At 38.1% G+C, this 65,291-nt stretch overlaps 3 pseudogenes; 1 reads left to right on the top strand and 2 right to left on the bottom strand.

The window, feature by feature from the left end:
* Positions 1–12,748: 12,748 nt before the first annotated feature.
* On the bottom strand, positions 12,749–13,747 carry LOC119517316 (annotated as a pseudogene).
* A 22,399-nt stretch (positions 13,748–36,146) lies between these two features.
* Positions 36,147–37,014, top strand: LOC119517317 (annotated as a pseudogene).
* Positions 37,015–42,916: 5,902 nt separating this feature from the next.
* Positions 42,917–43,502, bottom strand: LOC119517318 (annotated as a pseudogene).
* Positions 43,503–65,291: the final 21,789 nt, after the last annotated feature.

Below are 65,291 nucleotides of genomic sequence, written 5' to 3' on the forward strand. Positions count from 1 at the left end.
CTCCCTGACCGCCCAGACACACACCCCTTATACAGGGCAAGCAACACCAACCACACACACAAACTTGGTACACCAACTGGACCCCACAAGACTTACTCCCCCACTCACCACAGAGGCAAAGCGGGGGAGAACTGGCTTGAAGGGAATAGGTGGCTCGCGGACGCCACCTGCTGGTTAGTCACAGAAAGTGTACTCCACAAAGCTGTAGACCTGACAAATTAGAGATAAGGTTTTCAATTGGTCTACAAATCCTAAAAGAACTCTACCAATTAAGCAAATGCCAAGAGGCCAAAAACAACAGAAAATTTTAAAGCACATGAAAAAACCAGAAGATATGGATAATCGAAGCCCAAGCACCCAAATCAAAAGATCAGAAGAAATACAGTACTTAGAGCAACTAATTAAAGAACTGAAGATGAATGATGAGACCATCGCATGGGATATAAAGGACATCAAGAAGAGCATGGAATAGGATATAAAGGACATCAAGAAGACCCTAGAAGGGCATAAAGAAGACATTGCAAGACTAAATTAAAAAAATAGATGATCTTATGGAAATTAAAGAAACTGTTGACTAAATTAAAAAGATTCTGGATACTCATAGTACAAGACTAGAGGAAGTTGAACAACGATTCAGTGACCTGGAAGGTGATAGAATGGAAAATGAAAGCACAAAAGAAAGAATGGGGAAAAAAATAAAAAAAATTGAAATGGACCTCAGGGATATGATACATAATAGAAAACATCCAAATATAAGACTCATTGGTGTTCCAGAAGGAGAAGAAAAGGGTAAAGTTCTAGGAAGAGTATTCAAAGAAATTGTTGGGGAAAACTTCCCAAATCTTCTAAACAACATAAATACACAAATCATAAATGCCCAGTGAACTCCAAATAGAATAAATCCAAATAAACCCACTCCAAGACATATTCTGATCACACTGTCAAATACAGAAGAGAAGGAGCAAGTTCTGAAAGCAGCAAGAGAAAAGCAATTCACCACATACAAAGGAAACAGCATAAGACTAAGTAGTGACTACTCAGCAGCCACCATGGAGGCAAGAAGGCAGTGGCATGACATATTTAAAATTCTGAGTGTCAAAAATTTCCAACCAAGAATACTTTATCCAGCAAAGCTCTCCTTCAAATTTGAGTGAGAGCTTAAATTTTTCACAGACAAACAAATGCTGAGAGAATTTGCTAACAAGAGACCTGCCCTACTGGAGATACTAAAGGGAGCCCTACAGACAGAGAAACAAAGAAAGGAGAGAGAGACATGGAGAATGGTTCAGTACTAAAGAGATTCGGTATGGGTATATTAATGGATATTCATAGAAAGAGGGAAAAATATATAGGACAAACATAAACCAAAGGATAAGATCGCTGATTCAAGAAATGCCTTCATTGTTATAACGTTGAATGTAAATGGATTAAACTCACCAATTAAAAGGTATAGATTTGCAGAATGGATCAGAAAAATGAACCATCAATATGCTGCATACAAGAGACTCATCTTAGACAGAGGGATACAAAGAAATTGAAAGTGAAAGGGTGGAAAAAATATTTCATGCCAGCTACAGCCAAAAGAAAGCAGGGGTAGCGATATTAATCTCAGATAAAATAGTCTTTAAATGCAGAGATGTTTCAAGAGACAAAGAAGGTCACTACATACTAATAAAAGGGGCAATTCAACAAGAAGAAATAACAATCATAAATGTTTATGCACCCAATCAAGGTGCCACAAAATACATGAGAGATACACTGGCCAAACTAAAGGAAGCAATTGATGTTTCCACAATAATTGTGGGAGACTTCAACACATCACTCTCCCCTATAGATAGATCAACCAGACCAAAGACCAATAAGGAAATTGAAAACCTAAACAATATGATAAATGAATTGGATTTAACAGACATATATAGAACATTACATCCCAAATCACCAGGATACACATACTTCTCTAGTGCTCACGGGACTTTCTCCAGAATAGATCATATGCTGGGACATAAAACAAGGCTCAATAAATTTAAAAAGATTGAAATTATTCAAAGCACATTCTCTGACCACAATGGAATACAATTAGAAGTCAATAACCATCAGCTACTTAGAAAATTCACAAATACCTGGGGGTTAAACAACACACTCCTAAGCAATCAGTGGGTTAAAGAAGAAATAGCAAGAGAAATTGCTAAATATGTAGAGACGAATGAAAATGAGAACACAACATACCAAAACCTATGGGATGCAGCAAAAGCGGTACTGAGGGGGAAATTTATAGCACTAAACGCATATATTGAAAAGGAAGAAAGAGCCAAAATCAAAGAAATAATGGATCAACTGAAGAAGCTAGAACATGAACAGCAAACCAATCCTAAACCAAGTAGAAGAAAAGAAATAACAAGAATTAAAGCCGTAATAAATGACATAGAGAACAAAGAAACAATAGAGAGGATAAATAACACCAAAAGTTTGTTCTTTGAGAAGATCAACAAGATTGACAAGCCCCTAGCTAGACTGACAAAATCAAAAAGGGAGAAGACCCATATAAACAAAATAATGAATGAGAAAGGTGACATTACTGCAGATCCCGAAGAAATTAAAAAAATTATGAGGGTACTATGAACAACTGTATGGCAACAAACTGGATAATGTAGAGGAAATGGACAATTTCCTGGAAACATATGAACAACCTAGACTGACCACAGAAGAAACAGAAGACCTCAACCAACCAATCACAATCAAAGAGATCCAATCAGTCATCAAAAAGCTCCCCACAAATAAATGCCCAGGGCCAGATGGCTTCACAGAATTTTACCAAACTTTCCAAAAAGAATTGACACCAATCTTACTCAAACTCTTTCAAAACATTGAAGAAAATGGGACACTACCTAACTCATTTTATGAAGCTAACATCAATCTAATACCAAAACCAGGCAAAGATGCTACAAAAAAGGAAAACTACCGGCCAATCTCCCTAATGAATATAGATGCAAAAATCCTCAACAAAATACTTGCAAATCGAATCCAAAGACACATTAAAAAAATCATACACCATGACCAAGTGGGGTTCATTCCAGGCATGCAAGCATGGTACAATAGAACAAAATAAATCAATGTATTACAACACATTAACAAATCAAAAGGGAAAAATCAAATGATCATCTCAATAGATGCTAAAAAAGCATTCGAGAAAATCCAACATCCCTTTTTGATAGAAACACTTCAAAAGGTAGGAATTGAAGGAAACTTCCTCAATATGATAAAGAGCATATATGAAAAACCCACAGCCAGCATAGTAGTCAATCATGAGAGACTGAAAGCCTTCCCCCTAAGATCAGGAACAAGACAAGGATGCCCACTATCACCACTGTTGTTCAACATTGTGCTAGAAGTGCTAGCCAGGGCAATCCGGCAAGACAAAGAAATAAAAGGCATCCAAATTGGAAAGGAAGAAGTAAAACTGTCATTGTTTGCAGATGATATGACCTTATATCTGGAAAACCCTGAGAAATTGACAATACAGCTAATAAAGCTAATAAACAAATTTAGCAAACTAGCAGAGTACAAGATTAATGCACATAAGTCAGTAATGTTTCTATATGCTAGAAATGAACAAACTGAAGAGACAGTCAAGAAAAAGATACTATTTTCAATAGCAACTAAAAAAATCAAGTACCTAGGAATAAACTTAACCAAAGATGTAAAAGACCTATACAAAGAAAACTACATAACTCTATTAAAAGAAATAGAAGGGGACCTGTGATGATTGGGTTCATGTGTCAACTTGGCTAGGTGGCCTAGTTGTCTGGTCAAGCGGGCACTGGCCTGATGATTCCTGTGAGGCTATTTGAGGCTGGTTGGTTTGTCGGATCATCAGTCAATTGACTGCAGCTGATTGATGACTCATCAAGGGGCGTGCTTCCACAGTGAGAGAATGCAGTTGGCTGGATTTGGTCCAGGTGATCAGTTGGAGGCTTATAAGCCAGACGGTTAGAGAACCTTCACTTCTTCTTCAGCTGTTCAGTGAAGCTTTTCCTGGGGAGCTCGTCGGACATCTTCCTTGGAGTTGACAGCTTGTTGACGGCTCTGCAGAATTTGGACTTGTGCGCTCCCGCAGTTGCATGAGTCACTTTTACAATTTGATAATAAGAGACATCTCTCATTGATTCTGTTTCCAAGGAGAACCCTAACTAATACAGGACCTTAAAAGATGGAAAAATATTCCCTGTTCATGGATAGGAAGGCTAAATGTCATTAAGATTTCAATTCTACCCAAACTCATCTACAGAATCAATGCAATCCCAATCAAAATTCCAGCAACCTACTTTGCAGACTTGGAAAAGCTAGTTATCAAATTTATTTGGAAAGGGAAGATGCCTCGATTTGCTAAAGACACTCTAAAAAAAAAAACCAAGTGGGAGGACTTACACTGCCTGACTTTGAAGCTTATTATAAAGCCACAGTTGTCAAAACAGCATGGTACTGGCACAAAGATAGACATATAGATCAATGGAATTGAATTGAGAATTCGGAGATAGACCCCGAGATCTATGGCTGACTATTCTTTGATAAGGCCCCCAAAGTCACTGAACTGGGTCATAAAGGTCTTTTCAACAAATGGTTCTGGGAGAGTTGGATATCCATATCCAAAAGAATGAAAGGACCCCTACCTCACACCCTACACAAAAATTAACTCAAAATGGACCAAAGATCTCAATATAAAAGAAAGCACCATAAAACTCCTAGAAGATAATGTAGGAAAACATCTTCAAGACCTTGTATTAGGTGGCCACTTCCTCGACTTTACACCCAAAGCACAAGCAACAAAAGAAAAAATAGATAAATGGGAACTCCTCAAGCTTAGAAGTTTCTGCACCTCAAAGGAATTTCTCAAAAAGGTAAAGAGGCAGCCAACTCAATGGGAAAAACTTTTGGAAACCATATATCTGACAAAAGACTGATATCTTGCATATATAAAGAAATCCTTCAACTCAATGACGATAGTACAGATAGCCAATTATAAAATGGGCAAAAGATATGAAAAGACAGTTATCTGAAGAGGAAATACAAATGGCCAAGAAATACATGAAAAAATGTTCAGCTTCACTAGCTATTAGAGAGATGCAAATTAAGACCACAATGAAATATCATCTCACACCAATTAGAATGGCTGCCATTAAAGAAACAGGAAACTACAAATGCTGGAGGGGATGTGGAGAAATTGGAACTCTTATTCATTGTTGGTGGGACTGTATAATGGTTCAGCCACTCTGGAAGTCAGTCTGGCAGTTCCTTAGAAAACTAGATATAGAGATGCCCTTCAATCCAGCGATTGCACTTCTCAGTATATACCCGGAAGATCGGAGAGCAGTGACACAAACAGATATCTGCACACCAATGTTCATAGCAGCATTATTCACAATTGCCAAGGGATGGAAACAACCCAAATGTCCTTCAACAGATGAGTGGATAAATAAAATGTGGTATATACACACAATGGAATACTACACGGCAGTAAGAAGGAACGATGTTGTGAAACATATGACAACATGGATGAACCTTGAAGACATAATGCTGAGTGAAATAAGCCAGGCACAAAAAGAGAAATATTATATGCTACCACTAATGTGAACTTTGAAAAATGTAAAACAAATGGTTTATAATGTAGAATGTAGGGGAACTAGTGATAGAGAGCAATTAAGGAAGGGGGAACAATAATCCAAGAAGAACAGATAAGCTATCATGGATAAATTTAATGTTCTGGGAATGCCCAGGAATGACTATGGTCTGTTAATTTCTGATGGGTATAGCAGGACCAAGTTCACAGAAATGTTGCTATATTAGGTTACTTTCTTGGGGTAGAGTAAGAACACGTTGGAAGTAAAGTAGTTATCTTAGTTTAGTTGCCTTTTTTCTTACTCACTTGTTATGGTCTCTTTGAAATGTTCTTTTATTGTAGGTTTTTTTTAATTTTTAATTTTTTTAATTTTTTTAATTTTTCAGACAGTTGATTTAGAAAAAGAAGTTTAAAAAAATAAAAACAAGGAAAAAAATATGCAGAGCCCCCTTGAAGAGCTGGTGGAGAATGCAGGGGTATTGGCCTGCCCTACCTCGATGGTTACTAACATGCCCACAGACATAGGGGACTGGTGGTTTGATGGATTGAGCCCTCTACCACGGAATTTGCCCTTGGGAAGACTGTTGCTACAAAGGAGAGGCTACGCCTCCCTATAATTCTGCCTAAGAGCCTCCTCCCGAATGCCTCTTTGTTGCTCAGATGTGGCCCTCTCTCTCTACCTAAGCCAACTTGAAAGGTGAAATCACTGCCCTCCCCGCTACATGGGATCAGACACCCAGGGGAGTGAATCTCCCTGGCAACATGGAATATGACTCCCGGGGAGGAATGTAGACCCAGTACCATGGGATGGAGAACATCTTCTTGACCAAAAGGGGAATGTGAAAGGAAATGAAATAAGCTTCATTGGCAGAGAGATTCCAAAAGGAGCCGAGAGGTCACTCTGGTGGGCACTCTTATGCATAATATAGGCAACCATTTTTAGGTTCTAATGAATTGGGGTAGCTGGTGGTGGATACCTGAAACTATCAAACTACAACCCAGAACCTAGGAATCTTGAAGACAACTGTATAAAAACGTGGCTTATGTTGGGGGACAGTGGGATTGGGGGGCCAAAGGGATCACACTCCCGTTTGTCTAGTTTGTGGATGGATGATTGGAAAGGTGGGGGAAGGAAACAAACAAACAAACAAACAGACAAGGGCGCCCAGTGTTCTTTTTTACTTTAGTTGCTCTTTTTCACTTTAATTATTATTCTGGTTGTTTTTGCGTGTGTGGTAATGAGGGTGTCAGGGATCGATTTTGGTAATGAATGTACAACTATGTAATAGTACTGTGAACAATCAAATGTACGATTTGTTTTGTATGACTGCATGGTATGTGAATATATCTCAGTAAAATGAATAAAAAAAGAGAAGAGATTTCCTAGCATATAGGAGATCCTCTAGGGCATCTCTTAGTACTACCATGCCCTGAGATTAAAGTCAATGGAAAACTGCAACAACCCAATCCAGGTAGGACTATCGATGGCCAATAAACTTCAGGAATGAAGATTTGGATCACCCCACCAGGCAAAGAACCACAACCAGCTGAAATGCTTGCTGAGGATAAAGGGAAAATGGAATGGGTACTGGACAAAGGTAGTGATAAATATGAACTATGACCATGTGACCAGTTACAGAAATGAGAACTATGATGGCATGAATATTTCCTCCTTGTTTAGTTACGAGCATGTTTGTATTTGTCTGTAAAGCAAATATCTTTGCTTTCTTCTCTACCTTATCTCCTTATTATATGACATAAGCTGTATTCGTTTTGCAGTATTTAAGTTAAGGAAAATCAATTTTAAGAGTTAATGTCACCCAAGGACTTGCACCCTATTCTGGTGAGATTTAGTGTGTTTCCAGTTGTACACAGGACAGTGGAGTATTGTGAGGCAAAATATATGTCTGTTATTGTTCTCTACTTAGAGATAAAGTATGGTTTAAGGAGATGTGTATAACTGCCAAGTTGACAGGGGTGGGCTGTGATGGTTGGGTTCATGTGTCAACTTGGCCAGGTGAGGTTACCCAGGTGTCTGGTTAAGCAAGCACTGGCTTGACTGTTACTGCAAGGACATTTTTGGCTGTTTAATAAACCAGAAGGCTGGTTTATTAAATCATCAGTCAGTTGGCTACAGCTGTGACTGATTACATCAGTGAAGGGTGTGTCCTCCACAATGAGAGAATGTAATCAGCTGGATTTAATCCAATCAGTTGACTTTTAAGTGAGACAGATAGAGGACCTTCACTTCTTCTTCAGCTAACCAATGAATCATTTCCTGAGGAGTTCATTGAACACATTCATCGAAATTACCTGTTCACTGCCTGAGGAGTTCATCAAAAATCTTCATTGGAGTTGCCAGTTTGCTGCCTGCCCTATGGAATTTGGACTCATGCATACCCATAGTTACGTGAGACACTTCTATAAAATCTTATATTTATAGATATCTTTTGTTGATTCTGTTTCCCTAGGGAACCATAACACATATGTGAAAAATAGAAGTATGTAGGCAGAGAGAGCCAGGTCAAATGACTTACAGAAATACAAATGAGAACAGATGGAAGTTGGAGAAGGTGGACAAAAAGGAACTTTGGTGAAAGATGGATGTGAGATATATATGAGTAGTAAAACGAATAGAAGCTGGTGACAAGAATTTTGAACAAACAAAAAAATCCTGAAATATCTGTGACTTTCAATGTGGTCCCTCTCCTACCCCCATCTCAGTGAAATAGTTTTACCTAGGAAGAAAAAATGAATAAAACCTTCCACGATTCCATGCTATTAGGGCAGTTGACTTGCAAGGAATGCCAGTGTCTTCTCAATCCTAACCTTCAACAAACTTCTTTGCTTCTAGACCCAAAGGACAGTTATATCCAAATATGACCCTGATGGGGATTAGAAGTACTGCTCTGGAAGGATTTGGCAGGTACAACTGAGGAGACATGGGATATTGCTAACTATCATGAGCAGGGTCTGGTAGCATGCCTGGGAATGGATTTGAAGAATATTGATGAAAGATGATGTACCATAAAGTAACATCAACAGAGACTTATAAACAGCATGACAGACATGCAAGACCATCCCCACTTATTGTAAAGGAAAGGGTCCAAATGGTCAGTGCATTAAGGATATTGGGGTGAATCAATTGTATGCCCTTGCAACTATTACAAAGTAATGTGCATGCAATGGGGGAATCCCATGGAATAATGTAATAATCCTTGGTCCAGTCACTTCTCATGACTTTGCTACCATACTGAGCACTGAAGAAACAAGAAGTGGTTTAAAGCATGGCAAGAGAGTTTCAATAGAAGTTTGCCTGGCAGAAGCTATGATATATACAAGGATGTAGTCAGATTGTGCCAACCCTGGAAGGAAGTACCAGGAAAAAGACCTCTGATCTACCTTTCACACTGGCAGTAAAAAACATTGACTAAACCCAATAAGAAGATGTTGAGCAAATAAACCCATTAAAGCAAAAGAATGGCCTAACCTTCTAGAGCAAAGAGAAAGACAGAAAAGGGTGGAGAATGGATTTCAAGGGGCAAATGGAAGAAAAATATTTCAGAAAATATATGCATATATAATTTAATATTCTGAGGTACATATATAGCATATACATTATATGTTTAGTTTACAAATATCTTTAGGTTAACTTCTACACAATCCCAAACGGAATATGAGTGAATATAATAACTGAAAACAGTTTTCCCAGGGAAACTTTTCCCAGAAGAACTTCCTTTCCTCTGATTAAATAATACTCAATTTTTCAATGCATGATATTTTTAATTGCCTTGCTAGTCATTTTGCAAGCAATGAAATCCTAAGGAACTGTGGAGATCTACAACTATCAGGAACCATAATTTTACATAGAAGTTTCTGCCAGTTCATATTTCTTCCAAAATCCACTTTTGACTTTTAGTAATATTGAATATTATCTGGAAATGTTTTTTTTTTGTTTGTTTGTTTATTTCATGTTTCTCACCCTTTTACACTAAAAGTTCTTGAGATTAAGAGTCAATCATGTTGATGTTCACTGCTGTATCCCAGAACCTATAACAGAAAAATTTTCAAGAAAAATTTTCTATAATAATGAATTGACACCTAGCAGCATTATGACATTCCTGGTATTAAAAATGTCTTCACAAAAAAAAATATATTGAGGCTCAGAGAACTCCTTTCACCTCCCAAATCAGGCAGGATCCCTGCTCAGATTTCTTTCCTTTTAATACTTAGAGTCTTGGCCATATCACATGGCCTTGGACCAGCCACCAATGATAATCAGTGGAGGAATTAAACATTCCTCAACTCCATTTGTAGTAGAGGACTCTTCCATGGTGAAAGTAAAACAGTCACCATGGGAATGACTATATCCTGGAAGACTTTACCATAGATCCTTTCTTGCAGTTGATCTAATTTGTTGTGTTCCTTGGCATTTCTAACCCAATGCTTTATGCTCAAGCACTGTCAAGGACATGTCTCTGTCATAGTGTGGATCTGTAATGACTCCAGAATTCACATGCCTATGTATTTTTCCACCAGGACTCTGTCTTTCCTGGATTTCTGGTATTGGTATTCCTCTGCCTATACCCCAAAGGTCAAAGTGACCTTCAACTCTGAAGACAAGAGCATCTTCTTTACTGGTTGCACAACTCACATCTTATTCTCTGTTAGGCTGGCCTATGCTGAGTGTTTCTTTTTGGCTGCCATAGCTTATGACTTTTATGTTGCCATTTCTAACCAAATGCTGTATGCACAAGCACTGTCAAAGAAATTGTGCGTCTGTAGAGTTATATATTCCTATATTGAGGCTTCATCAACTCAATAACAGACTAGCAATACATTCAAATATTTTCCTGCTGATAACGTCATCAATGACTTTTTCTGTGATGTCCAACACTCGTGAAGTTAGCATGTGATATGAAAGAGCTACCAGGCTGTGCTGTTCTTCCTCATGTCACCAATCCCACTGTGCTTATACTGGCTTTCTACCTCATCATCAATTCCTCCATCTTGATTATCAGCTACACACAGGGCCATCTCAGAGCCTTCTCTACCTGCTCTTCTCACTTGATTTACGTCACCTGGTACAATGGCTCTGTTCTCTACATCTTTTTTCACACAAGTTTCAACCATTTCCTTGCAAGAGGCAAAGTGATTCTACATTTTATAAACTAGTCTTCCCCATGTTGAACACCATGACTAACAGTTTGAAGAAAAAAGATGTAAAGAGGCTCTGAATAAGCATGTTATGTTAACATGATTTGAAATCTACATTGATGTATTTTTTTTTTTTTAATCAGTGCTAAATGATAATAGATAATCCTTTGGTGAAGGTTTGGGGAACTGGGACTTAAGATACTTCCTTTTACTATTTTCTATTAAAATAAATTCAATTATAAAGATGTTTCTTTCTACCAGTTTCCTTGTTTCATTTTAATGATCAGACTTTAGTATGTACTGTAGAATATAGTTCAGAATATTATCACTTTTAAAAAAGCAATATTTTGCTTTGATAAAAAAATCAAAGATTACATAATATATCTGGGATCCAAAAGAATTAAGTATCATTTGGCTAGCTCCTTTAAGATTGAACAGATGCTCGCTTTCTAACTATGGGACAGGCAATAGTTGACTGTGAAGAAAATTTTAATGGATTGTTGAAATTTGGGGAATATACCCCAAATCTTTAAAGTCAGTACTGCCAAAGCTTCTGTGGCAGTGAAGGAATTAGGAATGCTAGGAATTTTATGATGAATAAAGACAGAGCAGAGAGTTGTTAGAAAATAATACATGTGTAAGATTTGATGGGAAATTTTGGCACTAATAAATATGGTGAAATGTTTACAATTAGTTCTGTAATTTTAATTTAGATTCATTTTATAATTGTACTTATTTCAGAAATAGCTCTAATCTTTCAATAACCAAGTCCTAACTACTGAATGTCAAGCTTCTCAATAGTAAATTGCAACTAATATTCCTCAACTCAGTGTTATCGATAATATTAAATAAAATATCTACTAAATATCTGATATATGCCAGATATTGAGCTGCAACTTTCTTCATAAAGTCTTCTGATACAAGGAAACAATTATTAGTTCTAGAAGATGGTGGGTTTTTATTAGTTTTTTTTTTTTTTCCTCTTGTTGCACTTGTTCTTATTTTCCCCTAATAAGCTGTATATTACTGTGTTCCAGGAGGGAGAATATTTTGAGATACCTATTAATAGAGGGAGAGATCACTCTTTACCTTGATACAGAATCCTAAAAGAGACGTCTTTTTTTTTATGGTTTTAGAATTATACTTTTATAGCCTTAACAACTTTTAAACACTTTGCCTAATATCATGTTAATGAAGAAGGCAAAATTAGAAACCTGTTCTTCTATATACTCTATTTGCTATTTTTGTTTAAGGTGTGAAGCAACTGGTTGTGATTTTGACTGGAGGATTTATGGAGAGAAAGCCACTTTGAGGAGTAGAGACTGGAAGTCAGTGGAACCTGGAAGAGAAAGGAGAGCACATGGCCATGTGACAGGAAAGCCTAGTTGCCCCAAGGTATCCAGTCCTCCAGAATGCCACCAAAACCTGGGAAAAAGCAAGAGTTTCAGCTTCTGAAACTATGAGATGAATAAATCCTGTTACTTATGCAAGCCCACTGTGTGGTACTTATCACAACAGCAGATAAACTAGATTGGACACCACAGGAAATAAATATTTCTAAAATCTAGAGACAAATTTCCAACAGTCTATTTTGTATCTTCTCCTCACCCAATAAAATTTGCCTAACAAGCTTCAAAGCCAAACCACTTACACACACACACACACACAAAAAAAAAAATCCATATCATTTTATCTTTTCTAAGAACTCTAAAATCAAGTAAGAGGATAACTTTTGAAGACAACATATTTCAGCGGAGAAGCCAGATACCACTGTGCTAAAACTAACAACCACAAATAATAGGTTGAAATAGTTCATGTCAAAAGGAAATAGAAAAATTAAAATGTAGTTTATGCATTTCATTATTTACAGTATAACTTGTGGGATTTTTTTTTTGAAAAATTGCAGTGTTTGCAAACATGTCTATAAATCAACAATTAGGAAAATGTGATAAGAACATTTAGCAAAAAGTTGACATATCACTTTTCTAGTGTTATAGCCTGTGTTGCTCTCCTGAAAGCTGCTTTGCCATCTTTATTCTTCATGCTCTAGATGAGAGGTTGAGTAATAGTTTCACCACGGTGTGGGACAGGGCAGCCACTTGGTCTCTCTTGAGGGAATAGGTGGAGCTCAGCATTGAATACATGAAGAGCAAGGACCCACAGAAGAGCATGACTGAGATCAGGTGGAAAGCACAGGTGAAGAAGGCCTTGTGCATTTCAGAAGCAGAATGGATCCTAAGGATAGCCAGGAGGATGTTGAAATAGGAAATCAGGATGGCAAGTATGCTGGAGAGGACTGTGAAGCCCACCACACCCAGAAGGACTTTTTCATAAACCAGGGTGTCTATGCAGGACATTTTTACCAATTGTGGTGCATCATATGATAAATGTTCAATGCAATTTTTACCACAGAAACTCAGCTGGAAGGTGTTGGCAGGTATGCACCATGGCATTTATGAAACCCTCTAAGTAGGTGCCAGCAGTGAGTCCATTACAGAGAGACCTGGACATGGTACCTGAACAAAGTAATGGGTTCCAAATTGCCACGTGGTGTTCACAAGTCATGGATCATAGAAGATCACACTCAGTATGGGCTACAACACAGGAAAAGAACTGGTTCCCCATACAACCAAGAATATGTGTTTATCTTCTGAGACAAATGGACAGGATTTGGGGATATACACATTGATGCACACCAGAAGTCCAGGAGAGAGAAATTCCTGATTAAAAAGTACATGGAAGGGTGTGGGTGGGAATCAGTCCAGATTAAGACAACCAGGGTCATGTTCCCTGACAAGGTTACCAAGTTGAGCATCAGAAATATTCCAAATAGAGTCAGCTGCACCTATGATAAGAACATTTAACAAAAAGTTGAAATATCACTTTTGTAGTCTTATAGCCTGTGTTGCTCTCCTGATCTGAGGTGGAGCCCACCAAGATGAATTAAGTCAGTAGAGTGTGATTTCTCAATTCCATGTCCACAGAGGTAAAAACCTAAATAAGATAAGGAGGAAAAAATGAAAAGTGACTCATCTACTGTCAGAAGCAAACAAGGGCATCAATTAAGTACAAAATTACTAAGAGACTTGTGGAATTTTATTCTTAACTATATAGAATTATAGAATTTCTTAATTTAAACAGATGATGGAGAGAATATGGCCAGATTTCTAAAATACTTACCCTGTTTGGTTTATTGTAGTGGTAGGATTTCCAAAAGTGAGAAGAGGAGATTTCAAGAATATTTGAGACCCGGCCTTGCCAGAATCATACAGCACAGTCTGTACTATAATATATTGTCCATATAAACCACAAGGCCATCCTAGATAACAAGGTAGAAAAACAGACTCCACTCTTGAAATCAGGGCCTATAAAGATAAAGAGCCATTTTGTCCTAAATATCCCAGCAGATAATTCATTTGGTGTATGTTATTTCTTATTCTATTTTAAACAGATGAATTTGTGGTACAATTATTTTTGCAAACAATTCAAAATCATGAGTATAATATTGTGTTAACAGAGTATTAGAAGCTTTCATCAAACTTATTTATATTCCAGTTCCAGGACTTCACCGCCACCTTGAAGATAAACTACTGAGTAAATATGAATTTCTGTTTGGAAGAGAGTTTGAGAATGACAGTCTTTGTGTCTTATCTACCAGAATGAAAACACAGTTTATACAAGTGCTAGTCATTCTTTCCTGAACTTCTTCTTCCAATCATTTTTTATTAGAGAAGTTGTGGCTATATAGAACAATCAAGCATGAAATACAAGATTCTTGTATATCACCCCCACCAACAACATTTTGCATTTATGTGTAACATACATTATAACTCATGATAGCACATTTTGATATTTATATTATCAATTAATTTTCATGATTTAACTTAGGATTTGCTGTGTAGTGTACTCCCAATGATTTTTTTTGTAAATTCAGTCTGTTAACATACATGTAATCTAATATTTCCTGTTTAATCACATTCAGATATATATTTCAGTGCTATTAATTGTGTTCACAATGTTGGGCTACCATCACCACCATCCATTACCAAAACATTTCCATCATTCCAAATAGGAGCCCTATACTCTTTTAAGCTTTAACTTCCATTCCCTATCCCCACCTCATCCCTTGGTAATCAGTATTGTAGATTGTGACTCTACATGTTTGCTTATTCTAATTGTTTCAAATCTGTGAGATCATACAATATTTGTTCTTTGGTGTCTGTTTTATTTCACTCAACATGATGTCCTCAAGGTTCATCCATGTTGTCACATGTATCAAGACTTCATTCTTTTCTATAGCTGAATAATATTCCATCATATGTATATGCCACATTTTATTTTTCTATTCATTGGTTGATAGATACTTGAGTTGTTTTCATCTTTTCATAATTGTGAATAATACCACTATGAACACCAGTTTGAAAATATCTTTTCAAGTCCCAGCATTAAATTCTTGGGAATATAAAACTAGTAGTTGCATTCCAATGTCATATAGTTGTTCTCTACTTAGCTTTCTGAGGAACCATCAAGAAGATTCCAACAGGAAGAGAAGAGAGAAGTGTGCCCCATCTGGGCTTGACCACAGGCACTGGGCTGGCCCTGTCCTCCTGGGGATTGGACACGGGCTGCTGGGCTCCCGGCTCCTGGCATTTAATAACTTTCTCTCCAGTGGCTTGTTTTGTTTGTTTATTTCAGAAGTAATCATGTTTCAAAGAAGATACAAAAGCAAAAGGGCAAATATTTAATTGTTGGACAGAACTAAATACTTTTGATATTTGGGTATTTAACTGTACAGTTTTTTCTAGGCATACTGATACTTTTAACTTTTTTTTTTTAACCAAAAATGAAGTTATCCTCTACCCATTACTTTGTAATAACCAACATATTTCATAACATGTATTTTCCCATGTCATTAAATAGTTACATCAATTTGAAAAAAAAATGTTATTTTTGTTTGTTTTTCCTTTTTCTTGCTAATTACTTAGGCAATAACTTTCAGTACAATATTGAGTTAACAGTAGTTTCAGTGAACATGCTTGTCTTGTTCCTGATCTCAGAGAGAAAGTTTTAGTCTTTCACCATTAAGTAGGATGCTGGCTGTGGGTTTTTCTTACATGGCCTGTATCATGTTGAGAAAGTTTCCTTCTATTCCTAGTGTCCTAAGTGTTTTTGTCAAGAAAGGGTACTATATTTTGTCAAATGCCTTTTCTGCATCAGTTGAGATGATCATGCATTTTTTTCCTTCATTCTATTAATGTGGTGTATTCCAGTAATTGATTTTTTAATGTTGTACAAACATTGAACACCAGGGATAAATCCCACTTGCCTTTAGTGTATAATTCTTTTAATATCCAGTTGGATTTGGTTTACTAGTGTTTAGCTGCAAATTTTTGCATTTCTGCTTACAAGAAATTTTGGCCTGTAGTTTTCTTTTCTAATGTTATCTTTATCTTGCTTTGGAATGAGGGTGATATTCGCCTTGTAGAATGAGTTAGGGACTGTTCCTTCTCTTCTACTTTTTGTAAGAGTTTGAGCAGAATTGGAATGATTGGTAGTACTCCCCTCTGAAGCCATTTGGCCCTAGGTTTTCCTTGTTGGGAGGTTTCAGATTACTGATTCAATATGTTTACTAGTAATTTGTTTATTGAAATCTTCTATTTCTTCATGCTCAACATAGGTAGTTTGTGTGTTTCTAAGAATATGTTCATTTCGTCTAGTCATTTAATTTATTGGCATACACTTGTACATAGTATCCTCTTATGGTCTTTGTTTTTACAATGGGACAGTACCAATGTTCCTTTTTTATTTCTGATATTAATTACATGTATCATCTACCTTTTCTCTTTGTCCATCTAGCTAAAGGTTTGCCGGTTTTATTGATCTTTTCAAAAAACCAACTTTTTGTTTTGTTGATCCTCTTTATTGCTTTTGTGTTTTTAATTTCATTAATCTCTGCTCAAAACTTTATTTCCTTCCTTCTGCTTATCTTGAATTTAGCTATTCTCCCTTTTCCTAGTTCTTCTAGATTTAATACTAGATCAATGATTTGAAGTCTTTCTTTTTTAATATGATTTATTGAGATATATTTACACACCAAATAATCCATCCAAAGTATACAATCAATGACTCACTATCATCATTTAATTCTGCATTCATCACCACAATCAAGTTTTGAACATTTACATTACTCCAAGAAAAAAAGAAAAAGAAAAAGAACATCCAAAACATCCCATTCCTCTTATCCTCCACATTATTTATTTGTTTTTTGTCTTTATTTTATTATTCATCTTGCCATACACTGGATAAAGGAATGTCAGTCACAAGGTTGCCACAATCACATGGTCATATAATGAAAGCTATTTCATTATGCAATCATCATAAAAAATCAAGTCTACTGGATTACAAGTCAACAGTTTCAGGTATTTCCTTCCAGCTATTCTAATACACTAGAAATGAAAAAGGAATACCTATATAATGCAAAAGAATAACCTCAAGAATGACTTCTCCATTCTATTTGAAATCTCTTAGCCACTGAAACTTTATTTTGTTGCATTTCTTTTCTCCCTTTTGTCAAGAAGGCTTTCTCAATACCAAGATGCCAGGATCACCCCTGGGAGTCATCACCCACATTGCCAGGGAGACTTACACCCCAGGGAGTCATGTCCTATGTAGGGGGAGGGAAGTGAGTTTATTTGCAGAATTGGCTGAGAGAAAGGCCACATCTGAGTAACAAAAGAGGTTCTCTGGGGCTGACTATTAGGCATAATTAAACATAGGCTTAGCTTCTTCTTTGCAGGAATAAGGTTCATAATGGCAGACCATAAAATCAAGGGCCTGAGTTATTGAGTTGGGACTCCCTAATGCTTGCAAGAACATCAAGAATTCCCAAGGTGGGAAAGTTTACTATTTCCACATTTTTCCCCAGTCCCTCAAGAGGACTTTGCAAATACTTTTTTTTTTTTTTTTTTTTTAATTTCTGTCCTGATTACTCTGGGATGTATCAGGGCATTATATTACCCTTTACAGAATAACAAGATCTCATTCTCTATTCAAGGTTCCATGTAATTACGGTGTTTAAATAAACTGACCATACAGGAGAAGTAGATAGTATGCTACAGAAAATATAAATTTTGTACCAAATAAACATCTCTTCCTTTGGTCTCAGACAGAAGTTTAATTTTTAGACTTCTGTCTGTATCCTCCATTACTTTGTATTCTGACTTACCTTAGTCCTAACCAAGTCTGTTTCATTCATATCACTAACTGAATTATGATCTCTATTTCAGCTTCTTTTCCAGTTGCTGTATGGAGTAATGCTGGCTTTCAAAGCTGCAGAGCTCTGATCTCAGGTGTCATGCAGATACCCAGAGTTTCAGGGAAAAACCAGGTTATACACAAAGAGCTCAGCATCTCAGAATTTAGAAATAACAGTTAAAACCCAGGAATAAATGTGACTGCTGTAAGAGCTTATAATATAGGAACCTTTACAATAAGCATTATTGAATATTCTGTACTCCTTAATCATTGCTTGCCCAATCTCTGCCTGCATTGTATCCCCTGATAACCAATGCTCTCAGATTCTCAGTGTTTGCCAATTATACTTAGTTTATATTAGTGAGGCCTTATAATATGGGTTCTTTCATTTCTGGCTTATTTCACTCAACATAATATCCTCAAGTTTCATTCACTTAGTTGCATGCCTCAGCTAGCTCCATTTAGAGCTATAAATTTCCCTCTCAGCATTGCCTTTGCTGTACCTTTAATTTTTGTTATGTTGTATTTTTCATCTCCATTCATCTCATTTCCTAATTTTGCTTCTGATTTCCACTTTAACCCATTGGTTACTTAAGAATATGTTGTTTAATTTCCATATATTTGTGTATTTTCCATTTGTCCCTCTGTTATTGATTTCTAGTTTCATTATGTTGTGTTTGGAGAAAATACATTGCATGATTTCAATATTTTTGAATTCACTGGAACTTATTTTGTGACCCAACATTTGGTATATCCTGGAGAATGAATCATGTGACTTGAGGAAGAATGTGCATTCTGTTTTTCTTGGGTACACTGTCTGATATATGTTTATTAGGTCTAATTTCTGTATTACCATATAAGCAAGTAGTCCTATACTTCCTTATCGATATTCTGACTGGATTTTCTGTCCATTACTGATAGCTGTGAGCTAAATTCTCCTATTATTAATGTAAGACTATCAATTTCTCCCTTCACATCTGTCAGTATTTGCCTCAAGTATTTTGAGTCTCTGCAGTTAGATGCATAGTCACAATTGTTGCATCTTCCTGCTGAACTGTCACCTTTATCAGTATATAATGACCACCTTGTCCCTTGTAACTATTTTTGAATTAAAGTGTGCTTTATCCAATATTAGTTTAGCTCTCCCAGGTTTCTTTTGGTTACTACTTGCATTGTATATATTTTTCCATTCTTACACTTTCAACCTACTTCTATCTTTGAATTTAGGGTGAGTCTCTTGAAGACAGCATACAGTTGGGTCATGTTTCTTTCATCTTTTCTGCTATCTCTGCCTTTTAACTGGGGAGTTTAATCCATTTACATGTAAAGCTACTACTGACAGTAAAGGGCTTTCTTCTGCAATTATGCTATTTAGCCTTTGTAAAACTTATACTATTTTTTCCTCAATTCCTTTTAAGCCTACCTTTATATTTATTTGTTTTTTATGTGTGTACCATACTGATTGCCTTCTCATTTCCATCTGGACTTATTTTTCATCCATTTTCTTTGTGGTTACAATGGGGTGAAAATTTAACAACCTAAATATATAACAATCATATTTGGTGGGATACCAACTTAACTTCAGTAGCATGCACATAAACTATTCCTATACCCATCTGTACCTCCACTAGTTTTTGTACTTGTTACCACTTAAAGCTTTTTACATTGTATGCCCAAAGACCTAGATTTATTATTTTTTTATGCATTTGCAATTTAGCACCTGTGGGAAGTAAGATGTGGCGTTACATACTAAATGATATAATAATACTGTCATGTACAATTATGCTAATGGTTAATGCAATCTTTTCCTCCCTTTATTAAATGAATGATTAAGAGTTGACAGAATATGAGGACTTCAGGCAGTTTCCAGGTAAGAAGGAACCCTTGTTCCCCTTCAAATCATTTCCTGACTTGCAGGCAGCATGAAGTGAAAATATGTAGATACAGTCCAATGGTTTTCTCCTTGTGACAATGGCTTCCAAATGGGTTGGTTTAAAGAGCAATATCCTCAATATGGCTTCCAATGAGCTTTGTGTTTATGGACTGCCCTGGCTCATCTCGTGGGACCTTGCTTGACTACATCTGTATTTAATCTCTCTTACTTGATAATACTAGGCTCTCTTTCATGTGAGGACTGTGATACATATTCTTTCTTCTGATGAGACTGCTCTCCCCTCTCTCTCCTTACCCCTACAATTAGCTGCCATCTGGTTCAAGACTTCTCACATTTCATTCTCCTTTAATAAACTCTTCCTTTTGAAAGACTTTTTGTGCAGTATAGCAGAAAACGCATTTTATCAATTGTTATCCTCTTTAGAGGTAAAAAAAAATGTATAGTGATTGGCTTTGTCAGATGTTTCCGATTTTGCCCAAGTAGCTGAATTTAAATCAACTTAGTAAGCACCAGATGTAACTTTCCTTGTATAAATAAGTGACATACCACCAATATATAAATTAAAACATTGAGTGTGTTCACTAATATATGTAGTAGAGAAAGTTCAGAGTACCCATTGAGGCAGTGACTTTATAACCTGAACTTCTGTACATCATGCATACAATAATCATAAATTCCTATCATGGTAACAAGATTTCAAGCTGGAGATTACCAAAAAAGATTTTAGCATACAAATGAATGGTAACAATGCTATGCCTATAACTTTGAATTGCCTTAATTGTGTGATATTATTATGGGGAAATTGATCAGATGAATAATTTTGTTGGGTTGATGTCCTGATTGGGTGAAAACAAGTAGTGAGACAGAAGGTTGTAAAGGTAAGGAGAAGCTAATTTGTAAAGAACCTTGGGTGCTGGGTAAGGCATCAGTATTTTGTGAGCTAGTGAGTAGAGATCCCTTATATAAGATCAGTTAGAGAACTAAAACGGCCTTGGAGACTCAAAGCTGCTGTTATCCACTTTCATCAATCAAGTTATATCCTAACTGAACACTATCAGATATATCTGAAATATAGGACAAACACATCTCACTTCCTAACAAGGCAAAATACTAGACTTCAAGTTAGAAGATTTGGATTTGCATTCTAGTTATAACATTGACTCTCACTGAGCTCAAAAGTAAATATTTTGGATATCAGTTACTCCCAAGTTTTCTTGATTTTAGCCTTCTCTTACTGTCATTATAGCCAGGGGGATGCCACTTGGATACTGAGACCATCAGCTCTAATTCAGTAATTAAAATGACTTTACATGGATGTTTTCCTCTGTGCTTCTCTGTAGAGCTTTGGAGCATCCAGAGTTAGACTTTGAAAGAGTCATGGTTTCTCAATGCCTTGACAACAAAATGTAGGTTCTTCCTAATGTTCAACATCCATAGTATAGACAAATGTCCCAACAATGTATATAAATTCCAGATTACAAAGAATATTGAGAAACTAAGCATTAAGATAAATATATTAAACTTGTTTTTAAAGGGAAAGAAATTCAGGTGGTCAGAAGGCTAGAACATTGTCTGTGTTAGGAAATCAAGAGAGAAAAATATTCACTTATAAGTAAGAGAGAAAAAGACTTACCACCTGAGAGCATGGCTCTTGATGAAGAAAATTCTGGCTTCCCACACTAATCCTGTGTTTATTGGCTCTGTGACCTTGGACAAGTTGCTGAAATCTCGAAGATTCTGTTTCATCCACTATAACAAGAAGATGATTATAATGCCTATGTTGTAAGATTGTGGTGAGGATTAAGTGGATTAAATATAAGATTTAGAATAGCGACTGTCATATAGGGAGTAATATACAATATTTGCTATTTTTACTAATAAGGGCAGGAAATAGAATGCAACAAGATCACCTCCACAAGATCGGACATATTTATTCACCAGAATGTTTCCTTAAAAAGTAATTTCTTCTGAGAGTGGTCATGCCAAAATGAGCTGACCTCTTAGTTCTCTCTCAGTGCTTAAGGCTTAATGCACCTGCTGAGTATAACATTCACTTTGCAATATTAATCCTTGAAATACCGTCTAATAATAAATGTTCAAAATAATCACTTGATGATATAAAATTTTACTCTTTCCCTTGAGGAGCTACTCTCCCATACACTGCCTAATATAGATATTGAAATATTTTAAAACATTGAAAATATTTGTGATGGTTGGGTTCATGTGTCAACTTGGCTAGGTGGCCTAGACGTCTGGTCAAGCAGGCACTGGCCTGACGATTCCTGTGAGGCTATTTGAGGCTGGTTGGTTTGTCGGATCATCAGTCAATTGACTGCAGCTGACTGATGACTCATCAAGGGGTGTGCTTCCACAGTGAGAGAATGCAATTGGCTGGATTTGGTCCGGGTGATCAGTTGGAGGCTTAGAAGCTGGACGGTTAGAGAACCTTCACTTCTTCTTCAGCTGCTCAGTGAAGCTTTTCCTGGGGAGCTCGTCGAAGTTGCCAGTTCGTTTCCTGAGGAGTTCGTCAAAGTTGTCGGTTCATTTCCTGAGGAGTTCTTCAAAGTTGCTGGTTCGTTTCCTGAGGAGTTCGTCAAGGTTGTCGGTTCGTTTCCCAAGGAGTTCGTCGGACGTCTTCCTTGGAGTTGACAGCTTGTTGACAGCTCTGCAGAATTTGGACTCGTGCGCTCCCGCAGTTGCGTGAGTCACTTTTACAATTTGATAATAAGAGACATCTCTCATTGATTCTGTTTCCAAGGAGAACCCTAACTAATACAACTTGGTACCAAGAGTGGTTCTTGAGAAACGGAATCTTAAAATGGGCTTTTACAACTTGTTTTCTACTCTGAGTAGATTCAGAGGCACTAATGACTCTATTTCCAATAATCAAGAGGGTACTAAGAGTCCATGGCAGGAGTTGGCAAAGGAAATACGTAAAATAGCACCATTTGATTCTCCTAATTGTGCTCTAGTACGAAGCGAGGCTCTGGGTGACAGCGTTTTCGACACTTTCACGGAGTTTTGCAGTATTAAGATGTATAATGATGTTGGCTGGCTGCTCTTAGATACTTTGGATACAGTTGTAAGAGAAAGGGATGAGCTAAAGGCTTCAAATTCAAAACTTGAATGCCGTATGACAGATGTAAAGGGTTCAATCTGTGCCCTGAAAGAAAATCTTATTTCCTGTGCCCGCAGACTGGAGGTTTCTGAAAATCAGACGCAGTCTCTTATTGTGCGAGTAGCACATTTACAGCGTAAACTAAAATCTCAACCTCTCAGGGTGTCTGCTGTTAAAGTAAAGGCATTGATTGGAAAAGAATGGGACCCAGAAACTTGGGATGGAGACATATGGATTGATAATAATGACAGTGAGGACGTTGGAACCCTGGATTCTTCTGGGTCATTGTCAGATTTACCTGTAGAGGGCTGTCCTGGGGAAACAGCTTCTCTGCCTCCAGTCTGCCCTAAGGAGCCTGCCATGCAACTCCCACCTAAGGAGATTGACCCTTCAATGCCTGCTAATCTTGTAATCACCTCCCCTGAGGAAGCAGCCCTCACTCTTTTGTCTGGAGAGACTAATCCTGTATTAAGAGATGAAAATGCAACAGAGTGCCCTGAGGTGAATGGCTTGAGAGATAATTCTAACTCTTTTCATGACCCACCCCCACCACCAGTTTTTGCTTCAAGACCTATAACTAGGCTCAAGTCCCAACAAGCCCCAAAGGGTGAGGTACAAAAGTGTGACCCATGAGGAAGTACGCTATACTCCAAAAGAACTGTATGAGTTTTCCAACTTATACAGACAGAAACCAGGGGAATATGTGTGGGAATGGATATTGAGAGTGTGGGATAATGGTGGAAGGAATATAAGGTTGGATCAGGCTGAATTTACTGATATGGGCCCCCTAAGCAGAGATTCTGCATTCAATGTTGTAGCTCGAGTGGTTAGAAAGGGTGTTAACAGTTTGTTTGGGTGGCTGGCTGAAACATGGATCAAAAGGTGGCCAGCATTACCAGAAGTTGAAATGCCAGAACTGCCCTGGTATAATGTGGAGGAGGGGATTCAAAGGCTTAGAGAGATTGGAATGTTAGAGTGGATTTATCATGGAAAACCTGCTCACACAGCCCTGGAATGTCCAGAGGACACACCTTTTACCAGGACTGTAAGGAATAAATTTGTGAAACTAGCTCCATCATCCCTGAAGAGCTCTGTAGTCGCCCTTCTCTGTAGGTCAGATATTACTGTAGGAACTGCTGTCACTGAACTGGAATCCTTAAACACAATGGGGATAATCGGGTCCCGAGTCAGCAGAAGCCAAGTGGCTGCAGTTAATCACCACAGACAAGGTGGACAGGGCTACCATAATGGAAAACAGGCTCAAAGCAGCAATCAAAATAATATGACTCGCAGAGACTTATGGCGTTGGCTAGTGGATCATGGAGTACCAAGTAGTAAAACAGATGGGCAATCGACTAAATTCTTGTTTGAACTATATAAGCAGAAGAATTCTAGGCCACGTGAACCAAAATCTCCCTTGAATTACAAAAAACAGAGAGTCACGGCCCCTTAATCAATTCCCAGACTTGAGACAGTTTACAGATCCAGAGCCTCTTGAATGAAGGGAAGGCCGGGTACCCTTGGAGAAGGACCCTGTCACACTGCCAAAAATTTACACTGTTAATCTTCCTCCCAGCCTTCCCCAGGGGGACCTACGGCCTTTTACCAGGGTGACTGTGCATTGGGGAAAAGGAAATGATCAGATATTTCGTGGATTATTAGACACTGGGTCAGAAGTGACATTAATTCCCGGAGACCCAAAATGTCATTCTGGTCCACCAGTCAGAGTTGGGGCTTATGGAGATCAGATGATTGATGGAGTTTTTAGCCCAGGTCCATCTCACAGTGGGTCCAGTGGGTCCCCGGACCCATTCTGTGGTTATTTCCCCAGTGCCGGAATGCATAATTGGAATAGACATACCCAGCAACTGGCAGAATCCTCACATTGGTTCCCTGACTCCTGGACTGAGGGCTATTATGGTGGGAAAGGCCAAGTGGAAGTCACTAGAGCTGCCTCTGCCTAGCAAAGTAGTGAACCAGAAGCAATACTGGATTCCTGGAGGGATTGCAGAGATTAATGCCACTCTTAAGGACTTGAAGGATGCAGGGGTGGTGATTCCCACCACATCCCCATTCAACTCTCCTATTTGGCCTGTGCAGAAAACAGATGGGTCTTGGAGGATGACTGTGGATTATTGTAAGCTTAACCAGGTGGTGACTCCAATTGCAGCTGCTGTCCCAGATGTGGTATCATTGCTTGAGCAAATCAACACATCCCCTGGTACCTGGTATGCAGCTATTGATCTGGCAAATGCTTTTCTCTCAATTGCTGTCAGCAAGGACCACCAGAAATAGTTTGCATTTAGCTGACAAGGCCAGCAGTTTACATTCACCGTGCTACCTCAGGGTTATATCAACTCTCCAGCCCTATGTCATAATATTGTCCGCAGGGATCTTGATCATTTCTCCCTCCCACAAGACATCACACTGGTCCATTATATTGATGATATCATGTTGATTGGACCTAGTGAGCAAGAAGTAGCAACTACTCTAGATTTGTTGGTAAGGTATTTGCGTGGCAGAGGATGGGAGATAAATCCAACAAAAATACAAGGCCCTTCCACCTCAGTAAAATTTCTAGGTGTTCAGTGGTGTGGGGCCTGTCGAGATATTCCTTCTAAGGTGAAGGATAAGCTGCTGCATCTGGCCCCTCCTATGACCAAAAAAGAGGCACAACGCTTAGTTGGCCTCTTTGGGTTTTGGAGACAACATATTCCTCATTTAGGTGTGCTACTCCGGCCCATTTACCGAGTGACCAGAAAAGCTTCTAGTTTTGAGTGGGGACCGGAGCAAGATGAGGCTCTGCAACAGGTCCAGGCTGCTGTGCAAGCTGCTCTGCCGCTTGGACCATATGATCCAGCTGATCCAATGGTGCTGGAAGTGTCAGTGGCAAATAGAGATGCTGTTTGGAGCCTTTGGCAGGCTCCTATAGGAGAATCACAACACAGGCCCTTAGGATTTTGGAGTAAAGCTTTACCATCTTCTGCAGATAACTACTCTCCATTTGAGAAACAACTGTTGGCCTGCTACTGGGCCTTAGTAGAGACAGAACGCTTAACCATGGGCCACCAAGTTACCATGAGACCTGAGTTACCTATCATGAGCTGGGTGTTATCTGATCCACCAAGCCATAAGGTTGGGCGTGCACAGCAGCACTCCATCATAAAATGGAAATGGTATATACGAGATAGAGCTCGAGCAGGTCCTGAAGGTACAAGTAAGTTACATGAGGAAGTGGCCCAAATGCCCATGGCCCCCCACTCCTTCCACCTTACCTTCTCTTGCCCAGCCCACAGCTATGGCATCTTGGGGAGTTCCTTACAGTCAGTTGACTGAGGAAGAGAAGACTCGGGCCTGGTTTACAGATGGTTCTGCACGATATGCAGGTACCACCCGAAAGTGGACAGCTGCAGCACTGCAGCCCCTTTCTGGGATATCCCTGAAGGACAGTGGTGAGGGGAAATCCTCCCAGTGGGCAGAACTTCGAGCAGTGTACCTGGTTGTTCACTTTGCTTGGAAGGAGAACTGGCCAGAGGTGCGTCTGTATACTGATTCCTGGGCTGTTGCTAATGGTTTGGCTGGATGGTCAGGGACTTGGAAGGAACATGATTGGAAGATTGGTGACAAAGAAGTCTGGGGAAGGGGTATGTGGATAGACCTTTCTGAGTGGGCAAACAACATGAAGATATTTGTGTCCCATGTGAATGCTCACCAGAGGGTGACTTCAGCAGAAGAAGGTTTTAATAACCAAGTGGATAAAATGACCCGTTTGGTGGATACCAATCAGCCTCTTTCCCCAGCAACTCTTGTCATTGCCCAATGGGCTCATGAACAAAGTGGTCATGGTGGTAGGGATGGAGGTTATGCATGGGCTCAGCAACATGGACTTCCACTCACCAAGGCTGACCTGGCCACAGCCACTGCTGAGTGTCCAATTTGCCAGCAGCAGAGACCCACACTCAGTCCCTGATATGGCACCATTCCTCGGGGTGATCAGCCTGCTACCTGGTAGCAGGTTGATTACATCGGACCACTTCCATCATGGAAAGGGCAGCGATTTGTTCTTACTGGAATAGACACATACTCCGGATATGGGTTTGCCTTCCCTGCACGACATGCTTCTGCCAAAACTACAATACGTGGACTTACAGAATGCCTCATCCACCGTCATGGTATTCCACACAGCATTGCTTCGGACCAAGGAACCCACTTCACAGCAAATGAAGTGAGGAAATGGGCACATGCTCATGGAATTCTGTGGTCTTACCATGTTCCCCACCATCCAGAAGCAGCTGGGTTGATAGAACAGTGGAATGGCCTATTGAAGACTCAATTACGGCGCCAACTAGGTGGCAATACCTTGCAGGGCTGGGGCAGTGTTCTCCAGGAGGCTGTGTATGCTCTGAATCAGCGTCCACTCTATGGTGCTGTTTCTCCCATAGCCAGGATTCATGGGTCCAGGAATCAAGGGGTGGAAACAGGAGTAGCACTACTCACTATCACTCCTAGTGATCCACTAGGGAAATTTTTGCTTCCTGTCCCTGCAAGTTTAAGCTCTGCTGGTCTACAAGTCTTGGTTCCAAAAGGAGGAGTGCTTCCACCAGGAAACACAACAATAATCCCATTGAACTGGAAGTTAAGGCTGCCACCTGGCCACTTTGGGCTTCTTATGCCTCTGAATCAACAGGCAAATAAGGGGATTACTGTACTGGCTGGGGTGATTGATCCTGACTATCAAGGGGGAAATAGCACTGCAACTACACAATGGAAGTAAAGAAGAGTTTTCCTGGCATACAGGAGATCCCCTGGGGCGTCTCTTAGTACTACCATGCCCCGTGATTCAAGTCAATGGAAAACTGCAACAAACCAATCCAGGCAGGACTACCAATGGCCAAGAAACTTCAGGAATGAAGGTTTGGGTCACCCCACCAGGCAAAGAACCACGGCCAGCTGAAGTGCTTGCTGAGGGTAAAGGGAACATGGAATGGGTAGTGGAAGAAGGTCGTGATAAATATGAACTACGGCCACGTGACCAGTTACAGAAACGAGGATTATGATGATATGAATATTTCCTCCTCGTTTTGTGATGATTATGTTTGTATTTGTCTGTGAAGAAAATATTTTTGCTTTCTTCTCTGTCTTATCCCCTTATCATATGGCATAAGCTGTAACGTTCATTTTGAAGATATGGTTTTAGGTGATGTGTACGACTGCCAAGTTGACAAGGGGTGGACTGTGATGGTTGGGTTCATGTGTCAACTTGGCTAGGTGGCCTAGCTGTCTGGTCAAGCAGGCACTGGCCTGACGATTCCTGTGAGGCTATTTGAGGCTGGTTGGTTTGTCGGATCATCAGTCAATTGACTGCAGCTGACTGATGACTCATCAAAGGGTGTGCTTCCACAGTGAGAGAATGCAATTGGCTGGATTTGGTCCGGGTGATCAGTTGGAGGCTTATAAGCCGGACGGTTAGAGAACCTTCACTTCTTCTTCAGCTGCTCAGTGAAGCTTTTCCTGGGGAGCTCGTCGGACGTCTTCCTTGGAGTTGACAGCTTGTTGACGGCTCTGCAGAATCTGGACTCGTGCGCTCCCGCAGTTGCGTGAGTCACTTTTACAATTTGATAATAAGAGACATCTCTCATTGATTCTGTTTCCAAGGAGAACCCTAACTAATACAATATTTAACCAATTTAAGCTTTCCACACATAAGCGTACTTTAAGGACTAATAAGGTCACTTCAAAATTAAGAGGGATAACAATGGGTTTAGGAAATAAAAACATTTATCACATCCCTATCAAGTATATATCTGATTCATTCTTTCACTGAAGGAGGAAGTAAATCCTGAAAAGGGGACATTTGGGAAACCTTAGCTTTCTTCATAAATATTATTAATAATATGAAAAGATCTTATTCAGTTTCATGTGGCTGAGTTACATTATGACTTGATTACAATAAGAAAACCACTCGTATTTTACCCATATTGTTATTTATTGTCTTTTTCCTTTTTTCCCTCTGGCTAATTTAATGCAATGTTTATTGTCATGAACATAAATAGTGACTTCACTTGAATTTTAGCTGTTCCTGAATTTCCCACTTTAGCTGGGAATAGAAAATTCACTCATTCTACTTACTCCCCGAGAATACTCTTTCCAATTGGAATAATCCTGGGGGAACATATGAGTTTGAGAATCATGTATGATACGCTGCTAAAAGTAAAGAGAATCTTCTAGTGCTGTCCTAGTACTAGGCACCCAACTATAATGCTCATGTAACTTACTCAAATGAAGTAGGGGGAGATAATTCATTCTGAATATAATAGGTCCAGTAAACTAAAAGTGAGTGTATAACTTGTGAGTATCAGTAATGCAAGTGAATAAAAATAAACTAGAATGAAAGGAAAACCTAAATGTATAAATTGACATCACAGATCCTCAAGAATTATTTGCAGTTCAGAATAATAATGATAAGAAATTATCAGGAACAAAACATAGGATTGTAGTTCTGAAATATATTATCACATAATGAAATTGTCTCATTTTGCAACTCTTCAAATTGAGAAACAGTGAATTTATTGATTAGCTCATAGCCATTGGTTAGTGAAAACTGTATCTATATTTTAGATCATAAGCATGCTTACTCATTCATATCACATAGTAGTTATCATGCAATTCCTCTGTGTCCCAAACTGTATGACGTAATAGAGGAGATATAACAATGAGGCAGAGTAAGGATTTAGATTAGCTTCATAATCTAATAATGGTAAAGACACAAGGTCATGACAGAGGTTCTCTGAGAACTCACTTGTTTTGGTACTAAAAGCAATATATTTGAATCCATAACCCCTGTTTTCTGATCTATGAAATGAGTCATGGTGTGGTCCAAAGTAGATTACCTTGATAAATGGCTGCAAGTAATCCAAGGAAAGGTCTCAGGAAGATGGACAGTATGCACCTTGGCTTATAGTGATACTGAAAGGGAACACCTTCTCAGTCACCAGGTTCTGGGACTTTAAAATGGCTCAGGATATAGAATTTTTATTGTGAGACCTTACTAAGACCACTTAGACTAGTTTTCAGCCAATAAAATGGAATGTTTTCTTCATTACAAGAAGACAGCATATATGTTCATTTCTCATCTATTTAATCCCTAGGATCTACTTGATCCAGGACCCATTCTCACAGATCTCTGCACACACACACACACACACACACACACACACACACACTTTGAATACCACCATGAAACTGTAGTTTATATTGGTAATTGCTTCCATCTTGTTTTGGAGAGTTACACCCTGCCATTGGGTTTAACCCCCTGGGAATTCAAATCCACTGCGTCTTTTCATCACCTCTAATATACTTGTGGTAGCCTCAGCAGAGTTTACAAGGATGATGATGACCCCCAACAACAATGCATTTCTTAATGACTGGGTAAAATTAGTGTCACTGAAGCCATTGGAGAAACAAGATGAGGCCCGTGATAGCTATGATTATAGAGTGGCAGAGCAGATGAGATGTAATGGAACATTCACAATATCTCAATTGTCCTACACTTTGGACATCCTAGATATGGTTAAAGAAAAACTTTTAGCTAGGGCTCGTTCCTTATTGCCCTCAGGTTGTATGAAGAAGAACTACATTTTATGGCAAGAAAAGCCATGGAGAATTGAGTTTCAAAGTTCTCAGACTTGTCTTTCCCTGCCCAAATACCCCCCATCCTAGATCTAGAGGATCTCACTCCTTTCTAGTTGGTTACTTTTATCTTTCTATTACCAATGTCAACTATTCATGTGGACTTCAGTTCTGCAATCCTAACAATCAAATATAACCTTAGCCTTTAACAGTATCTTTTCTAGGACCACGGGTGATGAAAGACTCCTTCTATGATACAATTTAGGTTACTGGCTGCATGTTTGTGTTTTCAAGTGAATACATACTGATTTCAATACCAGCCAACTCAATGGCACAGGCAGATCTATAATTTTTTATTTTCATTCCTCATTGCTATAAGCATTTGATTTCCTCAATTATCTTGCTCACCACCTGTACTTCATACCAGGAAATGATGATGACCTTGATACATAGGCTACCAGATTCCTATTCCCCCAGCCTCACACCAAGCAAGTTGCTCATTTATCTAGTCATCATATATGTAAGCATTTCTGGTCCATTTGAATATCTGTCACTGAGAGCTACATCTAGGCTCAATATGAATTATCAACCTAACAAGTTACAGATGTACCACATAACATGTAATTTTAAGAGGGTTTAATAAGGATCTATGTAAAGGAATGCATATATTAAGGGGGAATCCCATGGAGTAGTGTAATAATCCCAGGACTGGACAATTATGAGACCTGTTACAATACCTAGCACTAAAGAAAGAAGCGTGAGTGGTTAAGGAATGGATGGAGAGTCTTGGTAAAGGGTTGTCTGGCAGGAGCTATAGTCTCTGTCTGAGGAGGCAACGGGCTTGTGTGAAACATGGAAGGAAGTAACTGGGGACAAAACATTCTGACTTCACTTTTGTCACTGGCCCACTCAACATTGGCAAAGCCATTAAGAAGACTTTGAACAAATCAGCCCTTTGATACAGGTAAATACATACATCCTGGCCCTCTACAGCAAAGAGGAGGCTAGAAAAGGGTGGAGAATGGAATTGAAGGGGCATGTTGGGGATATCAAGCATAAAATAGACAATTAAAATCTATGTGCAAATACTTTAATAGAGAGAGTTAAATATGTAGTGCATATATTATAGATTTATTTTAACACATATCTTTAGTTTAATGTCCTTACAACCCAAAATGGAATAGGAATGAAAAGAATAACTGATTACAGTTTTCACAGGGAATCACTTTCTGCAAAATTCTTTCCTCCATATTTTTAACAATAACATGATTTTCAACACCCAATTTTTAAAAATTGTCTTGTTAGTCATTCCCAAACCTATGAATTCCTGAGGGAGTGTAGGATCTACAAACCTCCAGAAACTGATGTAAAAGACTCTGTGATAAGCAGATTTCATTATTCAAGATGATGGTGTTACTCAAAATTTTAGGTAAGCTGCCTACTTCAGATAGTAGAGGTAGATGGATAATTCTATTTCAGGCTGGCAACCTTATATTAGACATTTACATGCTAAATTATGTTAAGTCTAGAAAGGGCCTCCTTTCTAATATATTCACCATCTAATAGAATGGTTTCTGAGACACCGGAGAGGACCAAAGGGATGTGTTATTTTTTCATGTTTGTGCAAACAAGGAAAATTCAAAATTAGGGAAGAAAAGGAAAGAAAAATTAAATAACTAAGAAAAAGTGTCCATAATTACTTAAAAAAGGAAACCAATCTTGTGATTATCTCAAGAGCAACAGACAATAGAACAGTTGGAAGGGATAATGCCAGCTGCTTTGTACACACTGTCAGGTTACCATAGTTTTCTGGCTATGATTAATAAATAAAGTACTAAGCTATTCAAACCCTTCTTTCAACTTATGTACATAGGTAGATTTCAGGAGAAGAAAAAAGAAATGAGTGCCTATTTTTTTTTTCCAAAGTTATTTATGAGAGTTTTTTCCATATTGAGCAAAATTATATTTCTTTCCTAAGAGAACAAAAGGGGCCTGGAACCCAAAGGAAATTAATTATCCTTTCTAAAGCAATGGAGTTAAGGGCAGAAAACTTAAAGGCAGAGGGAATGAAAGGGAAGGAGCATAAACCTGGACTCCATGATGGACGATGTGGTCACTGAAAGTACTCTGGGCCAAAGATAGTAATGATGGGGTAGAGAGTAGAAACTGGAATGAAGAAGAGAATACAAAGCAAAGGGATAGAGGAGTAGTATTGGATTCAAATTTAGCTAATTGCAATGTTTTGTATAAAAAAGCAATACCACTGCTTTACTACTGTGTAACATCATTAATTATATTTGAGAGATATATTTAAACATCAAACAAGGAACGAAGTGCTTTATGTAAAATATAGCCTTTAAAGTTTTCTAGAGTATTATGAAGAAATATTATTATACCCATAAATAGATGAAGAAAAGAGACTTAGGAAAATTTAAAAAGTTTTCCAGGATCATAGCAACAGAAATTTTTTGCAAAAGGATTCAAGCTGAGACCTGTTTCAGCTCATTCTTATAAATGTGTACATTGTGCAACACATGTTTATATTTATTAGCTCCTTGAATAATCACAGCATTGCAATATAGGGAAGACTGTTATAGAAATAATAATCATACAAATATAAAATAATACAATGATAATTACTTTCAAATTTCTCAGAGATGATTGACAAACAAACTGTAACAGAAGCACTTGGACTACTTGAAGAAAGCAGGTTTCTGGGCTTCATCCATATCATCCTAATTTAGAATGGATGAGTCAGGACCCAGGAGGTTCTAACAAGTCTTAAATTTTAGGACCACTTGTAGTTTGAGTATTTACCACCTTCCAAGCACTGGACTCAGCCCATGGACAGATTTTCTTCATTAATCATTAAAGCAACCTTTTGGAGAGAGAAATATTCCCTGCTTTACATATAAGGAAACTTCCTAGTGCTCTCTTCAAGGCCCAGATTTTGTAAGAGAAGTAGACTGTGCTTGAACCTCATGTCACTTGCCTGGAGGTCAAATACTTTTTCTGCATTACCCAGCTCTCTCCAGTTGGAGCAGTTAGCTCTGATTTATAAGATATAGTCCCTATCCATCAATATTAATAATGCCAGACTAGCTGCTGCTATATGAAAACCACCCTTCTTTATAGACTCACACCATTTGGGAAAGCAAATGACAAATAACCTGTTATTTGGTCAGGCAGATGATTTTGGGGGCAGGTTATTTTTTTGCCATTATTTATCCATCCACAAAGAACACAAATAGCCAGGGATTACTTGTGCCAGGAAAGGTACTTGGGCTAGCAAAAAATTCTAGTGATTTTAGGGTAACATGAGATCATTAGAGGCCACCCAGGAACAGATTCTGAGGGCTTGTTCCTCTCAGAATTAGGGCCAACAATCGATTCATTTATTAATTTCCTCAGCAAATATTTATTGTGTTCTATTCAACACCAAGAACTATTCCAGGCATGTAGGATGTAGTGATGAATGAAACAGACAAAAATCCCTGCTGTCCTGGAGTTTATGTCTCATGGGGTTTTCTTCCTAAATTAATGAGCTTACTAGGACTAGTTTACATCCAAATATCTCTTCTCTACTGCAGTGACCCAAAGGTCACATGGACGGGTTGCTGGAGCATGATATCATAACAGGTAATGAGACCACTCAGGGATCTCCTCCAGCTGTTTGCTGTTCCTTCACCTCTTTCTTGGAATAATCCTTGAAGAGTTAGCCACAAAGTAAAATACAAAGCTCTGGTGAAGAGGGTCTTAATGAACTGGTAAAATCCCTGAAGGAATATTTTTAAAATATGTATTGCCATTTTTGATCATTATAAAGATGGGTCCTCTACTGGATATTCAATATGTAGATCAAAAGGGTAGTATTTGTCCTACAAACTTCGGGCAGTACCATTCAAAAAAAGGGTTCCAAACACAACCTTTAATGTCTTGTTATAGAGGCCTTTATAATTATGTGTTTGAAATCTATTTCACTTCAAAATAAACACAAAGCATATTTTGAAGAGTTTTAAAATATACTCATTTTTCTTCTATCAAAACTAAAAGATTTTAATTTCTTTTGTTTTAAATTCTACCCAGAAATGCTCAGTACTGTATAAGAAATTACATATACACAAAGTATACTTTTGCAAAGTTTTGATATATGCCAACTTGCATAGAATTCAAAATTTAAGGAAGATTGCCATTGGTTTTATTTGGACACTTTTTCAAAAATTATTCAGCTTATTCCGTAAAATCATATCACCAATGTAAATGTCATTTCTTATTTGAGTCACCAATACAATTATGTTGATACTACATGTACATTTGTCTGACTATCTCACTACATTTTCCAGAATTCATAGACTGAAGTACACCTTATTTTATTATAATTCCTGTTTTATATTTGTTATCATATGATAACTATATTTAATTATATTACGAACTGCTTTCCTTTTATATCACCTTTTCATTATAGTTAGGATACTTCCATACATAAATGTAGGTATGTACTGTATGTATGTATGTTCTTATATTAATATTGTAGGTAGCTTACATAATTGAGTACAAAGGACGCATTAAAATGTCTGTTATATAAAGGATGTTTTTTAAATGTGATAGACTGAGAATTATTGCTACAGAGCGTATCAAGTTTGGATATATTACCTTTTTTCTAGTTGTTTACATGGATAATTAGCTATGTTGTAGAATAATGCTAAATTCCAGGCAATTCAAATTCAAAAGACTCTCATTTGGTTTACTTATGGTAATGGGGATGGATTTATTTTTTAATCTCCACTCTGTACTTTCACCCTGATTTTTCAATCTGGTTCTCTACTCTGGGATTTACGGTGACTGCACCAAAAGCCCCTCTACAAAACCTAAGGAGAGCTCCTTTCTGGTTGCAGAAGGGGAGAACGTCATCATCTTGCAAACCATGGGACTTTCTTAACTATCAGTGAATCTGTGAAACGTGTTCATTCCTAGCTGATAAAGTAGGGAAGCATTTATTCCTGTGTCTAAACTTACTTAGCTCCTCTAGCAGTTGTTTTCTCCATAAACCAGTTTGTTTCCTTAGAAAACATTTTGCATTTTCTGAAAATTTTTGCATATTAATTTGTTAACTAAGCATCTCTTCCTTTTAGATTAAACTCTTTAAGGGTAAGGGCTCACATGATTACCCTCAGTACTGTATAGAGGGCCTGGAACAAAACACGGGGCTCAAGAAAATTTTCTAAAAAAAATGAATAAACCCCAGCAACAATATGGCATTCTGGTTATTAAATGCATATTACAGAAAGGAATGTACTGAGAATCAGAGAAACTCCCTTCAACTGTCCAAGTCAGGAATTATTCCTGCTCAGATTACCCTACTCTAACAGCAGTAGTCTTGACCATATCACATGTCCTAAATAAGAGAAAACCCTCATTTATTTTCTATTGAGACAATTAACTCTCCTCTACTTTGTTTGTAGGTGAGGTCTCCTTATGCCATGGAGAGAGACAGTAACACTGTGAATGAACTAATGCTGGTAGGCTTCACCCAAAGACCCTGTGTTGCAATGATCTTATCTGTGGTTTTCCTAGACGTTGTACTGGGAAAATACCACTCCCATAACACCAATCTGTAATGATTCCTGGCTCCACACCACCATGTATTTTTTCATTGGGAATCTTTCTTTCCTGGATGTCTGGTTATTCCTCTGTCTACACCCCAAAGGTCCTAGTGACCTGCATCTCTGAAGACAAGAGCATCTCCTTTGCTGGATGCCTAGCTCGGTTCTTCTTCTCAGGTGGCTGGCCTATACTGAGTGTTACCTGTTGGCTGCCATGGCTTATGATCATTATGTTGCCGATTCCAACCTGCTCCTGTATGCTTAAGCCATATAAAGGAAATTGCTAATCTTTTACTTATATATTCCTATAATGGAGGCTTTTTCAATATAATAACACTGACCAGCACACATTCACATTAGATTTTTGTGATTGACAATGTCGTTGATTACTTTTTCTGTGATGTCCCACCCTTGTTGAAGTTAGCATGTGATGTGAAAGAGAGCTACCAGGCTGTGCCTCTTCTTCCTCCTGTCCTCCAATGTCATTGCCCCCACTGTGTTCATTCTGGCCTCCTACCTCTTCATCATTGCTGCCATCTTGATCTCTTCCACCCAGGGCCTCAAAGCCTTCTCCACTTGCTCCTCCCACTTTACTTCCATCACCTTGTACTATGGCTCTATTCTCTGCATCTACTCTTGCCCAAGTTCTGGCTATTCCCTTGAGAGGGGCAAACTGGTTTCCTTTTACGCTATGGTCTTCCCCATGTTGAACCACATGATCTACAGTCTGAGGAATAAGATATGAAATAGTCTCTGAAAAAACTCTTCATATTAACATAATCTGAAATCTAAATTGATGTAATTTTTTTATCAGTGTGAGCTATAATGGACAATGCTCTGTGGAAGGTTGCGAACGAGTGTTAAACAGCATCGTTTTTTTCTCTTAAAAGAAATGAGAAAGATATTACTTCTTTGTTTAGATTCTTTGTTTTGTTGCACTGATCTTATTCTAATATGGACTGTAGATTTTTTATTTAATGCAAAATACAAAAATATGTAATATACCTGGGATCCCAATGAATTAAATGTTATTTTAGGATGTCCTCAAAAATTGACCCAGTATTTTTTTTTCTTCTATTGAATAAGCAATTTTAGAACATTTTAAAGGTTTATTGAGATTTGTGACATATACCCCCAATCCTTCTAGTCAAGGGCTCTCAAGTCTTCTGTGATGATAGAAGAATGAGAATGTCAAGAATTTTGCAATGACAAAAATAGAGGGCAGTAAGGAAATAGAAAATAAATGTAGGTGAAAGGAAAGATCAGAAATATAGTTAAAACACATAGTGGAATAGCTACAAATTGACTAAAATTTTGATTTAGATTCATTATGTAAAGGTGTTCATTTTAGAAAGAGCCACAATCTTTCATAATCCAAATTCTATGATTTTTAAGCTTCCCATTCATAAAATGTAACTGATAATCCTTACCTGGTAGTGTTGTAGAGAGTACTGAGTAAAATACTACTAAAAATCTGCTAGTAGCCAGATAATGAGCTGCCAGTTTTCTTTGTAAGGTAATTTGCTTAAGAAAACAATCTAAGGTCTAGAAAACAGTGGGTCTTTTTTGTCTGTTTGTTTCACTTTATAACACTTGTTCTTTTTCCTAGTGGGGTTCTAAAGAGTGTTTTGCCATATGGGAGAATACTTATATGAGGGAGAAATCACTCTTTAGATTGATAAACAATCCTAAACAATGCATTATTTTGTGGTTTTAAAACAATATTTTATCCTCCCAGAGTTTGGGGATGAGAAGACTGTAGGTCTTGGAGATGGCATCAAGGTGGCCTTGGCAAAGTTGCCCAGGCGGCCATGTATCCCTGGCTGAGGTGCAGCTTCTTGGGCACAGGCTGAGACAATGCCAGTGTCTCTGAGTGCAGAGATTAATCAAGCAGCATGGAGACTCAGGGCCCCATCACCTTGAATGGGACAGAACAGGGTTTTTGATTTTGTTCCCCCAGTAGCCCTGGCACAGAGGATGATGAACAGTAGGGCCAGAAAGATGATCCTGTGGATGGCAGTGGTGAGGCTTTGTAATCCAAGATGGCAACAGTGGCCTTGAACATTGTCCTCTGGCTAGCACGATCTGTTGTTGCAGAGGCATAATTTTCAAATCTCAGCCTTGAGGGACATGTCCAAGTCACAGAGTTAGTAAGCTACACAGAGCTGATGTTCAACACAGATTTTTTTTTTTTCTTTTTAAATCCAGGGACCATGCTCTTAGCAAATAAGTGATTTCCCTTCTTTTAGATCAATGTTTTCTCTTGTTCTCTTGGCAAAGGCAATGCTGGTAACATTCTGACAAGTTGAATTTCTTTTTCTGTTAAAAATAGGTATGCACTGGTGTAAGGAAAGTTGGGGATGGATTGGGGTGATGGGGGCATAGCTGTGTGATGGTGCTGTGAATGGTTGATTGTGCACCATGGATGGTTGTGTGGTGTGTGAATATATCTCAATAAAACTGAATTTAATTTAAAAAAAGTAAATCAACAATGGGGGAGAGGGAATGGAATGTTTTGTATGTTCTTTTTTATTTTAATTTTTATTTTATCTTTTGGAGTAATGAAAATGGGGATTGACTGTGGTGATGGATGCACAGCTGTGTGGTGGTGCTGTGAACAACTGATTGCTCACTTTGAGGATTGTTTGTTATGTGATATATCTCAATAAAATTGCATTTAAAAAATAGGTATGCAAATATTTTTGTTAAGAATGCTTTGTTTTCCACTTGAGATTTAAAGGAATGCTTGGGGAATTTTTTCATATTGTAGATGTCAGTCATTAAGAACACACTTTTTGATATCAAGGCATTGAGAAACCATGAAACTTTCAAAGTTCATACCCTGTAGCTTCAAAGCTTTTGAGAAAAACTAAGAGGAGGCATCTATGTAAAAACAGTATCTTTTCAAATTAGAGCTGATGGTCTCAGTAGCCAGCTGGCATCCTACCTGTCTATAATAACAGTGACAGAAAGCTGAAACTGAGAAGGGATTGTGATTCATTTCAATGTTTAAAATATTTACCTGTGAACTCAGCTGGAGAGGTGATGATGTAAAATGTAAACCCAAGTCCTCTAACTAGAGGTCTAGTGTTGGCTTGTCAGGAAGTGAGATATGGGTATCCTCATTTTTTTTCTAATATAATGGTAATGTTTCCAGAGGCTGTGACTTGAGTGCTGACATGGGTAAAAGCAGCCTGAAATCGTGATAGACATTCCATTCCTCCAATTATTAATATTTAAGGAATCTTGCCTGATTAGCACATAAAATGCTTTAGCTCTACAGCCCAGATTTTTATTATCTGGATTCAAATTCCATTTACAAACTTCTGTCTCACTACTTGTCTTCATTCACTCAAGATTCCAACCAAACTAGATTACACATATGATTAGGTTCCCCATAATAATATTCCCAACTTAGGAGCTTCGCAGTTGGATATATGCACTGATCTATCACCATTTGTATGTTAAAATCTTTTTCTGAATTTCCTCAAGCTTAAATCATATTATCTCAACAGACATTTATGATTATTATACACATAATATACAAATCTTAGGTTATGAAACACCATCTCAATGATTACTCTTAAATTTCTCTGTCACACTGTCATTTGTACATACAGGGAAACTTACATGTGGGATGTATTTACTAAGCTCATTTTTCAAAAATATAATTAAGGCAAAAATGGAAATGTCTGGACAAAGTCAATTAATACTTTTGTTTTGCTCTAAAGAAGCAAAGTACTGCTAAAATAAATTTCTGGTGTATTCCTCAAAATTCATCCCTGATGGAGAAATATTTTAAAGAGACCTCGAACAATAAGATGAACTAATTCAGATGGCAGCTCATTGTAAGAGTATGGAGAGAAGAGGAGCACCACCATCAGAAAAAAGACTATCACAATCCTCACATGAGAGAGACTCAGTGAGTTCAAGAACTAAGAGAGAGTATATAAAGGTGGAGTGGAGCCAGGTACTAGCAGAGATGCTGGAATGTCCCCAGATCACAAGCTCTGTGGAGCCTTACTAAGTATTTTGGCCTTTGAACCATCACAAATGGAAGCCATGGTCATTATGAAGAAGTCACTGGATCAGTTTTATACACTCAAGTTCATTCTGGCTACAGGCTAGGAAATAATTGAAGTGGAGCAATGCTTCCCTCCTAACTAGAAAACTCTCTGAAATCCTCATTCCTGTTACCTATTAAGTTGATCCTTTCATAAAGGCAGGAGAAGGAGGTGTTATGCAGTTCTAGAAAGACTGACTAGGGGTTTGTAAACTCTGACCCCACCTAGCAGAAATGACCCAAGTATTGACAGTCTCAACCTCTCTGTCAAACAAGAGTTTATAATTACATAGGAATTTATCCTCAGGGTAATGGGAAGGTCCCTAAGACAAGGTCCTTTCAAAGTAGGTGTTGGTCACAAAATCTTCATCTCTCTATTTCTAACAGAGGAAGTACAAATTCTTAGAATTTATAGGTAGATAAATTTGATGAAAACATTTAATGTTTGGTTAGGAAACCTGATATTAAAATCATCATTTTGACTGCTGTCAAATTTGCATGCTCTGTTCTCTACATCTTTTTTCACACAAGTTTTCAACCATTTCCTTGCAAGAGGCAAAGTGATTCTACATTTTATAAACTAGTCTTCCCATGTTGAACACCATGACTAACAGTTTGAGGAAAAAAGATGTGAAGAGGCTCTGAATAAGCATGTTATGTTAACATGATTTGAAATCTACATTGATGTATTTTTTTTTTTTTTAATCAGTGCTAAATGATAATAGATAATCCTTTGGTGAAGGTTTGGGGAACTGGGACTTAAGATACTTCCTTTTACTATTTTCTATTAAAATAAATTCAATTATAAAGATGTTTCTTTCTACCAGTTTCCTTGTTTCATTTTAATGATCAGACTTTAGTATGTACTGTAGAATATAGTTCAGAATATTATCACTTTTAAAAAAGCAATATTTTGCTTTGATAAAAAATCAAAGATTACATAATATGTCTGGGATCCAAAAGAATTAAGTATCTTTTGGCTAGCTCCTTTAAGATTGAACAGATGCTTGCTTTCTAACTATGGGACAGGCAATAGTTGACTGTGAAGAAAATTTTAATGGATTGTTGAAATTTGGGGAATATACCCCAAATCTTTAAAGTCAGTACTGCCAAAGCTTCTGTGGCAGTGAAGGAATTAGGAATGCTAGGAATTTTATGATGAATAAAGACAGAGCAGAGAGTTGTTAGAAAATAATACATGTGTAAGATTTGATGGGAAATTTTGGCACTAATAAATATGGTGAAATGTTTACAATTAGTTCTGTAATTTTAATTTAGATTCATTTTATAATTGTGCTTATTTCAGAAATAGCTCTAATCTTTCAATAACCAAGTCCTAACTACTGAATGTCAAGCTTCTCAATAGTAAATTGCAACTAATATTCCTCAACTCAGTGTTATCGATAATATTAAATAAATATCTACTAAATATCTGATATATGCCAGATTTGAGCTGCAGCTTTCTTCATAAAGTTTCTGATACAAGGAAACAATTATTAGTTTCTAGAAGATGGTGGGTTTTTATTAGTTTTTTTTTTTTTCCTCTTGTTGCACTTGTTCTTATTTTCCCCTAATGCTGTATATTGCTGTGTTCCAGGAGGGAGAATATTTTGGATACCTATTAATAGAGGGAGAGATCACTCTTTACCTTGATACAGAATCCTAAAAGACGTCTTTTTTTTATGGTTTTAGAATTATACTTTTATAGCCTTAACAACTTTTAAACACTTTGCCTAATATCATGTTAATGAAGAAGGCAAAATTAGAAACCTGTTCTTCTATATACTCTATTTGCTATTTTGTTTAAGGTGTGAAGCAACTGTTGTGATTTTGACTGGAGGATTTATGAGAGAAAGCCACTTTGAGGAGTAGAGACTGGAAGTCAGTGGAACCTGGAAGAGAAAGGAGAGCACATGGCCATGTGACAGGAAAGCCTAGTTGCCCCAAGGTATCCAGTCCTCCAGAATGCCACCAAAACCTGGGAAAAGCAAGAGTTTCAGCTTCTGAAACTATGAGATGAATAAATCCTGTTACTTATGCAAGCCCACTGTGTGGTACTTATCACAACAGCAGATAAACTAGATTGGACACCACAGGAAATAAATATTTCTAAAATCTAGAGACAAATTTCCAACAGTCTATTTTGTATCTTCTCCTCACCCAATAAAATTTGCCTAACAAGCTTCAAAGCCAAACCACTTACACACACACACACACACAAAAAAAAATCCATATCATTTTATCTTTTCTAAGAACTCTAAAATCAAGTAAGAGGATAACTTTTGAAGACAACATATTCAGCGGAGAAGCCAGATACCACTGTGCTAAAACTAACAACCACAAATAATAGGTTGAAATAGTTTATGTCAAAAGGAAATAGAAAAATTAAAATGTAGTTTATGCATTTTCATTATTATATAACTGTGGGATTTTTTTTTGAAAAATTGCAGTGTTTGCAAACATGTCTATAAATCAACAATTAGGAAAATGTGATAAGAACATTTAGCAAAAAGTTGACATATCACTTTTCTAGTGTTATAGCCTGTGTTGCTCTCCTGAAAGCTGCTTTTGCCATCTTTATTCTTCATGCTCTAGATGAGAGGTTGAGTAATAGTTTCACCACTGTGTGGGACAGGGCAGCCACTTGGTCTCTCTTGAGGGAATAGGTGGAGCTCGGCATTGAATACATGAAGAGCAAGGACCCACAGAAGAGCATGTCTGAGATCAGGTGGAAAGCACAGGTGAAGAAGGCCTTGTGCATTTCAGAAGCAGAATGGATCCTATGGATAGCCAGGAGGATGTTGAAATAGGAAATCAGGATGGCAGGTATGCTGGAGAGGACTGTGAAGCCCACCACACCCAGGAGGACTTTTTCATAAACCAGGGTGTCTATGCAGGACATTTTTACCAATTGTGGTGCATCATATGATAAATGTTCAATGCAATTTTTACCACAGAAACTCAGCTGGAAGGTGTTGGCAGGTATGCACCATGGCATTTATGAAACCCTCTAAGTAGGTGCCAGCAGTGAGTCCATTACAGAGAGACCTGGACATGGTACCTGAACAAAGTAATGGGTTCCAAATTGCCACGTGGTGTTCACAAGTCATGGATCATAGAAGATCACACTCAGTATGGGCTACAACACAGGAAAAGAACTGGTTCCCCATACAACCAAGAATATGTGTTTATCTTCTGAGACAAATGGACAGGATTTGGGGATATACACATTGATGCACACCAGAAGTCCAGGAGAGAGAAATTCCTGATTAAAAAGTACATGGAAGGGTGTGGGTGGGAATCAGTCCAGATTAAGACAACCAGGGTCATGTTCCCTGACAAGGTTACCAAGTTGAGCATCAGAAATATTCCAAATAGAGTCAGCTGCACCTATGATAAGAACATTTAACAAAAAGTTGAAATATCACTTTTGTAGTCTTATAGCCTGTGTTGCTCTCCTGATCTGAGGTGGAGCCCACCAAGATGAATTAAGTCAGTAGAGTGTGATTTCTCAATTCCATGTCCACATAGGTAAAAACCTAAATAAGATAAGGAGGAAAAAATGAAATAGTGACTCATCTACTGTCAGAAGCAAACAAGGGCATCAATTAAGTACAAAATTACTAAGAGACTTGTGGAATTTTATTCTTAACTATATAGAATTATAGAATTTCTTAATTTAAACAGATGATGGAGAGAATATGGCCAGATTTCTAAAATACTTACCCTGTTTGGTTTATTGTAGTGGTAGGATTTCCAAAGTGAGAAGAGGAGATTTCAAGAATATTTGAGACCCGGCCTTGCCAGAATCATACAGCACAGTCTGTACTATAATATATTGTCCATATAAACCACAAGGCCATCCTAGATAACAAGGTAGAAAAAACAGACTCCACTCTTGAAATCAGGGCCTATAAAGATAAAGAGCCATTTTGTCCTAAATATCCCAGCAGATAATTCATTTGGTGTATGTTATTTCTTATTCTATTTTAAACAGATGAATTTGTGGTACAATTATTTTTGCAAACAATTCAAAAATCATGAGTATAATATTGTGTTAACAGAGTATTAGAAGCTTTCATCAAACTTATTTATATTCCAGTTCCAGGACTTTCACCGCCACCTTGAAGATAAACTACTGAGTAAATATGAATTTCTGTTTGGAAGAGAGTTTGAGAATGACAGTCTTTGTGTCTTATCTACCAGAATGAAAACACAGTTTATACAAGTTGCTAGTCATTCTTTCCTGAACTTCTTCTTTCAATCATTTTTTATTAGAGAAGTTGTGGCTATATAGAACAATCAAGCATGAAATACAAGATTCTTGTATATCACCCCCACCAACAACATTTTGCATTATGTGTAACATACATTATAACTCATGATAACACATTTGATATTTATATTATCAATTAATTTTCATGATTTAACTTAGGATTTGCTGTGTAGTGTACTCCCAATGATTTTTTTTGTAAATTCAGTCTGTTAACATACATGTAATCTAATATTTCCTGTTTAATCACATTCAGATATATATTTCAGTGCTATTAATTGTGTTCACAATGTTGGGCTACCATCACCACCATCCATTACCAAAACATTTCCATCATTCCAAATAGGAGCCCTATACTCTTTTAAGCTTTAACTTCCATTCCCTATCCCCACCTCATCCCTTGGTATCAGTATTGTAGATTGTGACTCTACATGTTTTGCTTATTCTAATTGTTTCAAATCTGTGAGATCATACAATATTTGTTCTTTGGTGTCTGTTTTATTCACTCAACATGATGTCCTCAAGGTTCATCCATGTTGTCACATGTATCAAGACTTCATTCTTTTCTATAGCTGAATAATATTCCATCATATGTATATGCCACATTTTATTTTTCTATTCATTGGTTGATAGATACTTGAGTTGTTTTCATCTTTTCGTAATTGTGAATAGTACCACTATGAACACCAGTTTGAAAATATCTTTTCAAGTCCCAGCATTAAATTCTTGGGAATATAAAACTAGTAGTTGCATTCCAATGTCATATAGTTGTTCTCTACTTAGCTTTCTGAGGAACCATCAAGAAGATTCCAACAGGAAGAGAAGAGAGAAGTGTGCCCCATCTGGCTTGACCACAGGCACTGGGCTGGCCCTGTCCTCCTGGGGATTGGACACGGGCTGCTGGGCTCCCGGCTCCTGGCATTTAATAACTTTCTCTCCAGTGGCTTGTTTTGTTTGTTTATTTCAGAAGTAATCATGTTTCAAAGAAGATACAAAAGCAAAAGGGCAAATATTTAATTGTTGGACAGAACTAATACTTTTGATATTGGGTATTTAACTGTACAGTTTTTTCTAGGCATACTGATACTTTTAACTTTTTTTTTTTAACCAAAAATGAAGTTATCCTCTACCCATTACTTTGTAATAACCAACATATTTCATAACATGTATTTTCCCATGTCATTAAATAGTTACATCAATTTGAAAAAAAATGTTATTTTTGTTTGTTTTTCCTTTTTCTTGCTAATTACTTAGGCAATAACTTTCAGTACAATATTGAGTTAACAGTAGTTTCAGTGAACATGCTTGTCTTGTTCCTGATCTCAGAGAGAAAGTTTTAGTCTTTCGCCATTAAGTAGGATGCTGGCTGTGGGTTTTTCTTACATGGCCTGTATCATGTTGAGAAAGTTTCCTTCTATTCCTAGTGTCCTAAGTGTTTTTGTCAAGAAAGGGTACTATATTTTGTCAAATGCCTTTTCTGCATCAGTTGAGATGATCATGCATTTTTTTCCTTCATTCTATTAATGTGGTGTATTCCAGTAATTGATTTTTTAATGTTGTACAAACCTTGAACACCAGGGATAAATCCCACTTGCCTTTAGTGTATAATTCTTTTAATATCCAGTTGGATTTGGTTTACTAGTGTTTAGCTGCAAATTTTTGCATTTCTGCTTATAAGAAATTTTGGCCTGTAGTTTTCTTTTCTAATGTTATCTTTATCTTGCTTTGGAATGAGGGTGATATTCGCCTTGTAGAATGAGTTAGGGACTGTTCCTTCTCTTCTACTTTTTGTAAGAGTTGAGCAGAATTGGAATGATTGGTAGTACTCCCCTCTGAAGCCATTTGGCCCTAGGTTTTCCTTGTTGGGAGGTTTCAGATTACTGATTCAATATGTTTACTAGTAATTTGTTTATTGAAATCTTCTATTTCTTCATGCTCAACATAGGTAGTTTTGTGTGTTTCTAAGAATATGTTCATTTCGTCTAGTCATTTAATTTATTGGCATACACTTGTACATAGTATCCTCTTATGGTCTTTGTTTTTACAATGGGACAGTACAATGTTCCTTTTTATTTCTGATATTAATTACATGTATCATCTACCTTTTTCTCTTTGTCCATCTAGCTAAGGTTTGCCGGGTTTATTGATCTTTTCAAAAAACCAACTTTTTGTTTTGTTGATCCTCTTTATTGCTTTTGTTGTTTTAATTTCATTAATCTCTGCTCAAAACTTTATATTCCTTCCTTCTGCTTATCTTGAATTTAGCTATTCTCCCTTTTCCTAGTTCTTCTAGATTTAATACTAGATCAATGATTTGAAGTCTTTCTTTTTAATATGATTTATTGAGATATATTTACACACCAAATAATCCATCCAAAGTATACAATCAATGACTCACTATCATCATTTAATTCTGCATTCATCACCACAATCAAGTTTTGACATTTACATTACTCCAAGAAAAAAAGAAAAAGAAAAAGAACATCCAAAACATCCCATTCCTCTTATCCTCCACATTATTTATTTTGTTTTTGTCTTTATTTTATTATTCATCTTGCCATACACTGGATAAAGGAATGTCAGTCACAAGGTTGCCACAATCACATGGTCATATAATGAAAGCTATTTCATTATGCAATCATCATAAAAAATCAAGTCTACTGGATTACAAGTCAACAGTTTCAGGTATTTCCTTCCAGCTATTCTAATACACTAGAATGAAAAAGGAATACCTATATAATGCAAAAGAATAACCTCAAGAATGACTTCTCCATTCTATTTGAAATCTCTTAGCCACTGAAACTTTATTTTGTTGCATTTCTTTTCTCCCTTTTGTCAAGAAGGCTTTCTCAATACCAAGATGCCAGGATCACCCCTGGAGTCATCACCCACATTGCCAGGGAGACTTACACCCCAGGGAGTCATGTCCTATGTAGGGGGAGGGAAGTGAGTTTATTTGCAGAATTGGCTGAGAGAAAGGCCACATCTGAGTAACAAAAGAGGTTCCTCTGGGGCTGACTATTAGGCATAATTAAACATAGGCTTAGCTTCTTCTTTGCAGGAATAAGGTTCATAATGGCAGACCATAAAATCAAGGGCCTGAGTTATTGAGTTGGGACTCCCTAATGCTTGCAAGAACATCAAGAATTCCCAAGGTGGGAAAGTTTACTATTTCCACATTTTTCCCCAGTCCCTCAAGAGGACTTTGCAAATACTTTTTTTTTTTTTTTTTTAATTTCTGTCCTGATTACTCTGGGATGTATCAGGGCATTATATTACCCTTTACAGAATAACAAGATCTCATTCTCTATTCAAGGTTCCATGTAATTACGGTGTTTAAATAAACTGACCATACAGGAGAAGTAGATAGTATGCTACAGAAAATATAAATTTTGTACCAAATAAACATCTCTTCCTTTGGTCTCAGACAGAAGTTTAATTTTTAGACTTCTGTCTGTATCCTCCATTACTTTGTATTCTGACTTACCTTAGTCCTAACCAAGTCTGTTCATTCATATCACTAACTGAATTATGATCTCTATTTCAGCTTCTTTTCCAGTTGCTGTATGGAGTAATGCTGGCTTTCAAAGCTGCAGAGCTCTGATCTCAGGTGTCATGCAGATACCCAGAGTTTCAGGGAAAAACCAGGTTATACACAAAGAGCTCAGCATCTCAGAATTTAGAAATAACAGTTAAAACCCAGGAATAAATGTGACTGCTGTAAGAGCTTATAATATAGGAACCTTTACAATAAGGCATTATTGAATATTCTGTACTCCTTAATCATTGCTTGCCCAATCTCTGCCTGCATTGTATCCCCTGATAACCAATGCTCTCAGATTCTCAGTGTTTGCCAATTATACTTAGTTTATATTAGTGAGGGCCTTATAATATGGGTTCTTTCATTTCTGGCTTATTTCACTCAACATAATATCCTCAAGTTCATTCACTTAGTTGCATGCCTCAGCTAGCTCCATTTAGAGCTATAAATTTCCCTCTCAGCATTGCCTTTGCTGTACCTTTAATTTTGTTATGTTGTATTTTTCATCTCCATTCATCTCATTTCCTAATTTTGCTTCTGATTTCCACTTTAACCCATTGGTTACTTAAGAATATGTTGTTTAATTTCCATATATTTGTGTATTTTCCATTTGTCCCTCTGTTATTGATTTCTAGTTTCATTATGTTGTGTTTGGAGAAAATACATTGCATGATTTCAATATTTTTGAATTCACTGGAACTTATTTTGTGACCCAACATTTGGTATATCCTGGAGAATGAATCATGTGACTTGAGGAAGAATGTGCATTCTGTTTTTCTTGGGTACACTGTCTGATATATGTTTATTAGGTCTAATTTCTGTATTACCATATAAGCAAGTAGTCCTATACTTCCTTATCGATATTCTGACTGGATTTTCTGTCCATTACTGATAGCTGTGAGCTAAATTCTCCTATTATTAATGTAAGACTATCAATTTCTCCCTTCACATCTGTCAGTATTTGCCTCAAGTATTTTGAGTCTCTGCAGTTAGATGCATAGTCACAATTGTTGCATCTTCCTGCTGAACTGTCACCTTTATCAGTATATAATGACCACCTTTTCCCTTGTAACTATTTTTGAATTAAAGTGTGCTTTATCCAATATTAGTTTAGCTCTCCCAGGTTTCTTTTGGTTACTACTTGCATTGTATATATTTTCCATTCTTACACTTTCAATCTACTTCTATCTTTGAATTTAGGGTGAGTCTCTTGAAGACAGCATACAGTTGGGTCATGTTTCTTTCATCTTTCTGCTATCTCTGCCTTTAACTGGGGAGTTTAATCCATTTACATGTAAAGCTACTACTGACAGTAAAGGGCTTTCTTCTGCAATTATGCTATTTAGCCTTTGTAAAACTTATACTATTTTTTCCTCAATTCCTTTTAAGCCTACCTTTATATTTATTTGTTTTTTATGTGTGTACCATACTGATTGCCTTCTCATTTCCATCTGGATTTTTTTTTCATCCATTTTCTTTGTGGTTACAATGGGGTGAAAATTTAACAACCTAAATATATAACAATCATATTTGGTGGGATACCAACTTAACTTCAGTAGCATGCACATAAACTATTCCTATACCCATCTGTACCTCCACTAGTTTTTGTACTTGTTACCACTTAAAGCTTTTTACATTGTATGCCCAAAGACCTAGATTTATTATTTTTTTATGCATTTGCAATTTAGCACCTGTGGGAAGTAAGATGTGGCGTTACATACTAAATGATATAATAATACTGTCATGTACAATTATGCTAATGGTTAATGCAATCTTTTCCTCCCTTTATTAAATGAATGATTAAGAGTTGACAGAATATGAGGACTTCAGGCAGTTTCCAGGTAAGAAGGAACCCTTGTTCCCCTTCAAATCATTTCCTGACTTGCAGGCAGCATGAAGTGAAAATATGTAGATACAGTCCAATGGTTTTCCTCCTTGTGACAATGGCTTCCAAATGGGTTGGTTTAAAGAGCAATATCCTCAATATGGCTTCCAATGAGCTTTGTGTTTATGGACTGCCCTGGCTCATCTCGTGGGACCTTGCTTGACTACATCTGTATTTAATCTCTCTTACTTGATAATACTAGGCTCTCTTTCATGTGAGGACTGTGATACATATTCTTTCTTCTGATGAGACTGCTCTCCCCTCTCTCTCCTTACCCCTACAATTAGCTGCCATCTGGTTCAAGACTTCTCACATTTCATTCTCCTTTAATAAACTCTTCCTTTTGAAAGACTTTTTGTGCAGTATAGCAGAAAACGCATTTTATCAATTGTTATCCTCTTTAGAGGTAAAAAAAAATGTATAGTGATTGGCTTTGTCAGATGTTTCCGATTTTGCCCAAGTAGCTGAATTTAAATCAACTTAGTAAGCACCAGATGTAACTTTCCTTGTATAAATAAGTGACATACCACCAATATATAAATTAAAACATTGAGTGTGTTCACTAATATATGTAGTAGAGAAAGTTCAGAGTACCCATTGAGGCAGTGACTTTATAAACCTGAACTTCTGTACATCATGCATACAATAATCATAAATTCCTATCATGGTAACAAGATTTCAAGCTGGAGATTACCAAAAAAGATTTAGCATACAAATGAATGGTAACAATGCTATGCCTATAACTTTGAATTGCCTTAATTGTGTGATATTATTATGGGGAAATTGATCAGATGAATAATTTTGTTGGGTTGATGTCCTGATTGGGTGAAAACAAGTAGTGAGACAGAAGGTTGTAAAGGTAAGGAGAAGCTAATTTGTAAAGAACCTTGGGTGCTGGGTAAGGCATCAGTATTTTGTGAGCTAGTGAGTAGAGATCCCTTATATAAGATCAGTTAGAGAACTAAAACGGCCTTGGAGACTCAAAGCTGCTGTTATCCACTTTCATCAATCAAGTTATATCCTAACTGAACACTATCAGATATATCTGAAATATAGGACAAACACATCTCACTTCCTAACAAGGCAAAATACTAGACTTCAAGTTAGAAGATTTGGATTTGCATTCTAGTTATAACATTGACTCTCACTGAGCTCAAAAGTAAATATTTTGGATATCAGTTACTCCCAAGTTTTCTTGATTTTAGCCTTCTCTTACTGTCATTATAGCCAGGGGGATGCCACTTGGATACTGAGACCATCAGCTCTAATTCAGTAATTAAAATGACTTACATGGATGTTTTCCTCTGTGCTTCTCTGTAGAGCTTTGGAGCATCCAGAGTTAGACTTTGAAAGAGTCATGGTTTCTCAATGCCTTGACAACAAAATGTAGGTTCTTCCTAATGTTCAACATCCATAGTATAGACAAATGTCCCAACAATGTATATAAATTCCAGATTACAAAGAATATTGAGAAACTAAGCATTAAGATAAATATATTAAACTTGTTTTTAAAGGGAAAGAAATTCAGGTGGTCAGAAGGCTAGAACATTGTCTGTGTTAGGAAATCAAGAGAGAAAAATATTCACTTATAAGTAAGAGAGAAAAAGACTTACCACCTGAGAGCATGGCTCTTGATGAAGAAAATTCTGGCTTCCCACACTAATCCTGTGTTTATTGGCTCTGTGACCCTTGGACAAGTTGCTGAAATCTCGAAGATTCTGTTTCATCCACTATAACAAGAAGATGATTATAATGCCTATGTTGTAAGATTGTGGTGAGGATTAAGTGGATTAAATATAAGATTTAGAATAGCGACTGTCATATAGGGAGTAATATACAATATTTGCTATTTTTACTAATAAGGGCAGGAAATAGAATGCAACAAGATCACCTCCACAAGATCGGACATATTTATTCACCAGAATGTTTCCTTAAAAAGTAATTTCTTCTGAGAGTGGTCATGCCAAAATGAGCTGACCTCTTAGTTCTCTCTCAGTGCTTAAGGCTTAATGCACCTGCTGAGTATAACATTCACTTTGCAATATTAATCCTTGAAATACCGTCTAATAATAAATGTTCAAAATAATCACTTGATGATATAAAATTTTACTCTTTCCCTTGAGGAGCTACTCTCCCATACACTGCCTAATATAGATATTGAAATATTTTAAAACATTGAAAATATTTGTGATGGTTGGGTTCATGTGTCAACTTGGCTAGGTGGCCTAGACGTCTGGTCAAGCAGGCACTGGCCTGACGATTCCTGTGAGGCTATTTGAGGCTGGTTGGTTTGTCGGATCATCAGTCAATTGACTGCAGCTGACTGATGACTCATCAAGGGGTGTGCTTCCACAGTGAGAGAATGCAATTGGCTGGATTTGGTCCGGGTGATCAGTTGGAGGCTTATAAGCTGGACGGTTAGAGAACCTTCACTTCTTCTTCAGCTGCTCAGTGAAGCTTTTCCTGGGGAGCTCGTCGAAGTTGCCAGTTCGTTTCCTGAGGAGTTCGTCAAAGTTGTCGGTTCATTTCCTGAGGAGTTCTTCAAAGTTGCTGGTTCGTTTTCTGAGGAGTTCGTCAAGGTTGTCGGTTCGTTTCCTAAGGAGTTCGTCGGACGTCTTCCTTGGAGTTGACAGCTTGTTGACAGCTCTGCAGAATTTGGACTCGTGCGCTCCCGCAGTTGCGTGAGTCACTTTTACAATTTGATAATAAGAGACATCTCTCATTGATTCTGTTTCCAAGGAGAACCCTAACTAATACAACTTGGTACCAAGAGTGGTTCTTGAGAAACGGAATCTTAAAATGGGCTTTTACAACTTGTTTTCTACTCTGAGTAGATTCAGAGGCACTAATGACTCTATTTCCAATAATCAAGAGGGTACTAAGAGTCCATGGCAGGAGTTGGCAAAGGAAATACGTAAAATAGCACCATTTGATTCTCCTAATTGTGCTCTAGTACGAAGCGAGGCTCTGGGTGATAGCGTTTTCGACACTTTCACGGAGTTTTGCAGTATTAAGATGTATAATGATGTTGGCTGGCTGCTCTTAGATACTTTGGATACAGTTGTAAGAAAAAGGGATGAGCTAAAGGCTTCAAATTCAAAACTTGAATGCCGTATGACAGATGTAAAGGGTTCAATCTGTGCCCTGAAAGAAAATCTTATTTCCTGTGCCCGCAGACTGGAGGTTTCTGAAAATCAGACGCAGTCTCTTATTGTGCGAGTAGCACATTTACAGCGTAAACTAAAATCTCAACCTCTCAGGGTGTCTGCTGTTAAAGTAAAGGCATTGATTGGAAAAGAATGGGACCCAGAAACTTGGGATGGAGACATATGGATTGATAATAATGACAGTGAGGACGTTGGAACCCTGGATTCTTCTGGGTCATTGTCAGATTTACCTGTAGAGGGCTGTCCTGGGGAAACAGCTTCTCTGCCTCCAGTCTGCCCTAAGGAGCCTGCCATGCAACTCCCACCTAAGGAGATTGACCCTTCAATGCCTGCTAATCTTGTAATCACCTCCCCTGAGGAAGCAGCCCTCACTCTTTTGTCTGGAGAGACTAATCCTGTATTAAGAGATGAAAATGCAACAGAGTGCCCTGAGGTGAATGGCTTGAGAGATAATTCTAACTCTTTTCATGACCCACCCCCACCACCAGTTTTTGCTTCAAGACCTATAACTAGGCTCAAGTCCCAACAAGCCCCAAAGGGTGAGGTACAAAGTGTGACCCATGAGGAAGTACGCTATACTCCAAAAGAACTGTATGAGTTTTCCAACTTATACAGACAGAAACCAGGGGAATATGTGTGGGAATGGATATTGAGAGTGTGGGATAATGGTGGAAGGAATATAAGGTTGGATCAGGCTGAATTTACTGATATGGGCTCCCTAAGCAGAGATTCTGCATTCAATGTTGTAGCTCGAGTGGTTAGAAAGGGTGTTAACAGTTTGTTTGGGTGGCTGGCTGAAACATGGATCAAAAGGTGGCCAGCATTACCAGAAGTTGAAATGCCAGAACTGCCCTGGTATAATGTGGAGGAGGGGATTCAAAGGCTTAGAGAGATTGGAATGTTAGAGTGGATTTATCATGGAAAACCTGCTCACACAGCCCTGGAATGTCCAGAGGACACACCTTTTACCAGGACTGTAAGGAATAAATTTGTGAAACTAGCTCCATCATCCCTGAAGAGCTCTGTAGTCGCCCTTCTCTGTAGGTCAGATATTACTGTAGGAACTGCTGTCACTGAACTGGAATCCTTAAACACAATGGGGATAATCGGGTCCCGAGTCAGCAGAAGCCAAGTGGCTGCAGTTAATCACCACAGACAAGGTGGACAGGGCTACCATAATGGAAAACAGGCTCAAAGCAGCAATCAAAATAATATGACTCGCAGAGACTTATGGCGTTGGCTAGTGGATCATGGAGTACCAAGTAGTAAAACAGATAGGCAATCGACTAAATTCTTGTTTGAACTATATAAGCAGAAGAATTCTAGGCCACGTGAACCAAAATCTCCCTTGAATTACAAAAACAGAGAGTCACGGCCCCTTAATCAATTCCCAGACTTGAGACAGTTTACAGATCCAGAGCCTCTTGAATGAAGGGAAGGCCGGGTACCCTTGGAGAAGGACCCTGTCACACTGCCAAAAATTTACACTGTTAATCTTCCTCCCAGCCTTCCCCAGGGGGACCTACGGCCTTTTACCAGGGTGACTGTGCATTGGGGAAAAGGAAATGATCAGATATTTCGTGGATTATTAGACACTGGGTCAGAAGTGACATTAATTCCCGGAGACCCAAAATGTCATTCTGGTCCACCAGTCAGAGTTGGGGCTTATGGATATCAGATGATTGATGGAGTTTTAGCCCAGGTCCATCTCACAGTGGGTCCAGTGGGTCCCCGGACCCATTCTGTGGTTATTTCCCCAGTGCCGGAATGCATAATTGGAATAGACATACCCAGCAACTGGCAGAATCCTCACATTGGTTCCCTGACTCCTGGACTGAGGGCTATTATGGTGGGAAAGGCCAAGTGGAAGTCACTAGAGCTGCCTCTGCCTAGCAAAGTAGTGAACCAGAAGCAATACTGGATTCCTGGAGGGATTGCAGAGATTAATGCCACTCTTAAGGACTTGAAGGATGCAGGGGTGGTGATTCCCACCACATCCCCATTCAACTCTCCTATTTGGCCTGTGCAGAAAACAGATGGGTCTTGGAGGATGACTGTGGATTATTGTAAGCTTAACCAGGTGGTGACTCCAATTGCAGCTGCTGTCCCAGATGTGGTATCATTGCTTGAGCAAATCAACACATCCCCTGGTACCTGGTATGCAGCTATTGATCTGGCAAATGCTTTTCTCTCAATTGCTGTCAGCAAGGACCACCAGAAATAGTTTGCATTTAGCTGACAAGGCCAGCAGTTTACATTCACCGTGCTACCTCAGGGTTATATCAACTCTCCAGCCCTATGTCATAATATTGTCCGCAGGGATCTTGATCATTTCTCCCTCCCACAAGACATCACACTGGTCCATTATATTGATGATATCATGTTGATTGGACCTAGTGAGCAAGAAGTAGCAACTACTCTAGATTTGTTGGTAAGGTATTTGCGTGGCAGAGGATGGGAGATAAATCCAACAAAAATACAAGGCCCTTCCACCTCAGTAAAATTTCTAGGTGTTCAGTGGTGTGGGGCCTGTCGAGATATTCCTTCTAAGGTGAAGGATAAGCTGCTGCATCTGGCCCCTCCTACGACCAAAAAAGAGGCACAACGCTTAGTTGGCCTCTTTGGGTTTTGGAGACAACATATTCCTCATTTAGGTGTGCTACTCCGGCCCATTTACCGAGTGACCAGAAAAGCTTCTAGTTTTGAGTGGGGACCGGAGCAAGATGAGGCTCTGCAACAGGTCCAGGCTGCTGTGCAAGCTGCTCTGCCGCTTGGACCATATGATCCAGCTGATCCAATGGTGCTGGAAGTGTCAGTGGCAAATAGAGATGCTGTTTGGAGCCTTTGGCAGGCTCCTATAGGAGAATCACAACACAGGCCCTTAGGATTTTGGAGTAAAGCTTTACCATCTTCTGCAGATAACTACTCTCCATTTGAGAAACAACTGTTGGCCTGCTACTGGGCCTTAGTAGAGACAGAACGCTTAACCATGGGCCACCAAGTTACCATGAGACCTGAGTTACCTATCATGAGCTGGGTGTTATCTGATCCACCAAGCCATAAGGTTGGGCGTGCACAGCAGCACTCCATCATAAAATGGAAATGGTATATACGAGATAGAGCTCGAGCAGGTCCTGAAGGTACAAGTAAGTTACATGAGGAAGTGGCCCAAATGCCCATGGCCCCCACTCCTTCCACCTTACCTTCTCTTGCCCAGCCCACAGCTATGGCATCTTGGGGAGTTCCTTACAGTCAGTTGACTGAGGAAGAGAAGACTCGGGCCTGGTTTACAGATGGTTCTGCACGATATGCAGGTACCACCCGAAAGTGGACAGCTGCAGCACTGCAGCCCCTTTCTGGGATATCCCTGAAGGACAGTGGTGAGGGGAAATCCTCCCAGTGGGCAGAACTTCGAGCAGTGTACCTGGTTGTTCACTTTGCTTGGAAGGAGAACTGGCCAGAGGTGCGTCTGTATACTGATTCCTGGGCTGTTGCTAATGGTTTGGCTGGATGGTCAGGGACTTGGAAGGAACATGATTGGAAGATTGGTGACAAGAAGTCTGGGGAAGGGGTATGTGGATAGACCTTTCTGAGTGGGCAAACAACATGAAGATATTTGTGTCCCATGTGAATGCTCACCAGAGGGTGACTTCAGCAGAAGAAGGTTTTAATAACCAAGTGGATAAAATGACCCGTTTGGTGGATACCAATCAGCCTCTTTCCCCAGCAACTCCTGTCATTGCCCAATGGGCTCATGAACAAAGTGGTCATGGTGGTAGGGATGGAGGTTATGCATGGGCTCAGCAACATGGACTTCCACTCACCAAGGCTGACCTGGCCACAGCCACTGCTGAGTGTCCAATTTGCCAGCAGCAGAGACCCACACTCAGTCCCTGATATGGCACCATTCCTCGGGGTGATCAACCTGCCACCAGGTAGCAGGCTGATTACATCGGACCACTTCCATCATGGAAAGGGCAGCGATTTGTTCTTACTGGAATAGACACATACTCCGGATATGGGTTTGCCTTCCCTGCACGACATGCTTCTGCCAAAACTACAATACGTGGACTTACAGAATGCCTCATCCACCGTCATGGTATTTCACACAGCATTGCTTCGGACCAAGGAACCCACTTCACAGCAAAGTGAGGAAATGGGCACATGCTCATGGAATTCTGTGGTCTTACCATGTTCCCCACCATCCAGAAGCAGCTGGGTTGATAGAACAGTGGAATGGCCTATTGAAGACTCAATTACGGTGCCAACTAGGTGGCAATACCTTGCAGGGCTGGGGCAGTGTTCTCCAGGAGGCTGTGTATGCTCTGAATCAGCGTCCACTCTATGGTGCTGTTTCTCCCATAGCCAGGATTCATGGGTCCAGGAATCAAGGGGTGGAAACAGGAGTAGCACCACTCACTATCACTCCTAGTGATCCACTAGGGAAATTTTTGCTTCCTGTCCCTGCAAGTTTAAGCTCTGCTGGTCTACAAGTCTTGGTTCCAAAAGGAGGAGTGCTTCCACCAGGAAACACAACAATAATCCCATTGAACTGGAAGTTCAGGCTGCCACCTGGCCACTTTGGGCTTCTTATGCCTCTGAATCAATAGGCAAGTAAGGGGATTACTGTACTGGCTGGGGTGATTGATCCTGACTATCAAGGGGAAATAGCACTGCAACTACACAATGGAAGTAAAGAAGAGTTTTCCTGGCATACAGGAGATCCCCTGGGGCGTCTCTTAGTACTACCATGCCCCGTGATTCAAGTCAATGGAAAACTGCAACAAACCTATCCAGGCAGGACTACCAATGGCCAAGAAACTTCAGGAATGAAGGTTTGGGTCACCCCACCAGGCAAAGAACCACGGCCAGCTGAAGTGCTTGCTGAGGGTAAAGGGAACATGGAATGGGTAGTGGAAGAAGGTCGTGATAAATATGAACTACGGCCACGTGACCAGTTACAGAAACGAGGATTATGATGATATGAATATTTGCTCCTCGTTTTGTGATGATTATGTTTGTATTTGTCTGTGAAGAAAATATTTTTGCTTTCTTCTCTGTCTTATCCCCTTATCATATGGCATAAGCTGTAACGTTCATTTTGAAGATATGCTTTTAGGTGATGTGTACGACTGCCAAGTTGACAAGGGGTGGACTGTGATGGTTGGGTTCATGTGTCAACTTGGCTAGGTGGCCTAGCTGTCTGGTCAAGCAGGCACTGGCCTGACGATTCCTGTGAGGCTATTTGAGGCTGGTTGGTTTGTCGGATCATCAGTCAATTGACTGCAGCTGACTGATGACTCATCAAGGGGTGTGCTTCCACAGTGAGAGAATGCAATTGGCTGGATTTGGTCCGGGTGATCAGTTGGAGGCTTATAAGCTGGACGGTTAGAGAACCTTCACTTCTTCTTCAGCTGCTCAGTGAAGCTTTTCCTGGGGAGCTCGTCGGACGTCTTCCTTGAAGTTGACAGCTTGTTGACGGCTCTGCAGAATTTGGACTCATGCGCTCCCACAGTTGCGTGAGTCACTTTTACAATTTGATAAGAGACATCTCTCATTGATTCTGTTTCCAAGGAGAACCCTAACTAATACAATATTTAACCAATTTAAGCTTTCCACACATAAGCCTACTTTAAGGACTAATAAGGTCACTTCAAAATTAAGAGGGATAACAATGGGTTTAGGAAATAAAAACATTTATCACATCCCTATCAAATATATATCTGATTCATTCTTTCACTGAAGGAGGAAGTAAATCCTGAAAAGGGGACATTTGGGAAACCTTTGCTTTCTTCATAAATATTAATAATATGAAAAGATCTTATTCAGTTTCATGTGGCTGAGTTACATTATGACTTGATTACAATAAGAAAACCACTCGTATTTTACCCATATTGTTATTTATTGTCTTTTTCCTTTTTTTCCCTCTGGCTAATTTAATGCAATGTTTATTGTCATGAACATAAATAGTGACTTCACTTGAACTTTAGCTGTTCCTGAATTTCCCACTTTAGCTGGGAATAGAAAATTCACTCATTCCACTTACTCCCCGAGAATACTCTTTCCAATTGGAATAATCCTGGGGGAACATATGAGTTTGAGAATCATGTATGATACGCTGCTAAAAGTAAAGAGAATCTTCTAGTGCTGTCCTAGTACTAGGCACCCAACTGTAATGCTCATGTAACTTACTCAAATGAAGTAGGGGGAGATAATTCATTCTGAATATAATAGGTCCAGTAAACTAAAAGTGAGTGTATAACTTGTGAGTATCAGTAATGCAAGTGAATAAAAATAAACTAGCATGAAAGGAAAACCTAAATGTATAAATTGACATCACAGATCCTCAAGAATTATTTGCAGTTCAGAATAATAATGATAAGAAATTATCAGGAACAAAACATAGGATTGTAGTTCTGAAATATATTATCACATAATGAAATTGTCTCATTTTGCAACTCTTCAAATTGAGAAACAGTGAATTTATTGATTAGCTCATAGCCATTGGTTAGTGAAAACTGTATCTATATTTTAGATCATAAGCATGCTTATTCATATCACTTAGTAGTTATCATGCAATTCCTCTGTGTCCCAAACTGTATGACGTAATAGAGGAGATATAACAATGAGGCAGAGTAAGGATTTAGATTAGCTTCATAATGGTAAAGACACAGGGTCATGACAGAGGTTCTCTGAGAACTCACTTGTTTTGGTACTAAAAGCAATATATTTGAATCCATAACCCCCTGTTTTCTGATCTACGAAATGAGGCATGGTGTGGTCCAAAGTAGATTACCTTGATAAATGGCTGCAAGTAATCCAAGGAAAGGTCTCAGGAAGATGGACAGTATGCACCTTGGCTTATAGTGATACTGAAAGGGAACACCTTCTCAGTCACCAGGTTCTGGGACTTTAAAATGGCTCAGGATATAGAATTTTATTGTGAGACCTTACTAAGACCACTTAGACTAGTTTTCAGCCAATAAAATGGAATGTTTCTTCATTACAAGAAGACAGCATATATGTTCATTTCTCATCTATTTAATCCCTAGGATCTACTTGATCCAGGACCCATTCTCACAGATCTCTGCACACACACACACACACACACACACACACACACACACACACACACACACTTTGAATACCACCATGAAACTGTAGTTTATATTGGTAATTGCTTCCATCTTGTTTTGGAGAGTTACACCCTGCCACTTGGGTTTAACCCCCTGGGAATTCAAATCCACTGCGTCTTTTCATCACCTCTAATATACTTGTGGTAGCCTCAGCAGAGTTTACAAGGATGCTGATGACCCCAACAACAATGCATTTCTTAATGACTGGGTAAAATTAGTGTCACTGAAGCCATTGGAGAAACAAGATGAGGCCCATGATAGCTATGATTATAGAGTGGCAGAGCAGATGAGACGTAATGGAACATTCACAATATCTCAATTGTCCTACACTTTGGACATCCTAGATATGGTTAAAGAAAAACTTTTAGCTAGGGCTGTTCCTTATTGCCTCAGGTTGTATGAAAGAACTACATTTTATGGCAAGAAAGGCCATGGAGAATTGAGTTTCAAAGTTCTCAGACTTGTCTTTCCCTGCCCAAATACCCCCATCCTAGATCTAAGGATCTCACTCCTTTCTAGTTGGTTACTTTTATCTTTCTATTACCAATGTCAACTATTCATGTGGACTTCAGTTCTGCAATCCTAACAATCAAATATAACCTTAGCCTTTAACAGTATCTTTTTTAGGACCACGGGTGATGAAAGACTCCTTCTATGATACAATTTAGGTTACTGGCTGCATGTTTGTGTTTTCAAGTGAATACATACTGATTTCAATACCAGCCAACTCAATGGCACAGGCAGATCTATAATTTTTTATTTTCATTCCTCATTGCTATAAGCATTTGATTTCTCAATTATCTTGCTCACCACCTGTACTTCATACCAGGAAATGATGATGACCTTGATACATAGGCTACCAGATTCCTATTCCCCCAGCCTCACACCAAGCAAGTTGCTCATTTATCTAGTCATCATATATGTAAGCATTTCTGGTCCTTTTGAATATCTGTCACTGAGAGCTACATCTAGGCTCAATATGAATTATCAACCTAACAAGTTACAGATGTACCACATAACATGTAATTTTAAGAGGGTTTAATAAGGATCTATGTAAAGGAATGCATATATTAAGGGGGAATCCCATGGAGTAGTGTAATAATCCCAGGACTGGACAATTATGAGACCTGTTACAATACCTAGCACTAAAGAAAGAAGCGTGAGTGGTTAAGGAATGGATGGAGAGTCTTGGTAAAGGGTTGTCTGGCAGGAGCTATAGTCTCTGTCTGAGGAGGCAACGGGCTTGTGTGAAACATGGAAGGAAGTAACTGGGGACAAACATTCTGACTTCACTTTTGTCACTGCCACTCAACATCGGCAAAGCCATTAAGAAGACTTTGAACAAATCAGCCCTTTGATACAGGTAATACATACATCCTGGCCCTCTACAGCAAAGAGGAGGCTAGAAAAGGGTGGAGAATGGAATTGAAGGGGCATGTTGGGGATATCAAGCATAAAATAGACAATTAAAATCTATGTGCAAATACTTTAATAGAGAGAGTTAAATATGTAGTGCATATATTATAGATTTATTTTACACATATCTTTAGTTTAATGTCTTTACAACCCAAAATGGAATAGGAATGAAAAGAATAACTGATTACAGTTTTCACAGGGAATCACTTTCTGCAAAATTCTTTCCTCCATATTTTTAACAATAACATGATTTTTCAACACCCAATTTTTAAAAATTGTCTTGTTAGTCATTCCCAAACCTATGAATTCCTGAGGGAGTGTAGGATCTACAACCTCCAGAAACTGATGTAAAAGACTCTGTGATAAGCAGATTTCATTATTCAAGATGATGGTGTTACTCAAAATTTTAGGTAAGCTGCCTACTTCAGATAGTAGAGGTAGATGGATAATTCTATTTCAGGCTGGCAACCTTATATTAGACATCTACATGCTAAATTATGTTAAGTCTAGAAAGGGCCTCCTTTCTAATATATTCACCATCTAATAGAATGGTTTCTGAGACACCGGAGAGGACCAAAGGGATATGTTATTTTTCATGTTTGTGCAAACAAGGAAAATTCAAAATTAGGGAAGAAAAGGAAAGAAAAATTAAATAACTAAGAAAAAGTGTCCATAATTACTTAAAAAAGGAAACCAACCTTGTGATTATCTCAAGAGCAACAGACAATAGAACAGTTAGAAGGGATAATGCCAGCTGCTTTGTACACACTGTCAGGTTACCATAGTTTTCTGGCTATGATTAATAAATAAAGTACTAAGCTATTCAAACCCTTCTTTCAACTTATGTACATAGGTAGATTTCAGGAAAAGAAAAAAGAAATGAGTGCCTGTTTTTTTTTTCCAAAGTTATTTATGAGAGTTTTTTCCATATTGAGCAAAATTATATTTCTTTCCTAAGAGAACAAAAGGGGCCTGGAACCCAAAGGAAATTAATTATCCTTTCTAAAGCAATGGAGTTAAGGGCAGAAAACTTAAAGGCAGAGGGAATGAAAGGGAAGGAGCATAAACCTGGGCTCCATGATGGACGATGTGGTCACTGAAAGTACTCTGGGCCAAAGATAGTAATGATGGGGTAGAGAGTAGAAACTGGAATGAAGAAGAGAATACAAAGCAAAGGGATAGAGGAGTAGTATTGGATTCAAATTTAGCTAATTGCAATGTTTTGTATAAAAAAGCAATACCACTGCTTTACTACTGTGTAACATCATTAATTATATTTGAGAGATATATTTAAACATCAAACAAGGAACGAAGTGCTTTATGTAAAATATAGCCTTTAAAGTTTTCTAGAGTATTATGAAGAAATATTATTATACCCATAAATAGATGAGGAAAAGAGACTTAGGAAAATTTAAAAAGTTTTCCAGGGTCATAGCAACAGAAATTTTTTGCAAAAGGATTCAAACTGAGACCTGTTTCAGCTCATTCTTATAAATGTGTACATTGTGCAACACATGTTTATATTTATTAGCTCCTTGAATAATCACAGCATTGCAATAGAGGCAAGACTGTTATAGAAATAATAATCATACAAATATAAAATAATACAATGATAATTACTTTCAAATTTCTCAGAGATGATTGACAAACAAACTGTAACAGAAGCACTTGGACTACTTGAAGGAAAGCAGGTTTCTGGGCTTCATCCATATCATCCTAATTTAGAATGGATGAGTCAGGACCCAGGAGGTTCTAACAAGTCTTAAATTTTAGGACCACTTGTAGTTTGAGTATTTACCACCTTCCAAGCACTGGACTCAGCCCATGGACAGATTTTCTTCATTAATCATTAAAGCAACCTTTTGGAGAGAGAAATATTCCCTGCTTTACATATAAGGAAATTTCCTAGTGCTCTCTTCAAGGCCCAGATTTTGTAAGAGAAGTAGACTGTGCTTGAACTCATGTCACTTGCCTGGAGGTCAAATACTTTTTCTGCATTACCCAGCTCTCTCCAGTTGGAGCAGTTAGCTCTGATTTATAAGATATAGTCCCTATCCATCAATATTAATAATGCCAGACTAGCTGCTGCTATATGAAAACCACCTTCTTTATAGACTCACACCATTTGGGAAAGCAAATGACAAATAACCTGTTATTTGGTCAGGCAGATGATTTTGGGGGCAGGTTATTTTTTGCCATTATTTATCCATCCACAAAGAACACAAATAGCCAGGGATTACTTGTGTCAGGAAAGGTACTTGGGCTAGCGAACAATTCTAGTGATTTTAGGGTAACATGAGATCATTAGAGGCCACCCAGGAACAGATTCTGAGGGCTTGTTCCTCTCAGAATTAGGGCCAACAATCGATTCATTTATTAATTTCCTCAGCAAATATTTATTGTGTTCTATTCAACACCAAGAACTATTCCAGGCATGTAGGATGTAGTGATGAATGAAACAGACAAAAATCCCTGCTGTCCTGGAGTTTATGTCTCATGGGGTTTTCTTCCTAAATTAATGAGCTTACTAGGACTAGTTTACATCCAAATATCTCTTCTCTACTGCAGTGACCCAAAGGTCACATGGACGGGTTGCTGGAGCATGATATCATAACAGGTAATGAGACCACTCAGGGATCTCCTCCAGCTGTTTGCTGTTCCTTCACCTCTTTCTTGGAATAATCCTTGAAGAGTTAGCCACAAAGTAAAATACAAAGCTCTGGTGAAGAGGGTCTTAATGAACTGGTAAAATCCCTGAAGGAATATTTTTAAAATATGTATTGCCATTTTTGATCATTATAAAGATGGGTCCTCTACTGGATATTCAATATGTAGATCAAAAGGGTAGTATTTGTCCTACAAACTTCGGGCAGTACCATTCAAAAAAAGGGTTCCAAACACAACCTTTAATGTCTTGTTATAGAGGCCTTTATAATTATGTGTTTGAAATCTATTTCACTTCAAAAATAAACACAAAGCATATTTTGAAGAGTTTTAAAATATACTCATTTTTCTTCTATCAAAACTAAAAGATTTTAATTTCTTTTGTTTTAAATTCTACCCAGAAATGCTCAGTACTGTATAAGAAATTACATATACACAAAGTATACTTTTGCAAAGTTTTGATATATGCCAACTTGCATAGAATTCAAAATTTAAGGAAGATTGCCATTGGTTTTATTTGGAACTTTTTCAAAAATTATTCAGCTTATCCGTAAAATCATATCACCAATGTAAATGTCATTTCTTATTTGAGTCACCAATACAATTATGTTGATACTACATGTACATTTGTCTGACTATCTCACTACATTTTCCAGAATTCATAGACTGAAGTACACCTTATTTTATTATAATTCCTGTTTTATATTTGTTATCATATGATAACTATATTTAATTATATTACGAACTGCTTTCCTTTTATATCACCTTTTCATTATAGTTAGGATACTTCCATACATAAATGTAGGTATGTACTGTATGTATGTATGTTCTTATATTAATATTTGTAGGTAGCTTACATAATTGAGTACAAAGGACG

Source organism: Choloepus didactylus, chromosome 21 (assembly GCF_015220235.1).
Source record: "Choloepus didactylus isolate mChoDid1 chromosome 21, mChoDid1.pri, whole genome shotgun sequence".
Classification (NCBI taxonomy): Eukaryota; Metazoa; Chordata; class Mammalia; order Pilosa; family Megalonychidae; genus Choloepus; species Choloepus didactylus.